The 72,089-nt window shown below is 35.0% G+C and overlaps 1 protein-coding gene and 2 non-coding genes across 4 annotated transcripts; 1 reads left to right on the top strand and 2 right to left on the bottom strand.

Annotated features, from left to right (window-relative positions):
• Positions 1 to 10,272: 10,272 nt before the first annotated feature.
• On the bottom strand, positions 10,273 to 14,229 carry LOC130954866 (probable receptor-like protein kinase At1g80640). Of its 2 annotated transcripts, none has more exons than XM_057881648.1 (9): positions 13,971 to 14,229; positions 13,706 to 13,888; positions 13,391 to 13,617; positions 13,172 to 13,304; positions 12,890 to 12,953; positions 12,710 to 12,806; positions 12,454 to 12,556; positions 11,041 to 11,159; positions 10,273 to 10,654 (listed from the first exon to the last, which is right to left on the bottom strand). In XM_057881648.1, the coding sequence occupies exons 1-9, from the start codon at positions 14,197 to 14,199 to the stop codon at positions 10,439 to 10,441; spliced, it is 1,371 nt and encodes a 456-aa protein (XP_057737631.1). In that variant the 5' UTR covers positions 14,200 to 14,229; the 3' UTR covers positions 10,273 to 10,438. The 2 variants fall into 2 exon arrangements, with proteins under 2 accessions (XP_057737631.1, XP_057737632.1); XM_057881649.1 differs by having other exon boundaries at positions 13,391 to 13,611.
• Positions 14,230 to 22,433: 8,204 nt separating this feature from the next.
• LOC130958997 (small nucleolar RNA R71) lies at positions 22,434 to 22,540 on the bottom strand. Its single transcript, XR_009078095.1, has one exon. It is a non-coding gene; the product is annotated as a small nucleolar RNA R71 (small nucleolar RNA).
• A 40,866-nt stretch (positions 22,541 to 63,406) lies between these two features.
• Positions 63,407 to 63,514, top strand: LOC130959284 (small nucleolar RNA R71). The gene has a single exon (XR_009078377.1). It is a non-coding gene; the product is annotated as a small nucleolar RNA R71 (small nucleolar RNA).
• The last annotated feature ends 8,575 nt before the right edge of the window (positions 63,515 to 72,089 follow it).

Genomic DNA, 72,089 nt, shown 5'->3' with positions numbered 1-72,089 from the left:
TTTTATTTTATCTTGAATATTTGGTTTAGAAAGTTGTGATTCAAGGGTTTTGAAAGAGATTTCTTCTTTTAAAAAGTATTTTTTTTGTTTTGGATTCAATTAGGTTTAGAGATCTCTGCTTGGCGAGTCTAGGAACTCAAAGAAAGTTACCTGTCCTCCCACAAAAAAGGTTAGTCCAGAAAAATCTACTAGATACGGAAACAAAAGGATTATGAAAGGTGTCTCCAAGACTACATCATTTTTTATATTCTTTGCTATAACAAATTCGGTGGGAATTCTAAGATTACCCTTTTCAACAAAAACATCGGTTAGTTTAAAATTGATACTTAGTCTTTCGCCCGTTATTGAGCTAAGATGTTCAGTAGATTTTTTGAAATATTTTGTGGGGATCAAACCTTCTTTAATACAGTTTGAATCTGCACCTAAGTCAAAAAGTGCAATGGTTTCGAAATAAAAATCTTTAACGACAATTCGGATATGAACACGATGTTTCATAAAAGAGAATATATTTATTATTCTCAAAATTTCTTTTCCCTCATTGTCATTAGAAATTTTATTTTCTTGTTTCTTAGAACACTCAGTTTGGTTTAAAAGAGAATCAAGCTCTTCATCATCAGACTCTTCTTGTTGCATTATCTGCGAGAGAATGATTTGATAATCGTCTTGATTTCTTTTGATTTCCTGGATTTCCTTCTTAAGGTTGTTAACCTCTGTTTGGAGATCCTAGATGGTTATGGGACGAATAACTTGTTTTTCTAATTTTTTGAAAATAGGTTTGACGTCATATTTATTGCTAAGGACAAAATTTTTTGGTTTTTTCTCCTTTTGCAAAGATCTTTTCAATTTCAAAAGAAAGTCTTTCTTTTGTTCTGGAATGTCAATAGCCTCAATAGTATCAAATAAGAGATCTTGATCTTTGGATAAAACATTAATTTGCTTGACATCTGAATCTGAGGATGATTCAATGTCATCTACTTGGATGTTATTGATATCATCCGAAGATTCTGGGTCAGAATTATCATCAGAATTTTCTATCAAAAGATTATTAATCTGTTCCTCAATCAGAGGATCAAGGTTTAGATTATTAATCTTTTCTTTTAACCGACAGCATTTGCTAATATGTCCTGGTTTCTTACATGTATAGCAAATAATGGGGTTTTTCTGTGGGTGGTTTTGGAAACCTTTTTCATTTTTAGGTTTTTGAAAACCTTTTCTAGATCTTCTGAAATTCTTTTCAGGAATAGGTTTAAAAACTTTTCGATTGGATGGTCTTTTAGATTTCCTTGAATGACAAGCAGGAAGACCAAATTGTTCACAGAAAGTTCCCAGATCGATACAATTTTGGGTTTTCTCACGAGCAAGTTGCCTTTGGATTTTATCATCTTGAAAAATCTTTAGAGCAACCTTTTGGATGAAAGAAATGAGTTGACCATAACTTAACTCGTCATAGGGTATTATCCCGTTTGGGGTTAAGCTACGAATTGTGTCCCTTACTTTATCTCCCAGGGATTTGGGGAGTCCAGCAAGAAATTTTTTTTTTCAGAAAGGTTGTTGACTGTCTTTTCTGGTATAGACCATAGTAAGAAAGGTATCCTTATACCATCGAAAGTTAGGCAAAATTTTGCATCTGAGATTGGAAAGTAGTTCAGCAGATCGGTCTTTCCAAAGAGATGGGTCACCTATGAAGTGGCTTGTTATGGTAAAGATTAAGGTATTGACAGCATCAGGGATAGGTTTCCCGTCGTCTCCAATGATGGGTTCGTTTTGATCATTGACTTTTATGGCCGAAAAGATTGAGTGTTTTTGGTTATCGTTTTATCCCACCATCCTTTGAGTTGACCACTGAACCCGAAAATAATAACATTGGCTATTGCTTCTTCAGAGGTTTCATGGGCGGCTTGGTAGGCTGTGCCTACCATAGTCATATGCTGAAGCATACTCATGATATTGTATTCAGTTTTGCCGTTTATGTTTCATTCATAGACATTATTGGCATTGAAGCTGACAAAACCTAGTTCTCTTTCTTCAAGAGCTAGATCTGGTGCGGATACTCGATTATAGCCATACGCAGAGGATTTGGTTAAACCCTTCCACTTGGTTAGAGAGTTGGTCATAATAGGACTGACTTTGAGGGATGACTTGCAGGAATCATCACTTTGTTCGGAGGAATATTCATTGGAATCATGGCCAAGGGCATTAAGGCCAAAAATACGTGTATATATATATATATATATATATATATATATATATATATATATATATTAGAGGTCGTAGCGCCTCACCACCTTTGATATACAGAGCCTTTTTTTTTGGGCAGAGCCAGGAAGTGGAGTGGTCGCGCCTCTCACATACATCCTCCAACATCTGTTGCATCCGTCTACACATTCGATGGTCGTATATCTTCCTGACGAAGGTATCATGCTCTTTGGCCCATATAAAGTTCACCTGCACAAAGAAACTTTAAAATTTGTTAATCAAAAGATATCGTATTAAACAAAATAGAAGATACAAACTAGCTAATAAGGTTTGATTATATTAAGCTTTTACCTCCCACTTCTAAAACCATCGCTCTCTAGTCTCAGAGGGGATCTTCTTGTTGCTCGGCCATAGATGGTTGTACATCAGTTTGATGACGTTGATCATCTCCTGAGTACATGCATTATTATTTGGCACAAACCTAAAATAATTCACAAACAAACTAATATGGCAATATAAATTAAAACTTCATAAGCAAATAACTATAATATATAGAGATTTTTTTAGAAATTTTGGCAGAATTTCATCTATAATTGGAATATGCCACAAACTCTATCCATCAACAATAATCTTAAACAGTACCAATTGTCAACAATCAATGAACAACAATCAATAATTAACAAGCAACATCCATAAATCCACTAAACTAGAAATAATAATCAAGAATCAATAATCAGAAAATATCAAACACTTTCAACAATTCAAATCTACAATCCTAAGTCCACTAAAACTAGAATCAATAATTAAGAATAACTAATCACGATATATCAAACACTTTCAGCATATAAAAGACTTAAAGTAGTACTTACGCCGTTCCGCCATCAAGTTAAATAATCATCTATACGATGGGAGGTGGTGGAGGGGCATCAGTTGGCTGGCTTCCATGTAAGGATTCTGGCGTTACTATGTCCGTCGCTGGAGGTGGCGTTGCCAAGACAGTGGGCTACTGAGCGGATGAAAGCGGTGTTGCCGAGACAGTGGGCTGCTAAGCCGATGGAGGCGGTGTCATCGCCGTAGATGCAGGGACATAGTTGGGGTTAGGCACCATGATGAACAACTGTTCCGATGCACCCGCAACCTGTGACGTCACTGGGATAGTCGGATTAGAGGGATAGGATTCATAATTTCCAAGAGTATTGGCAAAAATGCTCCCGCTACACGACCACGACCAAGACCAATACTACGATCACGACCGCTAGGCTGATGCACAACACCTCTACCTTTTGTCATGCCTACAGAGTGCATACCAATTAAAAATGTGCTAAAACATATTCACAACATCATTCAAAATACTTAATCAAAATAAACTATGTTAAACTTAGTTAAAGAAATACATTATCCGTTCAAATCAAATAAAACAAAAGAGGTAAGTGCACATTTCAATTTCACAAATACTTAACAATATATATTATTACATGTGTAAATTTATTCGTATACAAATAAAAAGTTATCCATAAGTCATTTAAAATGATCTCATATTTAATTTTTTTAATTTATTGTCATTTTCACTCTTAAAGCATATTGAAAATTAATGTAACTTATTATTAGAGTCTTTAATCAACATATTGACTATTGGCTCGTGCAAATAATAATAATAATAATAATAATAATAATAATAATGTCTTAACACAATAAAATATAATATACATTATAACGAATAATATAATATAATTAATTACACTGATTATGCATAAAATAAAGAATTAATTAATCTAATAACCTAAGTAACAACTAAAACCTAAATTAATCCTAAGTTTAACGAGAACAAAAATAGAAATTAATTTACTAGAGAATATAGACACAGAAATTAAAATTTATTTTAATAATAAATATATTTTTATATGATTATTAATTAAATAATTATAAATATTTATATATTTAATTATAATTGTTGTACATAGGTATTTTAATAAAATAGATTAAAAATATATGTTATTTTAAATTTGTAAAAAAATATATATTTTATAAACAGAAAAAAAATGTCGTTTAACCATCTCATAAAAAACAAAACATTGTTATTTCTCTATTTTATAATATATATTTTTTTCTTCTTTTACTTTTTCTATTTCTAGCATCATCATAGTGTTGCTGTCAAAATCATTATAAAGTTATTACATATAGTTACAAAATTAAGGGCTACTTTCTTGGCATGTGAGAGGGAATTAATCAAGAGGGGTTTGAATTAGCTAAGGAAGCGGTCTAATCAAATATCCTAAGTAGATTTGGGTAACAGAAGCCATATAAGATATAGTTCCAACATTACACCTATATTGTGCAAGAAATTAAAGATAAATAGGTAGTTAGGTTTAGGGTTGATTTGGTAAAAATTTTTGAGAAGGTATTTGTATTTTTTAAAAATATAAGTATTTTATTTTGTATTTAATAAATAAAAAAAATTATATATTTGTATTTGCAGTTTTTAAAAATTATGGATATTTTTAAAAGTATCTAAAAAAAATTTTTAAAATTAATTTGTACTTATCAAAATTAAAAAATTTAATATAATCTTATATTAATTAATATTTAAATTTAATTTTTATATTAATATCAATTGTAATATTTTTAAAATTTAAAAATTATTTTACCAAACATATTTATTATTGTTTAAATTTATTAAAAATAATTTTTAATTTAATTTACTAAATACAGATGCTATAACTTTTTAAAAAAATTAATTTTTATAAACTATTTCAAAGTAAGAATTTTAGTATTTTACCCAAGTAAATCTTAATTAATTTAGATAACGGGCAAATATAAATTTTGACATAATTAGGAGAACTAAGGAGCGATAATTGAGGGACTAGTAGGTAGGAAAGAAAGTCGTGTGAAAATTACCTATTATTGTTAGGATGCATGTGACTTGATTATTTATTTATTTATTTTTTGTCCAAGAGAGTGGTACCCGCCACAACATGATCAATTTGCTACTATATATGGACGTTGAATCATAGAGATTGAAGACCGATTATAAGTTTCTTTAATTGGATGGTACAAGACACTGTTTTGGTCTTCATGGAACTGGATTCATGTAATAATATGTTACGAAATTGATGGATGACCAACAATGAAAAGGATGTCAACAAATAATTATCTTGTAGACTATGTCAACGCATCAAGCTTAAGAAAAGGAGAAAAGAGAAATCCAAACAATTTTTTGGTCATGGAGAATCTTCTAATACCATCCTATTTACAACAGGTGAACTTAAAGATCAATCACATTTTTACACGGATGGTAAAATCCATAAATTCAACGAATCCCGAATTATTTTGGTTGGAAAACTTTTGATCAAATAATTAGATAATCTTACCAAACAAATTCGTATAGTGATGAACAAAACTGTGTTGAATGACCAGAGGATCTATGTCCATATTTAGGTGTGCCAAAACATTTAATGAATTTTTTGTTGTTGATGGGCTTAGTTTGGATTTACCAAAAACAAGGGTGGTTGGTTTTGACTTTTGAATACTGGTGTTTATGATCTAGTTTTCCACAAACTAAACTAAAATGATAGCACGACAAAAAAAAAATAAAATAAATAATAAATAAATAAATAAATAAATAAAAATAAAAATAAAAAACTGAAAATTGTAGCATATCATTATAAATGGTTTGAAAAGTGCACTAAATCATTTTTCAAGGTAACAAATTGGTTTTAAATTAGTTTATAATATAGTGTACTAATTTATAAAAAAACTTAACATATAAAAATATTATTTTTAACCAGTTTATATATAAATGTTTATTTCAAATCAATTTAGCCAATATTGTTCAACGAACGGTTGCTCAGAAATTTGTTGGTGATTGGACTAGGGCCAGTAGGCTGTTGACGCATGGTGGCTAGAGTATGTGTCCACGTGGGACTAGCAAGCAGTCACGTTAGGTTTGCTTGATTTTTAATCAATTCATTGTCATTCAAAAATCAAAATAGTTTACTTTGATTCTGAAGCAAAACCAAACACATTAATTTTTGTTAAACTAATTTTGATTTTTTTTTAAATTACATTAATTTAGTACAATTTTAATTTTATTTTGACTTGACTTAAGAATGACAATTAATCAATATATCCTACCCACTTTATTTGGGTTGGATTTTTCAATAATTAATATATTTTTGGAGTGAATTTAGATAAAACTCACTTGTTTTTATTTGGATATAGAAAGAGTATGGATAATGGTCATCTCATCTCACAACTCCGAATGTGTATGTGTGAAGAACCTACTCCACTAATTTAGTAACCCTTGTTTCATGCTGTATAAATTTATAAAGAGAAAAACCGTAATCACTAATTCTATTTGGAACGAGACAAGGTGGAGATTGGAATGAGAAATAACATAACACATGAGTGTTTAAGATAAGTGTTCATATCCTGCTACAAAATATATAATCAGGATTAAAATGAATCAAGGTTCAATCAAGATATTTGACCTCATCAATATCTACCCAATCTTATAAAGGTTAGACACAGCGACGACAATACAATCATACTTATTTTAATAAGTAATTAATTTCTAAGATACCTCCTATTTATTTAAAAGAGAGATCTTAATAAATTTCTCTAGAGAAAGAGAATGGTTATTCACCATCAAAGATGAAACTACACTAAAAAGTGATTATCTATTCTACTATAAAACAGTGACACTCTCAGGTATATTCAGAACCCAATATATTAAAAACCTGCTTAAATCCTTACTAATTTAAGTATCGAAATTTTTTACAGGTATCATCCCCACCTCCTCACGAAAAACTCGGATGGCAGCACCTCGACACTAGAAGAAGTCGAATACTACCTAAAAAGGAGTCTAAATTTTACGTTCAGGCCTAAAAGCAACTCAATTTCAGGTAACCATCGGAACATTGGCACCGTTGTCGGGGACTTGGAAGTCTACATCCAATCATGACAGACGATTAGTTTGAGGACAAACATACGGCATCCGAATCTAAACTAGAGCACCATAATGACCACTGAGCACTCATGATACCTTCATGACCGAAGAGAACAAGTGACCCTAACGGGGAAGGAACGTCAAAAAATTCCTAGTTCAGGCGAATCAATCCAGAGGTACATCTATCCGAGAATGAGGAGCCTCCGCACCCCCACAAAAATCATGGGACTCGTACACAAGCATCATGGCCGACTGGAGTTTCTTAAGTAGGAGATAGAAGGACAACAAGAAGCTGAAAAAGACCTGCAACAAGAAATACGACGTCGAAGAGAACTAGAAGAAAAACTTCTGAAATTAAAAGACGACCTATGAAATCAGAGTGATCATGCAGATTGGGAGGAAAGTCTTTTTGGTGGAGAAGATCCATTCATAGAAAAGATCATGCGGGCTAGGATTTTAAGGAACTTTAAAAGTCCCGACATAAATCTCTACGATGAAACAACTAACCTAAGACATCATCTCAATAATGTTAAAAGTCGGATGTATTTGGCTGATGTGTCCAATGCAACACGTTGTAAAACTTTCCCAACAATATTAACTTAAACGGCAATGAAGTAGTTTGATAGTTTATCACCTAGGCCGGTGACTTGTTTTAACGATCTCGCAAGAAATTTTCTCACCCAATTATCCATTCAAAAAGATAAAGTCAAGCATGCTCCAAATCTCCTATGGGTCAAACAAGAGGTTGGAAAAACACTCTGAGCTTATATAGAAAGATTTAACAAAATTTGTTTGAAAATTCAGAATTTACCTCCAGAAGTAGTAAGAATGGAGTTAGTTAATGACCTCAAAGAAGGGTCATTCTCTCAATCCATATCAAAGTGACATTTGACCTCTTTGTATGAAGTACAAGAATAGGCAAAAAAGTACATTAATATGGAAGAGAACTCCTGACTTAAAAACCAATTCCATGGAAAAACCTTCTTTATCTAACTTGGGATAAAGACAAAAAAAAAATAAAGAAAAGGGCATTGCTACTGTGAAGATAAAAGATTCTTTCTACATGTATAAAGATTACATGTCTTGTATAAAAATAGGACACTTGTACAACATAAAAATGTATATTCAGGCAACAGTTTTATGAGAATATAAAAAAGTGGTAGTTTCAGAAATAGTAGGCCCCATGTATTTTTTAATCAAGCTATAATAAAACGTGTAAAAGTTGCTAATGACTAAAATTAAAAAATGAGTTTTTATGCAAAGTTATTTAAGCGTATACATCTGTGGTAAGACTACTTTTAAATATGCAAATCAGAGTATCGTAAAATTTCAATAAATTTATAAAAAATAATTATTTCATATTCGTAATTAACCATACCATTACAATAACTCAACAATAATATTTTTAGGTGTGAGAAAGAAAAGGAAGAAAATCTGATACAAAGAGAGATAAAAGTGTGAAAAATGAAAGAAGAAAGAAGATCTTTAAAGGACATAATTGAAAAAAATAAAAAATGTGTATATCTAAAAATTTGTGCTCCACTTTGATCCAGTACAAAAATTTTGTGTATTTGTATACTTACGTGTCTATCTGTATCTGTTAAAAATTCGTGTCTCAGTAAATAAACAATGAACGTATATCATTGTATTTATGTTCCAGTCTCTATGTCTCTCAAACCAAACACGATCTAAAAATACTGAAATATTGTATCTCAAAATTAAAATTTTAATTCTAATTTCTAGTAAGCAAATATAATACTCGGTCACAATTTTTTTAGTCTTCGTGCCAACCCTAAAAAACAAATACCACCTTAAGCTTCCTCAGCTAAACTGGAATTTGTTCTGATCTTTGTTGCAGAGCCTAAAATAAACTTCCCTTTCCAATCCCAGATGACCATGAATGCTGTTTTGAATACAATTTTGTATGTCTTTTGAGTTTTTTTTTTTTTTTTTTGGGTCAAGGTATGTCTTTTGAGTTTAGTCATCAATCATATAAAAAAACCCTTTTCCAAAAAATAAAAACATGGTTAGGAAATTATTTCTCGAGGAATCCTATTATGTATATAAATAAAAAAATATTGACTCAATCCAATATTAACCAGACGGCCTTCTATACATTGTAAGTGGGCTTCTCATGCCCAGTATACAGAAGGAATAAGACTTGCAGCCACATCAGAAAACTAGAAAATAAAAATGAGAAACGTTTTGTTACAAGAAGTTAAAAATGAACACCAACATTTTGTGGCCCAATTCGGACCCTGAAAAAAAAAATCGAAACCCCGACATTTTGATGAATAATTTGCACCGTAACAATTATGTCTCTGACAAAAAGAAAAAAAAATTTTTATGTCATGTCCAGAAACTCGGATTTATGTAAATTCTGACAAAAAATGTAAATAGCCAAGTTGTAATTATAATAAAAAAATTCATCAAAATAATTGATAGTTTGTCTATTAAGTACTCTAAAAATAAAATTTAAAATAAAATTAAAAATTTAAGGGTAAGATATATTTTTTATTTTAAAATTAGTTTAAAATATTAAAAATATCTCAAAGTTTTATTTTATTTCAATTATTTTTTAAAAATTTTTGATTTACATCAAATATATTCCTGACGACTAATTTTTCAAAAACTTCAAGACTAATTCAGCAACAATTTCACAAGAACAATCTTTAACATAAGCAAATTAGATATAATTGTCATATATTTTTGTTAAATTAGTTTTAAATTTTTTAAAAATTTAGCTATTATGGATATATTTAATGTAAATAAAAAATTATAAAAATAAAATTGAAATAAAATAAAAATTAAAAATATTTTTAAGAATTTTAACAAATTTTAAAAATAAAAAATATACTTTATCTAAAATTTAAATTAAGGAAAAAGGGTTTACTCATGCATCCTTCTAAATTCTAATATCACAATCTCCTGATATATAATTGTGATTGTAGCCGCAAACACATGACAATGAAAACATTAAGGATATCCATTTCGATAAATAATGGTTCCTCTTAACTTGTAATATTGCTAATCCGTGACAAACTATAAAGTACTTTCTTTAAGAAGAAGCTTCGGAGAAAAATACGGTTTGTTAGTTTAACTTAATTATGACGCTAACATGTAACAACACACTTATTTGCTGTGTCGGTTGCCAATGAGTTCATATAATTGAAGCATTCTCGCAATAAATGTGATGGAATCGTTCATTTATATCAACAGAACCTTTTATCTCTTTGTATATTTATATATACAATGTATACATTAATCTGTTATTAAGAAAGCAAAATGTGGTTGAATTCAATGAGATCTGAGTGTTCCTCCAAGATGAATGGGAACAAGAGGGACAAGTGAATGAAGAACATCAGTGATTAGAGGACGGTAACTTGGCTCAGGCTGAACACAGAGAACAGCAACAGCAGCAACCTGATATAAGTGCTTGACATCCATTGTATCTTTGATCACTGGATCCACAATGTTCCTAAGTTTGGATCTGTCTGTGAGTGCCGGCATCGCCTATAAATTCGAAAAAATATAGAGACACAATGAGAATACTAAACGATGTGAATAATGGATATATCAAATGTTCAATTTAATAGGTATGTAGATGATTATGTTGATTTTTAGTTGGATGAAAATTATTCCTTTTGATTCGGTTTACTCAACTCATTAGATGTGTAAATAGTTATGCTAATGTTAGAATTTAGAAGGTAATCTGGAGATAGAATACTTTTTTATTTTATTAGGTTAATTCTAGAACTTATTATTCCTTTTGTTCACAAAAAATATTGTCTACCTAATAAAACTCTATAAATTCATTCATATGGTTATTTATACACGTACGCGCGGTGTGTGGGGTTAATAAATTAAATGAATAAAAGCAGGTAGCATACATAACATACCCATGTGACAATAGATTGGCATTGAGCTGGTGCCAGTTTCTCCACAGGCTTCCTTCCTAACAGAAGTTCAAGAAGTACAACCCCAAATGCATACACATCGCTTTTATCTGTCAATTTTCCTATCAATACATAAATATCACTTACTATTAGAACTAACAAATAAATTAACAATTTTTTTTTATTTTTATAAAATCACTCATTTAAATCTAAATGATTAATATAAGATTTAATAAATGAAGACTTAAAATTTGAGTGAAATATAGTTTTTACTCTGTTTTATATTAGACGGTCTCTTTTTAGTTTTATGCAGGTATTAAGACAATCATTAAATTTTATTAAAAATATAAGCAATTAAAAGAGAAAGACAAAAATACTCCTAGTATTTTTTTTCTCTCTCTACTAATTCTTTACTCTTGTAAGTTTCTCTTTTTATATTAAATAGAGAATATAATATGTAAAAGTTAATTAATGACTTCATGGAATTAGAAAATGACACTTAATTTGCAACAAAAATAAAAATGAAAAGAGACACTTAATCTAATAGGTAAAGTATGTTTTTTGTCTCTAATTTTTGTGATATTTTTTCAAAAATACACTTAATTTTTAATTTAATTCAATTTTATCTTAATATTTTTTATTCATTCAATTTTGTCACTAATATTTTTTATTTGTGTTAAAATTATCTCTGAATGTTTTTAATTTTGTTCATGAGATTTAGGTGGAGTTAACGTAGAGATAATTTTGGCACAAATTAAAAATTTTAATAACAAAATTGAATAAAATTATAAATATTAAAAATAAAAAATATATTTTACCTTAATAGGAAATGGATGGATTATTTAGTAAGAAAATGATGAGCCTCTAAGAAAGTTAAAATAAGAAGTTTTGACTTTTTCAATACGTTATGAATTCATTTAATGTATTAAAAACTTTAAAATTTTATGTTTTCTATTATTCAAGTTTCATATCTCTAAAACACTTGGTATCATGAACCAAATAAATAATTCAGTTGCACGCTCCTCATGTGTAGATCCAGGATATTATTAACATTGAGAATTAATTATACATTAATTTAATCATTAATACTGTGAGTGGTACAATTCGGATGTTAGTTTACATCAACAAGGAGAAGTAACCAGAGAAAACAAAGCATATGAGATTATTGTAAGGTAACTAACAACAAAGTCAAATTAATTAAATCCTTAGATGACATGTCATGTCAGTTGGGCAGGTACATGACCAACAGTAGCAAAATGTTTCAAACCAACTCTAAACTCATATGGCATAATTCATAATAGAATAAAAAACACCACAAAGCTCCAAAATAAAACTAACGCAGTGGATCAAAGATGTCAGAGTCAGAGAAATGCATATGCAGTGAAATGAAGAGTTTGTTTTGGCATAATAACATACCATCTAAAAGGTACTCTGGGGCTACGTACCCCAATGTGCCTGAAAGCTTAATGTTCTTCTTGCTTTGGGACCCATCAGTTATGGCAAGCCCAAAATCAGATAGCTGAATCAATCCACCACCAGCGGTTGTGTATTGAGAAATGAGAACACATTAGTTGTTGCAATAAATGATATGATAAAGTAATATGAAAAAAGGAAATCTCTTTTTTTTTTTTTCCTTATAAATAGCAGTTACATTTTTGCTATGTGTTTTTACCTTAGCATTGAAGTTTGCATCCAAAAGAATATTGGAAGATTTCATATCTCTATGGATGACAGGAGGGTGACAATGCTCATGCAGATATTCTAATCCTCTGTTCACAGTTAATCAATAGTAGTTTTGTTAACATGCTGCTAATTAATTAACCTATAATTAATTAATTGATTAATTAATAACCTTGCCGTGTCAAGAGCAATCTTCATCCTCATGTTCCAAGTCAATGCAGACCCTCTAGTAGGTCCTTCATCGTCATTTTTTGTTTGGTGGAAAATAAAGATATCAGTAGAACGAAGATAATCTCTTAGAAACATTATTCATATAGCTAGAATTCTAATTTCTAATTATAACTATCGAAAAACCTTTTTGGTTCACTTAGAAAAGAAGGATATTAGAAATCTCCAAAAATTGATTTTCAATATCAAAAAATATATGTATGGTACTTTAAAATTTGATTGTTACCATGTAAGTGAGCTTCTAAGGATCCATTTTGCATCAACTGATAAACGATGAACCTGGTGTCCCCATTAATGCTACAAGCCAGCAGAGGAATTATATTGGGATGCTGAATTTTGCTCAATAATTGGACCTCATTCTGTATATATTCATGTCACGCAAGTTTCAAATTTGAAAAAGAAAAGAAAGAAGCATAAGAGTTAAAGAAAAAGATTAGATAGATACCTCGAATTCTCTCTCAGCATTTTGAGTTTGACAGTGTAGCTTCTTAACAGCAACAACAAGATTATCATCCAAACGAGCCTTGTAAACACATCCAAAACCTCCTTCACCCAAGATGTTACTTTCGTCAAAATTATTCGTGCTTTTCTCTATTTGTTTATAATCAATGATTGGAGCACAACCTTTCATACCAATCGTCTTCATTCCTATGAGCCCTTTCTCCACTGTATCTTGCAGCCATTAGTACTAAAGAGATAAGCAATTGAATATTCAATTTAATTCAAAACTTAGGTTTAAAAGAAAATATATTATAAGTACCTGAGATGTGAAGACTTTGATTCTTCTTGTTTGATTTTGAGGGACGCTTGGTATGGCAAATCCAGAAGCATAGCAAAGCGAGAATAACTGCACCAACTGCACCGGTGGCTACGGCCACAGATATAACCACCGTTTTGTTGTGTGAACCTTTTCGGTGCTGTTGTTGTTCCCCAACCTGAAATCCTAATGAACAGAGAGGTGAAAATATTGTTAACAAGTCTTGAGGGAAAGACATAAGATCCAAAAACAGAGGAAGCAGAGTTACCAGGAGAGAGAGCTGCAGGGATGGGATTGGAGGTGGAAAGTGGAGCAATGGGTTGAGAAACAGGAACAGGTGCAGGTGCAGGTGCGGGTGCAGGAGGATGAAAAGGAGGGTGGTGTTGTGCTTGTGCAACTGCACGGTGAAGAAGGAGGATCAGGAACATGGAGAGAATCATAGGAACAGGGTTCATTTTCAATGTTTGTTGTGTGTCTTTTGACGAATTGCAACACATGAAGAATGAAGATGGAGCCTGAAAAGGAACACAGAGAGAGAGAGAGAGAGAGAGAGAGAGAGAGAGAGAGAGAGAGAGAGAGAGAGAGAGAGTTTTGAAGGCAATGCAAGTGATTTTGGATCTTCAAGACTTGGACCCTCACTTTTTTGTTTCTCCATAAAATAAGAAAAAGAAAAGTACTCTTTTCAACACTACCTTTCTCTGTTTTCTGTTATTGTCTTTTTTTCATTTTTGTTTTTCTCTCTCTGCACAATTTCACTGCTACAGTCAACACAACAAAGTTTAGCTTTAACTGAATGTTGTTTTATAGATGGAGTCGATTCACTTTAATTTTACTAATAATACTATACAGGTAATAATACAAAAGAACAATGCTAGGAACTAAAAGATATTAGTAAAAAACTAGCCAAATACTTTTAGATGAATTCAAAATTTTTATAACTTAATATATATAGATGTTCCTTCTACTAAGTATTAGAATGTTTTTTTTTTATACTAAATAAATGTTCTTTTATATATTTTTCGAATTTTTTTGTATTACAAATGTGAATGTCTCTATTTTTTTAAAATTTCATAATTTTTTTAAATTTTATATATATTTAATTATTTTTGCTAAAATATAACTGAATATTTCTTTTGTTAAATATTAAAATTTTTTTCATATTAAATGAATGTTTTTTTATATTTTTGTAATTGTTCAAGGACTTCTTTTAATTAAGATCAAGGGTGTAATTTGCAGTCTCTTTAATCATCAACTACAAACGTGAAACGTGACTGTTATCCCTTTAATGAATGTGGTAAAAACAATGTTTAATATTGTTGCTGGTGCAGTGGTGTGCGCCTAGTATAGCTTTTGTGTGCCAGCTGGCACTTGGAGAACCTGGAGTCGCTCACCTTCTTGCACTCCTCCTCCTCCATTTCAATCTTGATGAGATCGTCTGCCTGGTGGACGTTGGTGTCATAGGCCACGTGGTACGACTCCAAGTTGGGAATCCTCTGCTGGACTTGGTCGATCCAGGCCTTGTCCTCTTCCGGAAACACGGTGTGCCCGCCGTAGTTGAAGGACGTCCACATGAGGCTGTCGTGGCCCAGGTTGAACAAGTTCAACTCCAACTGCAACGGCGGCTCCGATAACACATCTGGTTCATGAAAGGGAAGCGGTTCTTGTCGACGGTGGCGAATACGACGAGCCAGATGTCGGTGATAGAAGAGGAGTGGGTCACGATGGGGAGGCGGAGAGGGCCTGACGGTGAGAGAGAGTGATCTGTGTGTGTGATTGTTGGAGGTGGGTAGGTTAATGTGAGAGAGAAGAGAAAGGTTTTTATAGGTTTTAATTAGGTTTACTTAATTAATTTTAAATTTTTTAAATTTTAAATTTAAAATATTTAAAATTAATTAATTATTAATATAAATTAATGTGGTTTTGTTTAGTTTTTAGTTGGTAAGCTCTTGGTTCCATATACTTTTCCAATACAAAATTAAGGTCATTTACATTTGCTAAAATATTTGTCTATTTATATTATACAAATATCCTCATTTTTTTTTGTTTTCCACGGAATCTCCTAATCCGGCGAGTACTGAGCTCCATTTAAGGGTTTGCCGTTGGTCAATGGGTTGCTGCATGCACAAGGCGGGATCCGAACTCCCGACACTTGCTTAAGCAGACTAGTGAGCTAACCACTAGACCAACCCAACTTGGTTCAAATATCCTCATTTTATTTTGCATAACACCTCTCTCATGGAATTTTTATTTTTAATAGTGGGCCCAAAATAGGTGTAATCCATGAAAATGTCCAAAAAACTGTGTTTGATGCTATTGTGAGAATTTTTGATAGCCACAAAAAACACCATTGTCGTTTTCTCATCCATGTCACTATCGTCTTTAACAAAACGTCACTGATGTTTTGCACAAAACGTCACTAACGTTTTTTTTTTCATCAATTAAAAAAATAAAAAATATACAAAATGTTGTTGCCATTTTAAAAATAATAATAATAATAATAATAATAATAATAATAATAATAATAATAATAATATAATAATATATTATTATTATTATTATTATTATTATTATTTTTTGGATAGAGGACTGTTATGTCTGATAGAAAAAAATGTTGGGGATTGATCTGTATATTAATTTTTTTTAGAGACTAAAATGTCTGTTTTTAAAATTCTTGCGGACTTATTTGGGTAATTACTTTGCCAGAAATAAACTGGGGACTGATTTGTCTGTCGATGTAAAACCTTGGGAATTAATATGTGTAATTTTTATTTTAGAGGTCGTAATACTACGCCACCTCTATTTTACATCCTAGGTGTAAATCTCTGTGTAATAAGGTGTTACACAATGTGGCAGCACTGAGGAGGAACGGCGGTGGTGGGTCAATGATGAGAAGATGAGCTGAGAAGTGAGAAGAAGGAGTTAGATAGATAGCCGTTTCTAAAGGGGAATTCGGGGTTTCTTTCTAAAACACTAATTTAACTATATATATTTGATTATTTATTTATTAAGTGTAAATCTGCGGATTGAATCTGTGAATACAAGCATAATATATGCGATCCGATCATTTTAGAGTGCAGATCAAGTCTTGTCCAATTCGATGATAGTGTGGATCGGATCTTATCCACAATTTATAAAATCGATGCAGATAAATACAGTAGATCTACGAATATTAGCCGATCCATGTTCACCCCTAGATTCAATGTTTTTCATCATAATCACTTAGATTTGATAACTGATATTATATTGATTCGATTTACTTAGATCTTGCTCTTCCTTTAAATCGATTTATATAGCATCAATTTAGTAGGTTAGGAAACAAAAACTCCTCTACAAGTAAATCGATGTGGGTCACTTCGATTTACTTTTTTTAAGCTTTCGATTATAAATCAAATTTGTCTAGTTTGATTTATGTATAAATTTACAAATCAAACTTCTCTAATACGATTTACATAAATTTAAAAATAACGAACGTGTATACAAAATGGAATTAGAACATCTAAATAAAATTGATGGACAAACATTTTAATAATGTAAATTACCTACAAAATTATATTATTTAATTTAATCTTCATAATTTTATATATATAACACATCTATAATTATATATTTATTATATTTAAAATTATTTATTTTAATAATAATTAAAAAATACAAAATGAAAAAATTAATACATTCAAAAAATAAATAAAACAAGTTATGATTTTCTATAATTTTAAATTGGGACTCTATCTCAAACATTATATAATTTTATTTAGTTTTTTTTTTTCACTTTGTTTAACGGTGCAAGGGGAGGGGAAGTGCATGACAAACATATGCAGAAGTGATTCTGTCTGAGAGTTGCTTCAACGATTCACATTATTTTCTATTGTTTTCTTTTCTTTTTATAAGCTGTTATAACTTTGATGCACCTCCCTGCTGCATATAAAGAAGAATAAAACGACCCGGAATTCTTGCATTGTTATTCATGTCGAAATTATGCTCGTCAAATCAAAGAGTTACATCTTATAATGAATCATATGGGGCCAATTATTATTTTGATATGCCACCGTTTTCTGCTTCTTTTTCAATGCCTTCTGTTCTAATAATAATAACAAATAATCATCATTTGCACATGTAAATAACATTTTCTTAGGCTCAATTGGCTAAAATTTTAGTTTCTTTGAAGTAACTTTTGAATTTAGGTTTAATTTCATAACCCTTCAAATTAAGGTTGACTTTTTTTTAAGATTTGTGCATATATTTCCCTATTAATGTATTTAAATATGTATTATTTAAAGAATTTAAATTTAATATACTCATAATATTAAAAAACTGTTTTACAACATTATCTAATTAAATTTATACATTTAAATAATTTTTAAATAATAAATTTAAAAATTATTTATTTCTATTAATATATATATATATACCACTAGTTGTCCATATGAAATTCTTTTACATTTTTTTAAGATATAAAATTTTATTAATGAAAAATTGCAATAAAACAATATTAGTCCATTTCAGAGCTGTAGCAAGAATAAGGTGAGAATTAACCCATAAAAAATAGAATAATTTAAAAGAAAATAAAATAAAAAACCTAATAATAAATTGTCTTAAGGAAATATTTTTCATTCATGTTTTATGCCTCTTTTAAATAGCAGTCGATTCACTTCTTTTGCTATTAAAATGCCATTTGTTTCTAGACATCTAAATTCTCCATAGTACCATCGCAGGAAGACTTCGATACTTCTTATTAGAACCCTCTTACTTTATCTTTAACTGCATCTTCTTCCACCAATTGCAAAAACTATCCTCCCCATCAACTCTATTCAGACTGCTGAACAAGAGCCCATGTAATTTCACACTTGCCGCGAGTGATTATAGGTAAGCAAGCAATAGGTCAAAATTTCATCCTCCATTTCACATCTTGAGCATATCAAAGGAATAGCTTGAATGCGGGCGTGCAGTCGGTGCCTCACCGAAAAGCCATTGTGGAGAGCTTTCCAGGCAAAGACCTTAACCTTAGCTGGATAGTCAAGATCCCAAATCAAGTTCCATAGATTTTTGTCTTTGAAAATTGGTGGAAGACTTTCGAGTGGCAGGTGAAAAAAAAAATTAAAGCATACCTCATATCCTGACCTTACAAACTAAGAACCCCCTTTTTCCTTGTACCAAATCAATTTATCTTCTTCTTTAATGCTTATTTGAAGTATTTCTTGTGTAATTTCTGGTGTAAAGTTACTAGTAATAAGAGGTGTATTTCAATTATCTTTTTCAGTGATGAGTTGAGAGACCCAAATTAAGATTGGATTAGGCTCCTGATTCTGTCTCAATATCAATAGTCATTGTCTTCTAACCCAATAATCTTCCAAAATCTTTACTGCTGATCTCCTCCCAATCTCCTAAAATACTCCTTTTTCCAGAATCTTTCGCCCTTCTAACAGACTCCTCCAAGTCCATGACGGATTGTAGCCAACATCAGCTTTTAGAAATGAAGAATGTCTAAAATGCCTGCTTCTGAATACTTTAGTCACTAGGAAATTTGGTCTAGTCATCAACCACTATCCCTATTTTCCTAGCATGACAAGATTAAAAATTTTTAGTTCCTTAAATTCCAATCCTCCTTAATTTTTTGGTCTACACAGTGTGTCCCACTTAATCTAGTAAAGTCTTTTTTCTCCTTGTTTCTGCTCCCACCAAAATTGCATAAGCAATCTTTGAATTTTGTCTATAAAAGTTTCAGGTAGTTTAAAGCACCCCCAAAGTATATATCAGGATAGCCGTACCCACAGATTTAATTAGAACTTCACGACCACTAACTGATAGTAACAATCTTTTCCAGTGCTGTAATTTTTTGTAACTTTATCTTTGATAAAAGCAAATGTTGCTTATTTTTATTTCTGGATTGTTGTTGATAAACCCAGATATTTATTTTGAGCACTAATATTCAGAACTTGAAGAATGGTTGCAAAGGTTTCCCTTTCTGATTGTGAAGTATTCGACTAAAAAACACAACAGATTTATTCAGGTTCACCTCCTGTCTACTTATACTGCTGTAGTCATTCAACACCTGCATTATATTTTGGCATGCCTGAGAATTTGCTTTGCTGAAAATTATAGAGTCATCTGCAAAAAATAAATGCGTAATAGTAGGGCAATTATTGTTTAATCTGATTCCGACAATATCATTATTTTGTTCTCTTCTGTGTAGCAAATGGGAGAGTCCCACTGTGCAAAGAATGAAAAGATAGGGCAAAAGAGGATCCCTTTGTCGGAGACGTCTTGTAGGTTTAAAAAAACCTTTAGGTTGACCATCTACAATAACAGAATAGAAAAAAGTAGTTATACATGATGCGTGAGCATCTTATGTATCTTTTCCTAGTGAATTTGCATCTAAATTGTTGAGTTTAATTTAGAATTAATTATATTTTAGCCACTATGGATGCTATTTTGAGTTTTGTGCAATTTTATTTATTTTAGGTAGCATACGGAGGGATTTGATGAAGTTTCTGCAGAGAAAAAGAAGAAACCAAAAAGATGACCAGCGAAGACCGACGCGGACGCGTGGCTCACGCGACCGCGCGGAATGGAGAAATCGCAATGACGCGATCGCGTGCCTGACGCAAACGCATGGACTGGAATCTGCACAAATGACGCGATCGCGTGGACGATGCGGACGCGTCACATGCGCGATCTGCAAAAATACAAATGACGCTGGTTACGAATTGTGGGCTGTTTTGACCCACTTTCCAGCCCAGAAAACACAAATTAGAAGCTGCAGAATGGACAAATCAAGTGGTCCCCAACCATCAACTGAAGATCTGTTAATTAATTCGAATTTAAATTCAAATCTTATCTTTTAGGAAAAGATATTATTTTTAATTTTTTATTTTAAACCTATTAGGATTAGTAATAAATAGAAACTCTGTACATTTAGGCAGGTATCAGATTGTTACCAGAACCCTTATTTTTCTTCTTTGAACCATGAGCAACTAATCCTCCATTGTTAAGGTTAGGAGCTCTGTCTATTTGTAATGGATTAATTCGTTTGATCTTTCTAATTTATTCCATGCTTTGATTTATATTTCAATAATTGTTTTCGCTCTTTATTTTATGAATATGGGTGGAACGGAAGTATGACCCATGTTCTAATTGAGTTCTTGTAAAACTTGGAAAAGCTCTTTACTTGAACAACAGCTTGGAAACATATTATCCTAAATTTTAATTATTTGGATTTAATGGGATACGTGACATATAATCCCCTTATTTTTGGGTAATTAGAATTTTTGTGGCATATAAACTGAAAATTGATTTTTACCCTCTAATTGGAATTAACTGACCAAGAAATTGGCAGTTAATGAATTTTAGAGGAGACTAGGAAGGTCTAAGGAATTAGGGCCTAGTCACATATAGTTTGCCATGAAATTATATCTTGCATGATTAAATTAGTTAGTAATAAAAATTAATCCGGAAAAATAGATAACTCTGAAACCTCAACTATCTTCTCATTATATTATTTCCAACTTATTTATTTGTCTGTGTTTAATGCTCTTTGAATACCAAAATACTCTTTTCTGCTTGCCTAACTAATCCTATCAAATACTATTATTGCTTAATCCATCAATCTTCGTGGGATCAACCCTTACTCACGTAAGGTATTACTTGGTACGATCCGGTGCACTTGCCGGTTAGTAAGTGTGGGTTATAAATTCCGCACCAAGTTTTTGGCGCCGTTGCCGGGGATTGACTGTGATTAACAACTATTAGTTGTTTGATTGTTTAGATTTGGCGTTTTAATTTCAATTTTAATTAATTTTTTTTAAATTTCCTTGTCTTTCGTTAGCACCCGTATCCCCCATTTTAATTTTTTTTCATTTAATGTTTGAATTTTGTTTTTAAAACCTGCGTCCATTTTTTTCTTCTTAGTTTTATTTTCTTTTATTTTCATTCTGTTTCTTTTCGTTATTTTTTTATAGTTTTATTTTATTTCTATTTTTAACCTTCAAAAAAATATATTTAAAAATTAAATTTTTTTTAAATTAATAAATAGGACCAATATTTCTCTTAATTTCTGAAATTAAGTTTGGTGTTGTTTATTTATTATTCTTCTATTTATTTTATTCAATATTTTTATCTCTTTACACAGGTTACCTCACTGGGAAATCTCTACACTCTGACGTAGAGATTCCCATTCTTTCTTGTGTTTTGTTTGTTTATGCGTAGGAACAGAGACAAAGAACATCTTTTAGGCTTTGATCCTGAACCTGAAAGGACTTTCAGGCGGCGTTTACAACAAGCAAGACTTTGCAAGGCTGCAGAATCCACTATGGCAAATAATAATGCTAATGCCAATGTGGTAAATCCGAATGGGGATGATCAACAGAGGAGAGTGCTTGGCTCTTATTCTACCCCTACTGCGGATCTTTATGGAAAAAGTATTGTGGTGCCTCCTATAAATGCAAACATATTTGAGTTGAAGCCACAATTGGTCACCTTGGTGCAACAAAATTGCCAGTATCACGGACTTCCTCATGAAGATCCAAATCAGTTCATATCTGATTTTCTGCAAATATATGATACTGTAAAGATAAATGGAGTGAATCCAGAGGTGTACAGACTCATGCTTTTTCCGTTTGCTCTGAGGGATAAAGCAAAGCTATGGCTAGATTCCCAACCAAAGGAGAGTTTGGATACTTGGGACAAGGTTGTTACTGAGTTTCTCACAAAATTTTTCCCACCTAAGAAGCTGACTAAGCTTAGGTTGGAGGTTCAGACTTTCAGACAGAAGGATGGTGAAACTTTGTATGAAGCTTGGGAGAGATACAAGCTACTGACTAGGCAATGCCCTCCAAACATGTTCTCCAAATGGACCCAACTGGATATCTTTTATGAAGGCTTGGGTGAGATGTCCAAGATGAGCCTAGACACTTCTGCAGGCGGTTCATTGCACAAGAAGAAGATACCAGAGGAGACTATTGAGCTGATTGAATTGGTTGCAAGCAACCAATATTTATACTCATCTAACAGGAATCCTGTGAACTCTGAGACCCCTCAGAAGAGAGGCGTGTTGGAAGTAGAAGCTGTTAATGCTCTTCTTGCTCAGAACAAGCTAATGTCTCAGCAAATAAATCTACTTACTCAACAGATGGGTGGCATGCAAGTCTCAGCTATCAACACCCAAAATCCAACACAGGATGTCTCTTATGACATGGCAGGTAATTTTATGCAAAATGATAATTATGATTATGCTCAACCTTCTTCTGAACAGGTGAATTACATGGGGAGTGGTCCTAAAAATCCCAACAATGATCCATATTCTAAGACATACAATCAGGGGTGGAGGAATCACCCAAATTTTGGGTGGAGAAATCAACTTCAGAGACCTCAAAACTTCAACAATAATTCTCAGGGCGGTTTTCAACAGAACAACTATAATAACCGCCAATTTCAGTCTCAACAACAACAACCACCTCAGCAGGCAAATTTTAAATCCCAAGAAGATTCTAAATGAGAAATGATGATGAGTTTCATGCAAGAAACCAGGGCCTCCATTAGAAACTTGGAGGTGCAAATGGGTCAAATGAGCAAGAAATTACCTGAAAGGTCTCCAAATACATTCCCTGGTGATACAGTGGTGAACCCAAGAGAAGATTGCAAGGCCATTCAATTGAGAAGTGGTAAGGTAGCTGATTCTGAGACCAAGGTCAATGAAGATCCAGTTGAAGGAGAAGCTCGAGAGGAGAAGAAGGAAGAGGTAGAACACGCCCCTCCTAAGCGTGCAGACAACCTGTTTCCTGACTCTCTTGACAACTATCCCACCTTACCAAAGGCTCCTGAATATAAGCCAAAAATGCCATATCCTCAGAGGCTTCAGAAAGCGTCCAAGGAAAAGCAATTCTCTAAATTTTTAGATGTCTTCAAGAAGCTGCAGATCAACATCCCTTTTGCAGAGGCTCTGGAGCAAATGCCTCTCTACGCCAAATTTATGAAAGAATTGTTGACCCACAAGAGGAATTGGAAGGAGCAAGAAACCGTGGTATTAACTAAGAAATACAGTGCAATTATTCAACACACCCTTCCTGAGAAAATGCCAGACCCAGGAAGCTTTGTCATTCCTTGCACCATTGGAGAAGTCGGCATTCAAAGAGTTTTATGTGATCTTGGAGCTAGCATCAACCTCATGCCACTTTCAGTGATGAAAAAGCTTCAAATTGAGGAGGTAAAACCTACTCGTATTTCTCTTCAACTTGCTGATCTTTCTATTAAATTACCTGTGGGTGTGGTTGAAGATTTACTTGTTAAAGTAGGACCATTTATCTTCCCTGTTGACTTTGTTATATTAGACATGGAAGAGGAGGTAAAACCCTCTATTATACTTGGTAGACCCTTTTTAGCTACAGGTAGAGCTCTGATTGATGTGCAAAAGGGTGAATTAACCCTGAGGGTCAATGAAGAACAGGTGGTTCTGAATGTTTTTGAAGCTCTCAAGCACCCTAATGATTCTGAGGGGTGCATGAAAATAGATGTTATCGAACCACTTGTTCAAAAAGTACTGGAATCTGAGGTACTTGATGATGTTTTGGATCCTATTTTTGAGTATGAATTAGTTGAAATTGATGATTCACCACCCCAAAAGAAGCTGATGAACACGCCAAGCATGGAGGAGGAAGCCCCCAAGCTTGAGCTCAAACCCTTACCTCCTTCCCTGAAATATGTGTTCTTGGGTGGAAATGATTCATATCCAGTGATTATTAGCTCTTCTCTGAAACCTGAAGAGGAAGAGACACTTGTTTCAGTGCTCAAGAATCATAAAATAGCTCTTGGGTGGACCATTAGTGACTTGAAGGGGATTAGTCCAACTAAGTGTATGCACAAGATTCTCCTTGAAGATGATGCCAAACCAGTTGTGCAACCACAAAGGAGACTCAATCCAACTATGAAAGAGGTGGTCCAAAAAGAGGTAATGAAACTATGGGAAGCATGTATTATTTACCCTATTTCTGACAGTCATTGGGTAAGTCCTGTGCAGGTAGTTCCCAAGAAAGGCGGGATGATAGTGATCAAGAATGAAAAGAATGAGCTTATTCCTACAAGAACAGTCACAGGATGGAGAATGTGCATATATTACAGGAGGCTCAACACTGCTACAAGGAAGGATCATTTCCCCCTCCCTTTCATTGATCAGATGCTTGAGATGTTAGCTGGTCATGCCTTTTATTGTTTTCTAGATGGATATTCTGGATATAATCAAATTACAGTGGACCCTCAAGATCAAGAGAAGACAACATTCACATGCCCTTTTGGAGTATTTGCCTACAGGAGAATGCTATTTGGACTTTGCAATGCTCCAGCAATTTTTCAGAGGTGTATGCTTTCAATTTTTTCTGATATGGTTGAAAAGTTTATTGAGATATTTATGGATGACTTTTCTATTTTTGGTAATTCTTTTGAATCCTGCCTTAAACATTTATCTCTTGTCTTGAAACGGTGTCAAGAATCAAACCTTATTTTAAATTGGGAAAAATGTCATTTTATGGTTACAGAAGGCATTGTTCTTGGACACCGAATTTCAAGTAAGGGGATTGAGGTTAATAGAGCAAAGGTGGAGATAACTGAAAAATTACCACCACCAACTAATGTTAAGGCAATTAGGAGTTTCTTGGGTCATGCAGGATTTATAGAAGATTTATAAAGGATTTTTCTAAAATTGCTAAACCATTGAGCAACCTGTTGGTTGTTGATGTTCCTTTTGTCTTTGATTCTGATTGTCTGCATGCTTTTGAAACTCTGAAAGCAAACCTTACCTCTGCTCCCATTATAGCTCCCCCTGACTGGGATCTACCATTTGAATTAATGTGTGATGCTAGTGACTTTGCTATAGGAGCTGTCTTAGGACAGAGGCATGGTAAGCTTGTACATGTCATTTACTGTGCCAGTCGTGTGTTGAATGATGCCCAAAAGAATTACACAACTACAGAAAAGGAATTATTAGCTGTTGTGTATGCTGTTGATAAGTTTAGGTCCTATTTACTTGGTTCTAAGGTTATTATTTATACTGATCATGCTACTTTGAAGTACCTTCTAACCAAACAGGATTCTAAACCAAGATTAATCCGATGGGTGTTGCTCCTTTAGGAGTTTGATATTGAGATAAAAGACAGGAAATGGTCAGAGAATCAAGTCGCCGATCATCTTTCCAGAATTGAGCCTGAAGCAGGAGTGCAACCACCCACAGCTGTGACTGAGATGTTTCCAGATGAGCAGTTGTTCCTCATTCAACAGGCACCATGGTTTGCAGACATTGCAAACTATAAAGCCATGAATTTTATCCCAAGGGAGTACAGTAGGCAACAAGTGAGGAAGCTATTGACTGATGCAAGGTACTATATTTGGGAAGAACCATACCTTTTTAAAAGGTGCTCGGATGGAATAATCCGGAGATGTGTCCCGGATGAGGAAAAGCAGCAGATTCTTTGGCACTGTCATGGGTCCGATTATGGAGGCCACTTTGGTGGTGAAAGGACAGCTACAAAAGTCCTTCAGAGCAGTTTTTACTGGCCGACTCTCTTTAAAGACTCAAGAGCATTTGTGAAGCACTGTAGCAGATGTGAAAAAGCTACAAATCTCCCTGCAAACCATGAAATGCCACAACAGGGGATTCTTGAGGTTGAGTTGTTTGATGTGTGGGGCATTGATTTCGTGGGACCTTTCCCACCATCACATTCAAACAACTATATTCTAGTGGCAGTTGACTATGTGTCTAAGTGGGTGGAAGCCGTAGCTTTGCCCACCAATGATGCCAAGGTGGTAATGAGCTTTCTTCAGAGATATATCTTTAGTCGGTTTGGTGTTCCAAGGACACTCATTAGTGATGGAGGAAGCCATTTCTGCAACAGACAGTTGGACTCTCTTTTGCAGAGATATGGAGTCCGTCATAAAGTGGCAACCCCCTATCACCCTCAGACAAGTGGACAGGTTGAAGTCTCCAACAGGGAACTTAAGAGGATTCTAGAAAAAACCGTCAGTGTTTCAAGAAAGGACTGGTCTAGGAAGCTTGATGATGCTCTCTGGGCATACCGGACAGCATACAAGACTCCAATTGGCATGTCCCCATATCAGTTAGTCTATGGCAAAGCCTGTCACTTGCCAGTTGAGCTGGAGCACAAGGCTTATTGGGCAATTAAGTATCTGAATCTTGATTTAGAAGCTGCAGGAATTAAGCGGATGCTTCAGTTGAATGAGCTTGATGAATTCAGATATTCAGCCTATGAGAATGCCAAGCTCTATAAGGAGAGAACCAAGCTACTGCATGATAAGAAGATTGCCATCAGAGTCTTTGAGTCAGGACAAAGAGTGCTTCTGTATAATTCAAGGCTCAAATTCTTTCCCGGGAAGCTGAAATCCCGGTGGTCAGGACCGTTTGTGGTCACCAGAACCTCACCATATGGTCATGTGGAAATACAGGAAAAAAATTCTGACAGGAAATTTACCGTGAATGGCCAGAGGTTGAAGCACTATCTTGGAGGCGAGATTGACCGCCAGAGGTCCACTCATCTGCTGAACTAGCAGAACTGACCGTCAAGCTAGTGACGTTAAAGAAGCGCTTGTCGGGAGGTAACCCGATAATTTTGTATCCTTCACTATTTTTCGTAGTAATTTCTCTTAGTTATTTTATTTTTATTGAGTTCTTACTAATTTTCTGATCATGCAGCTATGTTCTCCTAGGAACCGAACACCTCAAGCTATATTTCAAAAAAAAAAATGCACACACGACGCGAAAGCGTCGCTGACGCGTTCGCGTCAGATGGATGTGTGTGAAAAATAAATTTGACAGAGAGTTGCGCGTGAGTGGCGCGAGAATGGAGCCTTTCGCACAAAGAAGCCCACGCGATCGCGTGCCCCACGCGTTCACGTCGCTTGTGATTTTTCGCCATCCACACAGCCGCGTCACTGACGCGGACGCGTGACCTGCGAAATCGACGTAAAAGAGTGTTTGGGCAGAGAGTTGTGCTGGCTTGGGGCAAGAGTTGTGCTAAACACACGGAATTGGTCACGCGGATGCGTGACCGACGCGATCGCGTCGATTGCACAAATAGCCATCCACGCGTTAGCATGAACGACGCGATCGCGTCGTATGAAAATAGGCATCCCAAGCCATGCGAACAGAAAGTCGCGCGGGCACGCTGCTGGCTTCGCGCGAATAGCATAAAATTCTGGGCACGCGATCGCGTGCCTGACGCTTCCGCGTCATTTTGGGAAGGCGTGACCCACGCAAACGCGTGCCCCACGCGTTCGCGTCGCTTGCGCCACACTAATTCGCCGCCCAGTTTTCCTTCTCTCTCTCTATCCCAATCCTAATTCTCTCTTGTTCTTTTATCCTTTTTATTTTTCTCTCCTCCTAATATTTGTCTCTTCTATTAACAGTTCTTATTTGTTTGAGGACAAGCAAACCTTTAAGTTTGGTGTTGTTGGACGCTGCGCTTATTGGTTTTCTGGCACAAAAGGGAGGCGAATCATCTTCACTGAGGAGCACAACCTGAAGAATAAAACGACCACTAGGATAACTAAGGTGGTTGAGTTCCTTTCATATTTTTTTCCTCCCTTCTTTTTTTATGTTATGTTCTGGTTTTCTGCTATTTTGTTTTGTTTGTTGCATGATCCTTTAGAATCCTAGGACTAGTTTAGTTTCCTTTTTTATGCTAAAAAGATGTTTCATGTACCACTCACTGAACTTGAATCTAAAAAGAAAAGAAAAAAGAAGTGATGTATTGCATGAGAAATTGAGTTTAATTCTAAGAATAGTCTTATTTACTTAAATGTGGTGGTATTTTCTGTGATTTTTGAAAGGCATGATATGAACAGTGCATATTTGAATTTGAATCAAGTGATGTTGATGTATAAGGAACATGAATTTAGAGAATTATTATGACTTCTCTGAAATAAACAAAAATTTAATCCTTGAAGGAAAAGAAACAGCAAATATATATATATATATATATATATATATATATATATATATATAAATATTAATAATAAAAGCAAGGTCCAAGGCTTTGAGCATCAATGACTAGGGAGGTCAGACATGATTAAAAGCTCAAAGAGTTGTTTCCCTAGTCATATGCTTGTGGTGTGACTATGTCAAGTAATCCTTGAGACAGAACACTTAGAGTCGACACCAAGTGCGTTTAACGGAGTATGCCAAAGGTGTTGAGTACCACTGTCTGGGAGTAATTAAAAAAAAAATTAGAACTCAAAGAGAGTTCCCCAGTTAAGTGCTTGTGGTGTTTCTGTGTCAAGTAATCCTTGAGACAAAACATTTAAAGTCACGGCTAGGCTCAAGGTGCAAAGCACCAAAGAAAAATAAATTAAAGTAAATTTTGCTGTGTTCAAGGATTAAACTGAAATATAAAGATCAGAGAATTCATAATATTATCCGAATTCTAATTCCAAACGACAATAACATTCTTGATTCAAAGGAGAGTGAGATGCCAAACCTATTCAGGAATTACAGTTATAAACCCCACTATAAAAAGAGACATGAGCTTAATCGAACTCTCATTCTCATGCAAATTCACATCATAAGCTTATAATAGTTTTGGTTGCTTGAGGACAAGCAACAGTTTAAGTTTGGTGTTGTGTGATGCGTGAGCATCTTATCTATCTTTTCCTAGTGAATTTGCACCTAAATTGTTGAGTTTAATTTAGAATTAATTATATTTTAGCCACTATGGATGCTATTTTGAATTTTGTGCAATTTTATTTATTTTAGGTAGCATTCGGAGGGATTTGATGAAGTTTCTGCAGAGAAAAAGAAGAAACCAAAAAGATGACCAGCGAAGACCGACGCGGACGCATGGCTCACGTGACCGCGCGGAATGGAGAAATCGCAATGACGCGATCGCATGCCTGACGTGAACGCGTGGACTGGAATCTGCACAAATGACGCGAATGCGTGGACGATGCAGACGCGTCACATGCGCGATCTGCAAAAATACAAATGACGCTGGTTACGAATTTTGGGCTGTTTTGACCCACTTTCCAGCCCAGAAAACACAAATTAGAAGCTGCAGAATGGACAAATCAAGTGGTCCCCAACCATCAACTGAAGATCTGTTAATTAATTCGAATTTAAATTCAAATCTTATCTTTTAGGAAAAGATATTATTTTTAATTTTTGATTTTAAACCTATTAGGATTAGTAATAAATAGAAACTCTGTACATTTAGGCAGGTATCAGATTGTTACCAGAACCCTTATTTTTCTTCTCTGAACCATGAGCAACTAATCCTCCATTGTTAAGGTTAGGAGCTCTGTCTATTTGTAATGGATTAATTTGTTTGATCTTTCTAATTTATTCCATGCTTTGATTTATATTTCAATAATTATTTTCGCTCTTTATTTTATGAATATGGGTGGAACGGAAGTATGACCCATGTTCTAATTGAGTTCTTGTTAAACTTGGAAAAGTTCTTTACTTGAACAACAGCTTGGAAACATATTATCATAAATTTTAATTATTTGGATTTAATGGGATACATGACATATAATCCCCTTATTTTTGGGTAATTAGAATTTTTGTGGCATATAAACTGAAAATTGATTTTTACCCTCTAATTGGAATTAACTGACCAAGGAATTGGCAGTTAATGAATTTTAGAGGAGACTAGGAAGGTCTAAGGAATTAGGGCCTAGTCACATATAGTTTGCCATGAAATTATATCTTGCATGATTAAATTAGCTAGTAATAAAAATTAATCCGGAAAAATAGATAACTCTAAAACCTCAACTATCTTCTCATTATATTATTTCCAACTTATTTATTTGTCTGTGTTTAATGCTCTTTGAATACCAAAACACTCTTTTCTGCTTGCCTAACTAATCCTATCAAATACTATTGTTGCTTAATCCATCAATCTTCGTGGGATCGACCCTTACTCATGTAAGGTATTACTTGGTACGACCCGGTGCACTTGCCGGTTAGTAAGTGTGGGTTATAAATTCCGCACCAATACACTCCTTCATCCATCCTATCCACCGATCACAAAACCCCAATTGACTCATAATCTTCCATAGGAAGCACTATTCCACCTTATCATATGCTTTGTTCATGTCGAGTTTCAAAGGCAAATCCCGATCACCAATTTTTTTATTCTTCAGAAAATGCATGTACTCACGTGCTATTAGGACATTGTCATTAATCAACTGCCCCTTTATGAATGCACTCTGGTTATCATTGATTACCCGATTCATTATAAATTGCATACAATGTATCAAGACCTTCAAGATAGCTTTATAGAAGACTGAGCTTAAACTGATAGGTCATACTTGTGACATGGCAACAGCTTCAGGTATTTTAGGAATAAGACAAATGAGTGTATGATTGAAAGACCTCACCATTCTTCCGCTTGAGAAAAAATTAATGACTGCTTTAATAACATCTTCTTTAATAATATCCTCAAAGAATTGATAGAATTTTACCATAAAACCATCGTCTCTTGGAGCTGAGAAGAAATTGATTGAAAAGACTGTCCTCTTAATCTCCTGCTCCTTAATTGGTCTTATAAGGGCCCAATTATTCTGTCTAGATACCGTTCTTCTCATTGTTGAGAGCAATGCATTAGGGTTAGTGGGGGATCTCGAACTAAATAGTGTCTCAAAGTATTTCTGCACTGTCCTCCCAATTCCTTATGGATTAGAGTGCACCTCCCCTTCTTCATCTTCAAGTTTTTGTATTCTGTTGTGCTTATTTCTCCCTTGCACCCTTGAGTGAAAATGCTTCATGTTTTGATCACTATGTTTTAGCCATTGCTCTCTTGCTTTCTCTTTCCAATAACGTTCTTTATTTAGGTAGGCTTCTGTAAGTTCTTCTTTTAAAACCTTAATAAAAAAGTTGTCTGCTTGCTGTACTTTGCTTTTTTCTTCTTTTATCCTTTGTTTAAGCTGCTAGATCTGTCTTAGGGAGTTGTTGCCGGGCTGTTGTTGCCAATCAACAAGGCGATGCCTAACAATTTTAAGCTTTGTGTAAAGACAAAACATACGTGAGCCTTTTATATAGATTCTTTCCATGTGTCTTTTACAATCTGTCCAACCACCTCATTATCACACCACCTCTCCTGAAATCTAAACCTCCTCCTAAAGCTTTATTGCTTTATCTCCGATTCAAACAGCAGTGGTCTATGATCGGAACCTTGATCATTTAAGTGGAAGATCACTGCTCCCGAGTATAATTCCAATAAATTCATAGAGACCAAACACCGATCTAATCGCTTCTTTATCAAATTCCCCCCAAATTGACTACTGCACTAGGTAAATTTGTTTCTTTCATATCTCAAATCAATTAGGCATGCCGCATTTATAAAATTATTGAAATTTTCAATAGATGTAACTGATTTCATGCTCCCTCCGTCCTTCTCATCATGAGCCATTATGGCGTTAAAATTACCAATAACCATATAAGGATCTTTCATATCTTCTAATTGATTAAAAATGGTGCCATACTGTTGGTTTTGCAGACCTTTTTCACTGTGTAAATACACTGCAATAATGCCACACTCCTTCTGCAGCCTCCTATCTTTCTATCTAAAATAAATAAAAAATTCTGCACTATTCACCACTGCAATATCTACACCATCCCTCCATGCCAACACCAATCCTTTGCCAATCCTTGAGGTTCAACACAACTAACATTTGCAAACCCCAATTTATGGCATTGGTCTGTCACGAACGAAGAACTGTTCTTTGTCTCACATAAGAATAGAACTTTGTGAGAACGAGATCTATTGATCTCTTTTATGTTGTGAACTGTCAGGGATTTCTCTAAATTTTGACAGTTTCACATCATCATTTTCATAACCCTTTGGGTGCCAAATTTGGGTTGGCACCCTCCCCCTTTGTCTCTGAGCTAAGGCATTATTTTTTCCTTCATTATCTATGATATTCTCAGTTGTTCTCCTTTTTTACCACTGAATCTTTTATACTTACTTCCACTCCTCATTGCCAGTTGTTTTAACTTCATTTGTCGGTCATTGCCCTCCAATGAGTCAGATTCTCAGCCAATATTAAAGCCATAGATCACTGCCTCCTCCACCCCCTCCAGTCCTCCATTTCTTTGTCCTCCATTAACTTCACTTTCAGTTCTATCTTCACTATGACCTTCTCTGTCTCCATATTTTTGATGTACTACAGCAGCCTCTTCCCTTGATCTGCCACTATCTTCTCCCGTCCTCCGTTATCACTAATATCTCCCTTTGATTTGCTACCAACTTGTTCATTTTTTTCTACTATTTTTTTGCATTAAGAGATTGGCAAAGCTCCTTAGCAAGTTAACTGGAGCCTGTTTTTTAAGATCTTCCATCCGAGACATCTCAGCCTTAGGGATATTAGGATTTGCATTCTCCTTGTGACTTTCAACTCTCCAACCTACTTGCTCGGCTTTTAACCAATTTCTCCACTTCTCCTCTTTCACATCTCCCTCAATTGAGTCTTCAAAGTGTTGATTGCATTCTCTACTTTCATGTCCGAGGTGTCCACAATAGTTGCAAAATGTCCCAATTTGCTCATATTTTGCAGATAATTCAATCACGCTTCTATTAGTTCCAGTAATTTTGAGGCTTATTCTCAATGGTTTTGTAGCATCTATGAGAATTTTAACCTTTAAAATTCTACTTTCTCTTCCTCTCATTGAAAAAAAAACCACCTCTACTACCTCTCGCAGAGTACCTCCAATCTTCCTCCCCAACTCCTTTGATTTACAGTGCTCCAAAATCCCCCCACAGTTGCACCCAAATTGGAACTCGAGCTAGATCATCATTGTTATTAATAGCATTCTCCTCCCACTTTTTGACATTAACAATCTAATTTTTAGCAGCCATGGTGTACTACGTTCTATGTAAACCAGATCCACTTTCTTTTCAAAGAAGAATTAGAATAGGTTATCACTTAAATCCATAACTTTAAACACCTTTTAGGTGAGACCAAATGGCCCTCGTTGTTCCTTCCACGGTACTAATACTAAAGGATTGATCTGCCAAGACCCGGCTTATAAGACTTTTGGTATTAGATCTAGAGGCTTTTTTCTATTTTTTCCTCCCCAAACACAATAATATTCGTGTCCTCCAACCCTTCAGTGTCATCTAACACCACTCCTTGACCAGCATTACATCCAGCCATTGTTACTATCAAAGCACAGTTTAATTTGTATGAGAATTCGATTTGAAATCGAAAGAATAAACCTTACAGAAAGAAACTTTAGCAGAGCACCCTTTAAACCCTACAGGTCAATATTAATTGTAATTTTTTGGTGATCTTATAAAATTTTTTTACATTTGCTATATATAAAAATTATTTTCATATTTAAATGTGTGAAAGTATATATTCAAATTTTGATGTTCAAAGGTACACATATATATAGTTAACCTTTTTTAAAAATAAAGGATAAGCTATTCCTTTATATATGTCTAATGATTATTAGATAAAATTAATTAACTTATCATAGTTGATACATTGCAATGATTATTTATTCGTAGTTTTTTTTATTAAAATTATCTCTAATTTTGCTCGTAGTGATTGTATTAATTAAAAGAATTCTTTTATACTATAAATATTATAAAAAATTCACTTTGCAATTAGAAAAAATAACTTTCAAATAATAAACTTTTAAAATTTGTATTGATTTAGATAGATGAGTGATAAACCCCATTTGTAGGGTTTATCTTGTGCTTGATTTAGGGGATTTTATAACCTTTTACCCACATTTATCCATTGAAATAGCATGGTTTTATAACTTCTCCTTTAATTGTGCTTAAGAGTGAAAACATGCTTTTTAGGTCTTAAAATAGCTAAATTTAATTCACCTTGATTCCATTAGATGCCTTGATATGTTTGTTAAGTGATTTTAGATTTATAAGGCAAATATTGGATTGAGGGAATGGAGAAAAAGCATGTAGAAATGGAGAACTCATGAAGAAATGAAAAAAATCGCAAAAACTGTCAAGCCGACCTATTCGCACTTAATCGATCATAACTTGAGCTACAGAGGTCCAAATGATGCGGTTCTAGTTGCGTTGGAAAGATAACATCTGGGGCTTCGAAATGATATAAGATTTGCCATAGTTGCTATATGTATAAAAACGCGTACGTGCACTGTACGCGTACGCGCCATTGGTGCACGTGATTCACTTCATGCAAACTCGTGGCTAGCGAATTTACAAGCCTTGTGGGCCCAATCCAACTCATTTCTGATGCTATTTAAGCCAAGGATTGAAGAGGGATGAACATGTTAGTTACCATTAGTTTAGTTTAGTTTAGTTTTGGAGGAAAAGTTAGTTTTAGAGAGAGAAGCTCTCACTTCTCTCTAGGATTAGGATTAGGATTAGTTCTTAGATCTAGGTTTTAATCTTTGCTTTCTTCTACTTCTACCTTTCAATTCCTTGTTGTTACATTCATCTTCCTCTATTCTTTTGTTGTAATTTCCTTTATGTTGTTCTTATATTTTGTTGTAGATCTACTTTTGTTCCTTCTATTCTCTTTCAATTCAATTAGAGGTAATTCATAATAATTGTGTTCATTTGATTTGTTGTTGTTAATTCTTTGCAATTAGTTGTTGTTAATTCTTTGCAATTAGTTGTTGTTAAATTTTGTTCTTGTTGTTGAATTACTATGTTTTTCTTTTATGCCTTCCAAGTGTTTGATGAAATGCTTGGAAGGATTTTAGAGTAGAATTTTATACTCTTGGCTTGGAAAGGTAACTAGGGAACTCTTGAGTTGCTAATGTCCAAGTAATTGATGATTGGGATCCATTGACTCTAGTTATCACTAATTGAATTACTGAAGAGTTAGGACTTATGGACTAGGATTGATATATCTCATTTAACTTTCCTTTACTACTAGTTAGAGGATGACTTAATGAGATTAATCCTTGCCAATTCTCATATTGTGGTTAGTGATTAGGATAGAGATCCTTGACTACCAACCCTTGCCAATACCTTTTTAGCCATTAGTTTACTTTCTTGCCATTTATCTTTCATGCCTCTTATCAAAACCTCAAAAGTAACTCATAACCAATAACAAAACACTTCATTACAATTCCTAGGGAGAACGACCTGAGGTTTAATACTTCGGTTTATAGATTTTAGGGGTTTGTTACTTGTGACAAACAAATTTTTGTATGAAAGGATTAGTGTTGGTTTAGAAGCTATACTTGCAACGAGATTTCATTTGAAAAATTCTAAACCATCAAAAATCCGTTCATCAATGAGCAGTATGTATATTTTGATGACTGCATAAAAAAATCTACATACAAACTAGTAGCTTAATATTAAATTATAATATCTATTATTGAGTTAGATGAGTATGTTAATCGATGAATGCATAATAAAATTTATATACCACTAGTTTATCAAAATTAAATATAATATTTTAGAATTATTTGTAAATTTTGTAAGAAATAAATATTCTTAAGTTTAATTTCAAATAAAATGAGTAAAATTTTACTCAAGTATATACTACAAGTCTACAAGAATAGAAAATCTCACTGCACTTTACTACAACAATAATAATGGTCAAAATTAAATCAGATGAATTCTATTATACATAAATCATACTTTTATATATCATATTAGTGTATGTTTTCGTATCTGGTGCACGAAATTGTGATCTTAATGGCGCCAACAACTTGATACGGACAATTGTAATCTCAACTTTTTTTCACAACTTCGCACAACTAACCAGCAAGTGCACTGGGTCGTCCAAGTAATAAACCTTACATGAGTAAGGGTCGATCCCACGGAGATTGTCGGCTTGAAGCAAGCTATCGTCATCTTGTAAATCTCAGTCAGGCTTATTCAAATGGTTATGGAGTTTTGATAATTAAAATATAAACATAAAATAAAGATAGAGATAATTATGTAATTCATTAGTGGGAATTTCAGATAAGCGTACGGAGATACGTTATTCCTTCTGAATCTCTGCTTTTCTACCGTCTTCATTCAATCATTCATACTCCTTTCCATGGAAGCTGTATGTTGGGGATCACTGTTGTCAATGACTACCTCCCGTCCTCTCAGTGAAAATGGTCCTCTACAATTTCTGTAAGGCTAATCAACTGTCGGATTTCTCGTCTCGGAGGAAAAATACCAGGCACAGCTACCGCATGGCTAATCAGCTGTTGGTTCTCGATCATGTCGGAGTAAGATCCAATGATCCTTTTGCGTCTGTCACTAATGTCCAAGTAATTGATGATTGGGATCCATTGACTCTAGTTATCACTAATTGAATTACTGAAGAGTTAGGACTTATGGACTAGGATTGATATATCTCATTTAACTTTCCTTTACTACTAGTTAGAGGATGATTTAATGAGATTAATCCTTGCCAATTCTCATATTGTGGTTAGTGATTAGGATAGAGATCCTTGACTACCAACCCTTGCTAAGACCTTTTTAGCCATTAGTTTACTTTCTTGCCATTTATCTTTCATGCCTCTTATCAAAACCCCAAAAATAACTCATAACCAATAACAAAACACTTCATTACAATTCCTAGGGAGAACGACCCGAGGTTTAATACTTCGGTTTATAGATTTTAGGGGTTTGTTACTTGTGACAAACAAATTTTTGTATGAAAGGATTAGTGTTGGTTTAGAAACTATACTTGCAACGAGATTTCATTTGAAAAATTTAAACCGTCAAAAATCCGTTCATCAAAATGGCGCCGTTGCCGGGGAATTGCAATGGTGTTGTGTTATTGGTTATTGTATATATGTGAATATTGTGAATATGCTTGCTTTTTGCTTCTTTGTTAGTTTTTAGTTTGTTCTCTTTAATTGTTACTATTTTTTTGTTCTTGCCCTCTCTTGCTATCATGAATTCTCACTTTGGCTATGAGTGTAGTTACAACTATGTTGTAGGTAATGAGAACTATAATGAGAATGTGTATCAAGGATGGGATAACCAAAGGTGGGAGGAGCCATATGCATATGATCAATCCTCTTGGCAACAACCTCCACCAATGCACTATGAAGAAGAGCCATTCTATGATACATATCAATCCAATGGCTATGGTGAATCACCTTGTGACTTTCAAGAACCACCACCATATGCCTATGAACCATATCCTCAATATAACTCTGAACCATACTCACAAGCCCCTTCTTACCAACCACCTTCATATGACCCTAATCCATATCCATCCTACCAACAACCATATGAGCCATATGAACCACATATAGAGCCACCACCATTCCAACATCAATATTTTCAAGAGCCACCTCCTCCATATTATTACCAAGATGAACCACCTCCAATATATGAAAATTTTCAACCACAAGATGAATACTACTTTCCACCACAATCTCCCATGGAAGAATACTCATATCCTTCAATCCAAGAGCCCTATGATCCTACTCATGATATCCAAGAGGAACAAGAGTCAAAGGATCATCTTAAGGAAGCATTGGATCAATTTCAAGCAACCATGGAGCATGTTGTGCAACAAGTGGAAAAAGTGGAGAATATTGAACCACCACACCCGAATTATGATAAACCACCTTCCTATTATGAACCCTTCCCCCAATATAATGAACCCTCCCATCCACCCCAACCTCAATTGGATGAAACCCTTGGTGTTCTTCTTCAAAGACAAGAGGAGATGACAAGGGATGTGCAACAATTCATGACCGCCTTAGATGAGGTGGTAAACCGGCTAGCATCCCAACTTTTGGACACTCAAGGAACTCCCATGGCTACATGTGGAGAATCCAAAGAAGAGGATAGCATGAAGGAGAGATTGGAAACTCCGGTGGAAAAAAAAGGAATGCTACTTTGTGTTAGAACAATTGGAAGAACCTATGACCATTGAAGAAAAGGAAGAAGTGGTTGAAAACCTAGGAGATACGGAACCTCCATGGGACTTAGAGTTATAGAAAACTCCTCCAAGAAGATTGAAGTTGATGTTAAGGAGGAATGTGCACAACCTCCAAGGCATATCCCATATGAAGACTTGGAAGGGATGAAGCAAGAATTGAGTTCCCTTGATGATGAAGATCAAGCATCACATCCTAGTGGTGAAGAATCATTTGAAATTGAAGAACCTTCTCCCGATGAAGAAGAGGGCGATGTGGAGGTAGATTTCTCTCAACCTCCCATCTATAATTTGAGTGATGGAGAAGATTTAGATGAAATTGATGAACAAAGGATTGAAGTTAAAAAATCTTGTGAAGAGGTGGAAGTCCATAGAAAAAGAAGAACGGAAGTTGAGTGCGCTTTGTCAAGATCTTTGGAAGCTTCTTTGCCTAGGTTGTCATCTATTCCTTCACTTGAGTGGGTAAAACTCATTTCTATTAGATTCATTGTCCCACTTGAGTATGGTTTGCTTGAAACGGATGGTCAACTTAGGATGATTTGTGGGATAAAGCGTAAGAAAAGAATGTTTAGTGGATGGCGTTGTAAGTCAAGGCTCATTTTGGTTGATACCTCAAGGCTTAGATGCAAGGGTTGGGCTAGTGCTCAATTGAATGGGTCTAAAAGGAGAGTTTGGTATCATCTTGAGAATTTATCATGCCTACCACCCGGATCGACTAATAATGATGATCAACTTCTAGAAGGGTGTGAAAATAAAGTGTGGGACCCCGGATTAGAAAAGAGGACCAACTTTGGGAGCCCCAAGCTTATGAAGAACTCCATCAACACTTGGCTCAACCCATAGGAAATCTTGGGGCACAATGGAGAACCAAGCATTGGTGGAAGTTCCAAGATGAATACAAGCACAAGCCACCTTGATGAGGAGCTCCCCATAAGTCCAACTTAAGGACAATAAACAAAAGTGCTAGGTGGGAGACACCCCACCATGGTAACATCTTTTTATTTTCTCTTTTGTAAATAGTGTAGAATTTAGTTGATTTCATATTTTATTTAGTTAGTAGAGTATAGTTGATAGTTTAGTATGTTAAAAAAGGTTTTATGGTGTTTTGGTAGCTGTTTGGAGGTTTGGAATGCTTGGATTGGTGGTGGACGAAATTGTTATTCATGTGTTATTCCATTTTGCAAAATTCATTGCTTTTCATTCCCTGGTAATGGCGCCAAAAACATGATGCCAATACCATGGTTCACAACTTCGTTCAACTTAACCAGCAAGTGTACTGGGTCATCCAAGTAATACCTTACGTGAGTAAGGGTCGATCCCACAGAGATTGTTGGTATGAAGCAAGCTATGGTCACCTTGTAAATCTCAGTTAGGCAGATTAAATAGTTTATGGGTTTTCGAATAATAATAAAGATAAAATAAAAGGGATAGAAATACTTATGTAAATTAATAGTGGGAATTTCAGATAAGTGTATGGAGATGCTGTGCTCCTCTTGAATCTCTACTTTCCTGTTACATTCATCCAATCCTTCTTACTCCTTTCCATGGCAAGCTGTATGTAGGGCATCACCGTTGTCAGTGGCTACATCCCATCCTCTCAGTGAAAATGTTCCTATGCTCTGTCACAGCACGGCTAATCATCTGTCGGTTCTCAATCAGGTTGGAATAGAATCCATTGATTCTTTTGCGCTTGTCATCGCGCCCAGCCTTCAGGAGTTTGAAGCTCGTCACAGTCATTCAATCCCAGAATCCTACTCGGAATACCACAGACAAGGTTTAGACTTTCCGGATCCTCATGAATGCCGCCATCTATCTAACTTATACCACGAAGATTCTGTTGGGGAATCTAAGAGATATGCGCCCGGCCTAAGGTAGAACAGAAGTGGTTGTCAGTCACGCGCGTTCATAGGAGAGAATGATGATGAGTGTCACGGATCATCACATTCATCAAAGTTAAGTGTAGCGTATATCTTGGAATAAGAATAAAAGAGAATTGAATAGAAGGTAATAGTAATTGTATTGAAACTTGAGGTACAGCAGAGCTCCACACCCTTAATCTATGGTGTGCAGAAACTCCACTGTTGAAAATACATAAGTAAAAGGTTCAGGCATGGCCGAATGGCCAGCCCCCTGAATGTGATCAATAGCCTCTTCAGATGAGGAATAAAACAAAACTGAGACCAAAGATGTCTAATACAATAGTTAAATGTCCTATATATACTAGACTAGCTACTAGGGTTTACATGAGTAAGTAATTGATGCATAAATCCACTTCCGGGGCCCACTTGGTGTATGCTTGGGCTGAGCTTGATCTATCCACGAGCTGAGGCTTCTCTTGGAGTTGAACTCCAAGTTATAACGTGTTTTGGGCGTTCAACTCCGGATCATGACGTTTTTCTGGCGTTTAACTCCAGACAGCAGCATGTACTTGGCGTTCAACGCCAAGTTACGTCGTCAATTTCCGAATAAAGTATGGATTATTATATATTGCTGGAAAGATCTGGATGTCTACTTTCCAACGCCATTGAGAGCGCGCCAATTGGAGTTCTGTAGCTCCAGAAAATCCATTTTGAGTGCAGGGAGGTCAGATTCCAACAGCATCAGCAATCCTTTTGTCAGCCTTTTTCAGAGTTTTGCTCAAGTCCCTCAATTTCAGCCAGAAATTACCTGAAATCACAGAAAAACAGACAAACTCATAGTAAAGTCCAGAAATGTGAATTTAACATAAAAACTAATAAAAACATCCCTAAAAGTAGCTTGAACTTACTAAAAACTACCTAAAAATAATGCCAAAAAGCGTATAAATTATCCGCTCATCACAACACCAAACTTAAATTGTTGCTTGTCCCCAAGCAACTGAAAATCAATTAGGATAAAAAGAAGAGAATATACTATAAATTTCAGAATATCAATGAATATTAATTCTAATTAGATGAGCGGGACTTGTAGCTTTTTGCTTCTGAACAGTTTTGGCATCTCACTTTTTCCTTTGAAGTTTAGAATGATTGGCTTCTCTAGGAACTTAGAATTTCGGATAGTGTTATTGACTTTCCTAGTTAAGCATGTTGATTCTTGAACACAGCTACTTATGAGTCTTGGCCGTGGCCCTAAGCATTTTGTTTTCCAGTATTACCACCGGATACATAAATGCCACAGACACATAACTGGGTGAACCTTTTCAGATTGTGACTCAGCTTTGCTAGAGTCCCCAGTTAGTGGTGTCCAGAGCTCTTAAGCACACTCTTTTTGCTTTGGATCACGACTTTAACCACTTAGTCTCAAGCTTTTCACTTGGACCTTCATGACACAAGCACATGGTTAGGGACAGCTTGATTTAGCCGCTTAGACCTGGATTTAATTTCCTTGGGCCCTCCTATCCATTGATGCTCCAAGCCTTGGATCCTTTTTACCCTTGCCTTTTGGTTTTAAGGGCTATTGGCTTTTTCTGCTTGCTTTTTCTTTTTCTTTCTATTTTTTTTTCGCCAATTTTTTTTTTTCGCAAGCTTTTTACTTTTTCACTGCTTTTTCTTGCTTCAAGAATCAATTTCATGATTTTTCAGATCATCAATAACATTTCTCTTTGTTCATCATTATTTCAAGAGCCAACAAATTTTAACATTCATAAACAACAAGATCAAAAGACATATGCACTGTTCAAGCATTCATTCAGAAAACAAAAGTATTGTCACCACATCAATATAATTAAACTAAATTCAAGGATAAATTCGAAATTCATGTACTTCTTGTTCTTTTGAATTAAAACATTTTTCTTTTAAGAGAGGTGAAGGATTCATGGATTTTATTCATAGCTTTAAGACATAGTTACTACATACTAATGATCATGAAATAAAGACACAAAATATAAATAAACACAACATTAAAAACCGAAAACAGAAAGAAATAAAGAACAAGGAATGAATCCACCTTTAGTGGTGTCTTCTTCTTGAAGGACCAACAATGTCCTTAAGCTCTTCTATGTCCCTTCCTTGCCTTTGTTGCTCCTCCCTCATTGCTCTTTGATCTTCTCTTATTTCTTGGAGAATGATGGAGTGCTCATGATGTTCCACCCTTAATTGTTCCACATTGTGGCTCAAATCTTCTAAGGAGGTGTTGAGTTGCTCCCAATAGTTGTTGGGAGGAAAGTGCATCCCTTGAGGCATCTCAGGGATTTCTTAATGATGAGCTTCCTCATGCATCTCTTGAGAACCGTGAAGGGTCTCTCTTGCTTGCTCCATCCTCTTCTTGGTGATGGGCTTATCCTCTTCAATGAGGATGTCTCCTTCTATGATGACTCCAGCTGAGTAGCACAGATGGCAAATAAGGTGAGGAAAAGCTAGTCGTGCCATATTGGAGGGCTTGTCGGCTATTTTGTAGACTTCATTGGAGATGACCTCATGAACTTCTACTTCCTCTCCAATCATGATGCTATGAATCATGATGGCCCGATCCACAGTAACTTCAGATCGGTTGCTAGTAGGAATGATGGAGCGTTGAATGAACTCCAACCATCCTCTAGCCACAGGCTTGAGGTCCAGTCTTCTTAGTTGGACTGGCTTGCCTTTGGAATCTCTCTTCCATTAAGCTCCTTCCACACATATGTCCATAAGCTCTTGGTCCAACCTTTGATTAAAGTTGACCCTTCTAGTGTAGGGGTGTTCATCTCCTTGCATCATGGGCAAGTGAAACGCCAACCTCACATTTTCCAGACTAAAATCTAAGTATTTCCCCCGAACCATTGTGAGATAATTCTTTGGAATCGGGTTCATACTTTGATCATGGTTCCTAGTGATCCATGCATTGGCATAGAACTCTTGAACCATTAAGATTCTGACTTGTTGCATGGGGTTGGTTAAGACTTCCCAACCTCTTCTTCGGATTTCATGTCGGATCTCCGGATACTCATTTTTCTTGAGCTTGAAAGGGACCTCAGGGATTACCTTCTTCTTTGCCACAACATCATAGAAGTGGTCTTGATGGCTCTTGGAGATGAATCTTTCCATCTCCCATGACTCGGAGGTGGAAACTTTTGTCTTCCCTTTTCCTTTTCTAGAGGATTTTCCGGCCTTAGGTGCCATTGATGGTAATGGAAAAACAAAAAGCTTATGCTTTTACCACACCAAACTTAAAATATTGCTCGCCCTCGAGCAATAGAAGAAAGAAGAGAAGAAGAAGAGGAAGAGAATATGGTAGAGAGGGAGAGATGTAGGTTCGGCCAAGTGGGAGAAGAGAGGGTTGTGTTTTGTGAAAATGAAGTAGAATGGAGGGGTATTTGTAGGAAGAGGGGGTAGTGTGGTTTCGGTCATTTAGGGTGGGAATGGGTGGGAAAATGGTTTTGAATTTTTGAAGGTAGGTGGGGTTTATGGGGAAGAGTGGATGGATGTGAGTGGTGAATGGGTTGATTGGGAAGAGGAATTGAGGTGATTGGTGAAAGTTGTTGGGAAGTGTGACATGGGGAATAGTCATCACAAAAACTAGGATTAGGAGGTAAAGTAGGAATATGTTAGGTGGGGATCCTGTGGGGTCTACAGATCCTGAGGTGTCAAGGAATTTCATCCCTGCACCAAATAGGCATGTAAAATGCCTTTGCACACCATTCTGGCGTTTAAACGCCGTGTGGTGCACATTCTGGGCGTTCAACACCCATGTAAAGCAAGTTTCTGGCGTTGAACGCCAGTTTCATGCTTGTTACTAGCGTTCAGCGCCAGTTTTTCTTCTCTAGGCACATTCCTGGCGTTCAGCGCCAGAATGTTGCTTGTTTTTGGCGTTCAGCGCCAGAATGGTGCTCTGTTCTGGCGTTGAACGCCGGCCAGATGCATCTTACTGGCGTTGAACGGCAGCCTGTGCGTCCTCCAGGGTGTGATTTTTTTCTTCTGCTATTTTTGATCCTGTTTTTAATTTTTATGATTTTTTCGTGACTCCTCATGATCATGTACCTAATAAAACACAAAATAACAATAAAATAAAAATTAGATAAATAAGATTGGGTTGCCTCCCAACAAGCGCTTCTTTAATGTCAATAGCTGGACAGTGGCTCTCATGGAGCCACAAGGTGATCAGGTCAATGTTGTATAGTCCCAACACCAAACTTAGAGTTTGGATATGGGGTTTTAACACCAAACTTAGAGTTTGGTTGTGGCCTCCCAACACCAAACTTAGAGTTTGACTGTGGGGGCTCTTCTTGACTCTGAACTGAGAGAAGCTCTTCATGCTTACTCTCTTTTGTCACAGAGGGATGGCCATGTGCCTTAAACACAAGGTAGTCCCCATTCAATTGAAGGACTAATTCACCTCTGTTGACATCTATCACCTTCTGCTGTGGCTAGGAAAGGTCTTCCAAGGATGATGCATTCATCCTCTTCCTTCCTAGTGTCTAAGATTATGAAATCAGCAGGGATATAAAGGCCTTCAACCTTTACTAACACGTCCTCTACTATTCCATAAGCTTGTCTCAATGACTTGTCTGCCAATTATAATGAGAACAAGGCAGGCTGTACCTCAATGATCCCCAGCTTCTCTATTACAGAGAGTGGCATAAGATTTATCCCTGACCCTAGATCACATAGAGCTTTTTCAAAGGTCATGGTGCCTATGGTACAAGGTATTAGGAACTTGCCAGGATCTTGTTTCTTTTGAGGTAGAGTTTTCTGAATCCAAGTATCTAGTTCACTAATGAGCAAGGGAGGTTCACTTTCCCAAGTCTCATTACCAAACAACTTGGCATTCAGCTTCATGATAGCTCCTAAGTATTGAGCAACTTGCTCTCCAGTCACATCTTCATCCTCTTCAGAGGAAGAATAGTCTTCAGAGCTCATGAATGGCAGAAGGAGATTTAATGGAATCTCTATGGTCTCTATATGAGCCTCAGATTCCTTTGGATCCTTAATAGGAAACTCCTTCTTGCTTGAGGGACGTCCCAGGAGGTCTTCCTCACTAGGATTTTCGTCCTCTTCATCCCTTGTGCATTCGGCCATATTGATTATATCAATGGCCTTGCACTCTCCTTTTGAATTATCTTCTGTATTACTTGGGAGAATACTGGGAGGAGTTTCAATGACTTTCTTACTCAGCTGGCCCACTTGTGCCTCCAAATTTCTAATGGAGGATCTTGTTTCATTCATGAAACTGAAAGTGGCCTTTGACAAATCAGATACTAGATTGGCTAAATTAGAAGTGTTTTGTTCAGAATTCTCTATCTGTTGCTGAGAAGATGATGGATATGGCTTGCTATTGTTCAGCCTATTACGTCCACCATTGTTAAAGCCTTGTTGAGGTTTTTGTTGATCCTTCTTTGAGAAATTTGGATGATTTCTCCATGATGAGTTATAGGTGTTTCCATAAGGTTCACCCATTTAATTAACCTCTGCCATGGCAGGGTTCTCAGGATCATAAGCTTCTTCAGAAGCTGCCTCTTTAGTACTGTTGGATGCATGTTGCCATCCATTCAGATTTTGAGAGATCATGTTGACCTGTTGAGTCAACACTTTGTTCTGAGCCAATATGGCATTCAGAGCATCAATTTCAAGAACTCCTTTCTTTTGAGGTATCCCATTATTCACGGAATTCCTCTCAGAAGTGTACATGAATTGGTTGTTTGCAACCATATCAATGAGTTCTTGAGCCTCTTCAGGCGTTTTCTTCAGGTGAATAGATCCACCTGCAGAATGGTCCAATGACATTTTTGAAAATTCAGATAGACCATAATAGAATATATCTAATATGGTCCATTCTGAAAACATGTCAGATGGACATCTTTTGGTCAGCTGCTTGTATCTTTCCTAAGCTTCATAGAGGGATTCACCATCTTTTTGTTTAAAGGTTTGAACATCCACTCTCAGCTTGCTCAGCTTTTGAGGAGGAAAGAATTTATCCAAGAAGGTTGTGACCAGCTTATCCCAGGAGTCCAGGCTATCCTTAGGTTGTGAATCCAACCATATTCTAGCTCTGTCTCTTACAGCAAAAGGGAAAAGTATGAGTCTGTAGACTTCAGGATCAACTCCATTCGTCTTTACAGTCTCACAGATCTGCAAGAACTCAGTTAAAAACTGATAAGGATCTTCAGATGGAAGTCCATAAAACTTGCAGTTTTGTTGCATTAAAGCAACTAGCTGAGGTTTCAGCTCAAAGTTGTTGGCTCCAATGGCAGGAATGGAGATGCTTCTTCCATCAAATTTGGACGTTGGCTTTGTGAAGTCACCAAGCATTCTCCTTGCGTTATTATTATTTTCGGCTGCCATCTCCTTCTCTTGTTCGAAAATTTCTGAAAGGTTATTTCTGGATTGTTGTAATTTAGTTTCTCTTAGTTTCCTTTTCAGAGTCCTTTCAGGTTCAGGATCAATTTCAACAAGAGTGCCTTTTTCCTTGTTCCTGCTCATATGAAAGAGAAGAAAACAAGAAAAGAAAGAGAAATCCTCTATGTCACAGTATAGAGATTCCTTTATGTTAGTAGAAGAAGAAAGGGGAGAAGAATGTAAAAGAGGGGATTCGGATAATTAGATGGAGAGAGGTGAAGAGAAGTGTTAGTAATTAAATAATTAAATAGAACAAGAAAAGAGAGGGAGAATTTCGAAAATAATTTTGAAAAAGGGGTTAGTATTTTCGAAAATTAGAGATAAATGTAATTAAAATTAAAACATGAAATATTTAGTTAATTAAAAAGAATTTTTGAGAAAGAGAGAGATATTTTCGAAAATTGAAGAGGGAAAAGTAGTTAGGTGGTTTTGAAAAAGATAAGAGACAAACAAAAAGTTAGTTAGTTGATTGAAAAAGATTTGAAATCAAATTTGAAAAAGATAAGAAGATAAGAAGTTAGATAAGATATTTTGAAATCAAATTTTGAAAAAGATAAAATTTTTTTGAAAAAGATAAGATAAAAGATAAAAAGATCTAATTTTTAAAATGACTTGACTAACAAGAAACTACAAGATAAGATTCTAGAACTTAAAGATTGAACCTTTCTTAACAAGAAAGTAACAAACTTCAAATTTTTGAACAAATCACATTAATTGTTAGCTAATTTTCGAAAATATGATATAAAGATAAGAAAAAGATTTTTGAAAAATAATTTTTCAAAATTTTCGAAAAAAATAGAAAAAAAAATGAAAAAGATATGATTTTGAAAAGATAAGATTTTTAAAATTGAAAATTTGACTTGACTTGTAAGAAACAACTAATTTTCAAAATTTTTGACTAAGTCAACTCAAATTTTCGAAAATTTGGAGGGAATTAAGGAAAAGATATTTTTTGATTTTTGAATTTTTAATTATGAGAGAGAAAAACTGCAAAAATACTCAATGCATGAAATTTTTAGATCAAAACAATGAATGCATGCAAGAATGCTATGAATGTCAAGATGAACACCAAGAACACTTTGAAGATCATGATGAACATCAAGAACATAATTTTGAAAAATTTTTTATGCAAAGAAAACATGCAAAACACCAAACTTAGAAATCTTTAATGCATGGATTCTAATAAACGAAAAATGCATATGAAAAACAACAAACAACACAAAGCAAGAAAACATCAAGATCAAACAAGAGGACTTATCAAGAACAACTTGAAGATCATGAAGAACACTATGAATGCATGGAATTTTCGAAAAATGCAAGAAAAAATTTTTAAAGCATGCAATTGACACCAAACTTAAAAATTGACTCAAGACTCAAATAAGAAACACAAAATATTTTTGGTTTTTATGATTTTCTAATTTTTTTGGATTTTTATTAATTTTTTCGAAAATATTTTTGGAAAAACGAAAAAATAAAAGAAAAATTTTTGAAAAAGATTTTTGAAAAGAAAATTACCTAATCTGAGCAACAAGATGAACCGTCAGTTGTCCATACTCGAACAATCCCCGGCAACGGCGCCAAAAACTTGGTGGACAAAATTGTTATTCATGTGTTATTCCATTTTGCAAAATTCATTGCTTTTCATTCCCTGGTAATGGCACCAAAAACATGATGCCAATACCATGGTTCACAACTTCGTTCAACTTAACCAGCAAGTGTACTGGGTCATCCAAGTAATACCTTACGTGAGTAAGGGTCGATCCCACAGAGATTGTTGGTATGAAGCAAGCTATGGTCACCTTGTAAATCTCAGTTAGGCAGATTAAATAGTTTATGGGTTTTCGAATAATAATAAAGATAAAATAAAAGGGATAGAAATACTTATGTAAATTAATAGTGGGAATTTCAGATAAGTGTATGCAGATGCTGTGCTCCTCTTGAATCTCTACTTTCCTGTTACATTCATCCAATCCTTCTTACTCCTTTCCATGGCAAGCTGTATGTAGGGCATCACCGTTGTCAGTGGCTACATCCCATCCTCTCAGTAAAAACGTTCCTATGCTCTGTCACAGCACGGCTAATCATCTGTCGGTTCTCAATCATGTTGGAATAGAATCCATTCATTCTTTTGCGCTTGTCATCACGCCCAGCCTTCAGGAGTTTGAAGCTCGTCACAGTTATTCAATCCCAGAATCCTACTCGGAATACCACAGACAAGGTTTAGACTTTCCGGATCCTCATGAATGCCGCCATCTATCTAACTTATACCACGAAGATTCTGTTGGGGAATCTAAGAGATATGCGCCCGGCCTAAGGTAGAACGGAAGTGGTTGTCAGTCACGCGCGTTCATAGGAGAGAATGATGATGAGTGTCACGGATCATCACATTCATCAAAGTTAAGTGTAGCGTATATCTTGGAATAAGAATAAAAGAGAATTGAATAGAAGGTAATAGTAATTGTATTGAAACTTGAGGTACAGCAGAGCTCCACACCCTTAATCTATGGTGTGCAGAAACTCCACTGTTGAAAATACATAAGTAAAAGGTTCAGGCATGGCCGAATGGCCAGCCCCCTGAATGTGATCAATAGCCTCTTCAGATGAGGAATAAAACAAAACTGAGACCAAAGATGTCTAATACAATAGTTAAATGTCCTATATATACTAGACTAGCTACTAGGGTTTACATGAGTAAGTAATTGATGCATAAATCCACTTCCGGGGCCCACTTGGTGTATGCTTGGGCTGAGCTTGATCTATCCACGAGCTGAGGCTTCTCTTGGAGTTGAACTCCAAGTTATAACGTGTTTTGGGCGTTCAACTCCGGATCATGACGTTTTTCTGGCGTTTAACTCCAGACAGCAGCATGTACTTGGCGTTCAACGCCAAGTTACGTCGTCAATTTCCAAATAAAGTATGGATTATTATATATTACTGGAAAGCTCTGGATGTCTACTTTCCAACGCCGTTGAGAGCGCGCCAATTGGAGTTCTGTAGCTCCAGAAAATCCATTTTGAGTGCAAGGAGGTCAGATTCCAACAACATCAGCAATCCTTTTGTCAGCCTTTTTCAGAGTTTTGCTCAAGTCCCTCAATTTCAGCCAGAAATTACCTGAAATCACAGAAAAACACACAAACTCATAGTAAAGTCTAGAAATGTAAATTTAACATAAAAACTAATGAAAACATCCCTAAAAGTAGCTTGAACTTACTAAAAACTACCTAAAAACAATGCCAAAAAGCGTATAAATTATCCGCTCATCAATTGGTGCAAAAAAAAACATAAAATTTTTTTTTGAAAAACAGAGCACCATCCACGCGTATGCGCACCACGCGCGTACGCGTGGATTGAGAAGTTCCACCCTCCATACATTTTCCAGAGAGTTGTGCCTGCGCCGCGCCAACGTTGTGCCTCTGGCACAAACCCCATTCGCGCGCACGCGCACATGACGCGTACGCGCCACTTTCGAAATAAGCCATCGACGCGCGCGCATCATGCGTGCGTACGCGTGGATGCCCTTTCTTCCATCCACTTCTTTTCTTCTCCTCTTTCCATTTCTTTCCTTCCGCTTTCTTCTTTCCTTTCCTACCCCTCATCCAACACTTCCAAACACCATTGTTAACCATTTATTTTAGCCAGTTATTAGTTAGTTAGTTAGTTAGTTAGTTAGTTAGTTAATTAGTTAGTTAGTTTATTAGTTAGTTAGTTTTAGTTAGTTTTCATTTCATTGTCTCTTTTTCATTATAAGTGTTGGATTGTTATTCTTGTTTACCATTAATTGTTGCTGAGTATTAAAAACGGATGTTTTCTTAACATCATTATGTTTATAATCTTTGTTGGATTCTATTGTTGAGGTTATATTTTGCTACTTAGTTTTGAGTTTTTCATGCTCACCTTTTAAGAATGCCAAGTGATGAGAATTGTCTTCGAGCTTGTAACTCTTCTTGAATTACATGATTTGGCCACCATGTGATTTGAGCCTTATTCTGTGATTAGGCAATTTCTTGATGGATGATGATGTGCATTTACCTTAATGCATCATATTTCATGATCATATGCATCCATATGTGTTTGACTTGAATGCTTTCATACTTCTTTAATGCTTGTTTTGCCTTACAAGTTCACTTAAAGCATCTCAAGCACAGTAGGACAAGTGAAGTGCATACTTCTTTTGTGACATAGCTTTTTATGCTAATGTGTGTTCTAAACCGCGCAATTTAGAATTCACACACTTATTTGTCATTCATGTCATACTCACCTCATTCTAGTGATTTACCTCATTCCAACAATGTATGCTTCCTTGCTTTTGTTTTCTCATCTTATGGTGTTATATTTTTGTTTTTCATGACGAATGCACCACAAGCAATAACGGAAGCAAGACTAAGAACACACAGCAATCCGGAGAGTCGCCGTACCCCCTTGCTCATCTTTGAGTGCACCAAGGACGGTGCAAACTTTTGAGTGTGGGGAGGTCGTCCGACCGGTCGGTGATTTTGGGTGACAAATTTCTAATCCCAACACTTTTGCATTTCATTCTAGGATTTTATGGTTCTTACTTGCATTTTCTTATTTTTGCATATGTATACACAATAAGCTTAGTCAAAATAATGAAAATTTTCAAGATTTCTATCTATAGGGCACCTCAATTGATTGAGTGAAAACTTTTCATTAAACTTGCTTGAATCACATATATATATATATATATATATATATATATATATATATATATATATATATATATATTGTGGATCATGTTTTTGAGCTAAGAACACAAGCAAGTGAGTTTTGAGCCTAATGGTGTGGTTACATCTTATAACCACTTATTTTTCCTTCTTGTGCACATTATTCTCTTTCTATGATTGTAATCTTTGAATTGTTTGATTCTTTATGTCCATTATTTTGTGTATTCATGCATTTATATGATTGAGGTCATCACTTCATTTAGCTCACTTACCCAAATAGCCTTACCTTTTATCTTCCTTTGTTAGCCATATTTGAGCCTACGATTAACCCACTTTATTCTTAATTTAGCACATTACAAGCCTTAAAGCGGAAAACAATAAAAGTCCTTATTTGGATCTTGATTAGCTTAGGCTAGTGTGTGTGTATCATTCAAGTGTGGGAACCTTGGGACATTGGGTGAATAAAAGGGTAGTTTTGTATTGTTATTGAAAAATATTGGGACTTGGGTACATACTCATGTATTGATCAAATGTAAAACCTTATGCATTGATGCTCTTGTATATAGAAAGAAAAAAAATGAGAAAAACAAAAGAAAAAGAAAACAAAAGAAAAATAATATGGAAAAGAAAAGAAAAAATAGAAAAAGAAAGAAATAAAAAAAGGGGACAAAATGCCCCAAAGTAAAGTTCAAATAAAATCAATGCATATGTGTGATAATCAAAAGAAAATGCATGAGTATGTGAAAAAGTGAGGAATGGGTAGTTAGATTAGTACTTAGTTGTATAGGTCATTATATAGGTTAGGTGGGAAGTCTAAGCTTATCAAAGATTCAAATTCCAAGCTCACTTAACCATATATGCATCCTTACCTTGACCCTAGCCCCCATTACAACCTATGAAAAGACCTCATGATATATGTATGCATGCATGAAATATATGTCGATTGTTAGAAGAAAAATAAATCTTAGAAAGCATGATTAGGAGAGAATTGAGAGAATCAACCCTAAACACTTGAGCGAATAGAGTACAAACACATCCGGTGAGGGTTTGATGCTCAATTACATGTCTCCACCTATGATCATCTCCTTTCATGCAAGTTTGTAAAAATATTTAATAGCTCAATCCAATTGTGGATTAGACTTGCTAGTCCTTAGCCCTTGTGCATATATGCTTCTTGAGAATTAATTTATTTTGACCAAGCAATTGTATTCATGTAGATAGTTGCATATAGGTAGATTGCATTTAGTTAGTTTCCATTGAATAAATGCCATGCCCCTTACTTCATTCTTGGTTTAAGCATGAGGACATGCTTGGTTTAAGTGGGGGGAGATTGATAAACCCTATTTGTAGGGTTTATCTTGTGCTTGATTTGGGGGATTTTATAACCTTTTACCCACATTTATCCATTGAAATAGCATGGTTTTATAACTTCTCCTTTAATTGTGCTTAAGAGTGAAAACATGCTTTTTAGGTCTTAAAATAGCTAAATTTAATTCACCTTGATTCCATTAGATGCCTTGATATGTTTGTTAAGTGATTTCAGATTTATAAGGCAAATATTGGATTGAGGGAATGGAGAAAAAGCATGTAGAAATGGAGAACTCATGAAGAAATGAAAGAATCACAAAAGCTGTCAAGCCGACCTATTCGCACTTAATCGATCATAACTTGAGCTACAGAGATCTAAATGATGCGGTTCTAGTTGCGTTGGAAAGTTAACATCCAGGGCTTCAAAATGATATAAGATTTGTCATAGTTGCTATACGTATAAAAATGCGTACGCACACTGTACGCGTACGCATTGTTGGTGCACGTGATTCACTTCATGCAAACTCGTGGCTAGCGAATTTACAAGCCTTGTGGGCCCAATCCAACTCATTTCTAATGCTATTTAAGCCAAGGATTGAAGAGGGATGAACATGTTAGTTACCATTAGTTTAGTTTAGTTTAGTTTTGGAGGGAAAGTTAGTTTTAGAGAGAGAAGCTCTCACTTCTCTCTAGGATTAGGATTAGGATTAGTTCTTAGATCTAGGTTTTAATCTTTGCTTTCTTCTACTTCTACCTTTCAATTCCTTGTTGTTACATTCATCTTCCTCTATTCTTTTGTTGTAATTTCCTTTATGTTGTTCTTATACTTTGTTGTAGATCTATTTTTGTTCCTTCTATTCTCTTTCAATTCAATTAAAGGTAATTCATAATAATTGTGTTCATTTGATTTGTTGTTGTTAATTCTTTGCAATTAGTTGTTGTTAATTCTTTGCAATTAGTTGTTGTTAAATTTTGTTCTTGTTGTTGAATTACTATGTTTTCCTTTTATGCCTTCCAAGTATTTGATGAAATGCTTGGAAGGATTTTAGAGTAGAATTTTATACTCTTGGCTTGGAAAGGTAACTAGGGAACTCTTGAGTTGCTAATGTCCAAGTAATTGATGATTGGGATCCATTGACTCTAGTTATCACTAATTGAATTACTGAAGAGTTAGGACTTATGGACTAGGATTGATATATCTCATTTAACTTTCCTTTACTACTAGTTAGAGGATGACTTAATGAGATTAATCCTTGCCAATTCTCATATTGTGGTTAGTGATTAGGATAGAGATCCTTGACTACCAACCCTTGCCAATACCTTTTTAGCCATTAGTTTACTTTCTTGCCATTTATCTTTCATGCCTCTTATCAAAACCTCAAAAGTAACTCATAACCAATAACAAAACACTTCATTACAATTCCTAGGGAGAACGACCTGAGGTTTAATACTTCGGTTTATAGATTTTAGGGGTTTGTTACTTGTGACAAACAAATTTTTGTATGAAAGGATTAGTGTTGGTTTAGAAACTATACTTGCAACGAGATTTCATTTGAAAAATTCTAAACCATCAAAAATCCGTTCATCAATGAGCAGTATGTATATTTTGATGACTGCATAAAAAATCTACATACAAACTAGTAGCTTAATATTAAATTATAATATCTATTATTGAGTTAGATGAGTATGTTAATCGATGAATGCATAATAAAATTTATATACCACTAGTTTATCAAAATTAAATATAATATTTTAGAATTATTTGTAAATTTTGTAAGAAATAAATATTCTTAAGTTTAATTTCAAATAAAATGAGTAAAATTTTACTCAAGTATATACTACAAGTCTACAAGAATAGAAAATCTCACTGCACTTTACTACAACAATAATAATGGTCAAAATTAAATCAGATGAATTCTATTATACATAAATCATACTTTTATATCATATTAGTGTATGTTTTCGTATCTGGTGCACGAAATTGTGATCTTAATGGCGCCAACAACTTGATACGGACAATTGTAATCTCAACTCTTTTTCACAACTTCGCACAACTAACCAGCAAGTGCACTGGGTCGTCCAAGTAATAAACCTTACATGAGTAAGGGTCGATCCCACGGAGATTGTCGGCTTGAAGCAAGCTATCGTCATCTTGTAAATCTCAGTCAGGCTTATTCAAATGGTTATGGAGTTTTGATAATTAAAATATAAACATAAAATAAAGATAGAGATAATTATGTAATTCATTAGTGGGAATTTCAGATAAGCGTACGGAGATACGTTATTCCTTCTGAATCTCTGCTTTTCTACCGTCTTCATTCAATCATTCATACTCCTTTCCATGGCAAGCTGTATGTTGGGGATCACTGTTGTCAATGGCTACCTCCCGTCCTCTCAGTGAAAATGGTCCTCTACAATTTCTGTAAGGCTAATCAACTGTCGGATTTCTCGTCTCGGAGGAAAAATACCAGGCACAGCTACCGCATGGCTAATCAGCTGTTGGTTCTCGATCATGTCGGAATAAGATCCAATGATCCTTTTGCGTCTATCACTACACCCTACAGTCGCGAGTTTGAAGCTCGTCATAGTCATCCCTTCCCAGATCCTACTCAGAATACCACAGACAAGGTTTAGACTTTTCGGATCTCTGGAATGCTGTCAAATGATTCTAGCCTATACCACGAAGATTCTAATCTTGGATTCAGATGCCCCATTGTCAGAGAGGAGTCGATGTGAATCATTGATTAGAAACCCAAGAGATACACACTCTAGCTTTTGCCGGTAGAACGGAAGTGTTTCTCAAGCACGCGTTCATAAATTGAGAATGGTGATGAGTGTCACAGATCATCACGTTCATCCGGTTGAAGTGTGAGTAAACATCTTATAATAAGAATAAGCTTGAATTGAATAGAAGAACAATAGTACTTTGCATTAATACTCGAGGAACAGCAGAGCCCCACACCTTAATCTATGGTGTGTAGAAACTCCACCGTTGAAAATACATAAGTGATAATGGTGTTCATTGGCTTCGGCCCCAGAGGGGGGAACCAGAATGACCAAGACCTTGATGAACGAATTTTTGATGGTATAGAATTTCACAAATGAATTCTCGTTGCAAGTATAGTTTCTAAACTAATCAATAATCCTTTCATACAAAAAGTTGTTTGTCACTAGTACAAACCCCTAAAATTTATAAACCGAAGTATTAAACCTCGGGTCGTTCTCCCTAGGAATTACAATAAAGTGTCTTGTTATTGGTTGTGAGTTATTTTGGGGTTTTAAAGATTTTAGACAAGAAATATAAATGGCAAAGAAAATAAACTAACAACTAACAAAGCTCTTGGCAAGATATGAGAACTAGAAGTCCTATCCTAGTTATCCTTCTCAATTGTGACAACAAATTGTCCATTGCTCCCACTTAGTTAACCTCTAACCACGGAGAAAAGTCAAGTGGATGAATCAATTTGATTCCTCAAGTCCTAATCAACTCCTAAAGGAAAGACTAGCTTTAGAGGCATTCAAATCAATTAGCAACTTCTAATTATCAATCAACAAAGGAATTAGATAACTCAAGTATCACTAATTACTCAACCAAAGCCAAGAGGAACAAAACCTATACTAAAACTAAAAGAGGCATTTTATCAAACACATAAGAGGCATAAAAGAAAAGCATATGAAATCTACAACAAGAATGAAATCTAACAACAATTATTGCAATGAATTAACAACAACAATCAAAGGAACACAATTATTATGAATTACCTCTAATTGATTTGAAAGAAAAGAGAAGGAACAAGAGTAGATCTACAACAAAATATAGAAACAACATAAAGGAAATTACAACAAAAGAATAGAAGAAGAATGAATGTAACAACACGGAATTGAAAGATAGAAGTAGAAGAAGATGAATGAAAACCTAGATATAAGAACTAAACCTAATCCTAATCCTAATCCTAGAGAGAAGTGAGAGCTTCTCTCTCTAAAACTAACTTTCCCTCTAAAACTAAGCTAAACTAAACTAATGGTCCAAAGTATGTTGATTCCCATTCAATCCTTGGCTTAAATAGCATCAGAAATGAGTTAGATTGGGCCTACAAGGCTTTAGAATTCGTTGGCCACGTATTGCTTTAAGTGGATCATATGGCAACATCGACGTGTGCACGTACAGTGCGCGTGCGCATCACCATACGTGTAGAAACTATGGCAAATCTTATATCATTTCGAAACCCCAGATGTTAGCTTTCCAACCCAACTAAAACCGTATCATTTGGACCACTGTAACTCAATTTATGGTCGATTAAGTGCGAAGAGGTCGGCTTGACAGCTTTTGCGATTCCTACATTTCTTCATGAGTTCTCCATTTTTACATGCTTTTCCTTCATTCCCTTGATCCAATCTTTGCCTCCTTAACCTGAAATCACTTAACAAACATATCAAGGCATCTAATGGAATCAAGGTGAATTAAATTTAGCTATTTTAAGACCTAAAAAGCATGTTTTCACTCTTAAGCACAATTAAGGGAGAAGTTACAAAACCATGCTATTTCATTGAATAAATGTGGACAAAAGGTGATAAAATCCCTTAAATGAAGCATAAGATAAACCCTAAAAATGGGGTTTATCAGACCTCTAATACAATAGTAAAAAGTCCTATTTATAATGAGCAAGTAACTTAGGGTTTACAGCAATAAGTAATTGATGCAGAAATCCACTTTTGGGGCCTACTTGGTGTGTGCTTGGGCTGAGCATTGAAGCTTTCATGTGTAGAGACTTCTTTTGGAGTTAAATGCCAGGTTGTAGCCTGTTTCTGGCGTTTAACTCTAGTTTGTAACCTGTTTCTGGCGTTTAACGCCAGAAAAGGGCAGGAAGTTAGCGTTTGAACGCCAGTTTGCATCGTCAAAACTCGGGCAAAGTATGGACTATTATATATTGTTGGAAAGCTCAGAATGTCTACTTTCCAACGCAATTAAGAGCGTGCCATTTGGGTTTCTGTAGCTCAAAAAAATCTATTTCGAGTGCAGGGAGGTCAGAATTCAACAGCATCAGCAGTCCTTTTTCAGCCTCTGAATCAGATTTTTGCTCAGGTCCTTTAATTGCAGCCAAAAAATACCTGAAATCACAGAAAAATACACAAACTCATAGTAAATTCCAGAAATGTGAATTTTGCTTAAAAACTAATAAAAATATACTAAAAAATAGCTAGATCCTACTAAAAACTACCTAAAAACAATGCCAAAAAGCGTATAAATTATCCGCTCATCACAACACCAAACTTAAATTGTTACTTGTCCCCAAGCAACTGAAAACAAAATAGAATAAAAAGAATAGAATATACAATGAATCTCACAATATCAATAAAACTTAGTCCCAATTAGATGAGCGGGGCTAGTAGCTTTTTGCTTCTGAACAGTTTTGGCATCTCACTTTATCCTTTGAAATTCAGAATGGTTGGCATCTATAGGAACTCAGAATTTTAGATAGTGTTATTGATTCTCCTAGTTTAGTATGCTGATTCTTGAACACGCTACTTTATGAGTCTTGGCCGTGGCCCTAAGCACTTTGTTTTCCAGTATTACCACCGGATACATAAATGCCACAGACACATAACTGGGTGAACCTTTTCAGATTGTAACTTACCTTTGCTAAAGTCCCCAATTAGAGGTGTCCAGAGTTCTTAAGCACACTCTTTTTGCTTTGGATCACGACTTTAACCACTCAGTCTCAAGCTTTTCACTTGGACCTTCATGCCACAAGCACATGGTTAGGGACAGCTTGATTTAGCCGCTTAGGCCAGGATTTTATTCCTTTAGGCCCTTGACGATCGGATTTTCTATCGGTAAAGAATTCACAAATATAATCGCGTTGTAAGTATAGTTTCTAAACCAACAGAAAATCCTTTCATACAAAAGTTTTGGTTGTTACAAGTAACAAACTCCTAATAAAATTGATAACCGAAGTATTTAAACCCCGGGTCATCTTCTCAAGGAATTGCAGGGAAGTATGATTTATTATTAGTTATGCAAAGGTATATTTTGGGTTTTGAAAAGGTTTTAAACAAGTAATTTAATTGATAAGAAAAATAAATTAATAATTAATAAAACTCTTGGCAAGGTATGAAAACTGAAAGTCATATCCTAGTTATCCTTATCAATGGTGATGAAAACTATATTTTTGCTCCCACTAAGTCAACCTCTAACTATGAAGGTAAGTCAAGTGGACAAATCAATTTAACACCTAAAGTCCTAGTCAACTCCTGAGGAAAGATTAGAGTTATAGGAATCTAAATCAATCAGCAAGGATACAATTATCAATCACGATGAGTTTGATAACTCAAGAGTCACCAATTAATCAAATAGAACCAAGAATTTAAGAAACTAAATAAAAGTCATATGTCTGAAATACCTCAAATATTAATAAAAGAAATCAAATCCAACATGGAAAAGTTCATAAGTCAAATTGGGAAAATAAAAGGAACATTGAACCTACGATGAAGAGAATTAGTCTGAACATAATAGAAATCTTAAATCCTAATCTTAATTCCTAAGAGAGAGGAGAGAACCTCTCTCTCTAAAAACTACATCTAAATTCTAAAACTATGTATGAATGTATGTTGTATGATGAATGGACGCATTCCCCCATTTTATAGTCTCTAATCTATGTTTTCTGGGTTTGAAACTGGTCCGGAAATAGCCCAGGATTCGCTGGTTGTGAAATCTGCCACGCTGATTTTCGTCACTGCGATGTGTCCGTGTGAAGCACGTGTTCGCATCGCCTATCTGTACGGCCACTATAGCAAATTATATATCAAATCGAAGCCCCAGATGTTAGCTTTCCAACGCAACTAAAATTGCGTCATTTGGATCTTTGTAACTCAAGTTATGACCATTTGAGTGAAAAGAGGTCAGGCTGGACAGCTTAGCAACTTCTTCAACTTCTTGTATTCCTTCCACTTTTGCATGCTTTCTTTCCATCCTCTGAGCCATTCCTGCCCTGTAATCTCTGAAATAACTTAACACACATATCACGGCATCGAATGGTAATAAGAGAGGATTAAACATAGCAAAATTAAAGCCCAAAGAAGCATGTTTTCAATCATAGCACAAAATCCGGAAGGAAAACGTAAACTCATGCAATTAGAATGAATAAGTGTATGAAAGATTGATAAAATTCACTCAATTAAGCACAAGATAAATCATAAAATAGTGGTTTATCAGCCCTCCTATCCATTAATGCTCAAAGCCTTGGATCCCTTTTTACCCTTGCCTTTTGGTTTAAAGGGCTATTGGCTTTTTCTGCTTGCTTTTTCTTTTTCTTTCTTCTCTTTTTTTTGCCATTTTTTTTCACTACTTTTTTTTCTTTTTCACTGCTTTTTCTTGCTTCAAGAATTAATTTTATGATTTTTTAGATCATCAATAACATTTCTCTTTGTTCATCATTCTTTCAAGAGCCAACAATTTTAACATTCATAAACTTCACTATAAAAAATATGCATTGTTCAAGCATTCATTCAGAAACAAAAAGTATTGTCACCACATCAAAATAATTAAACTAATTTCAAGATAGAATTTGAAATCCAAGTACTTCTTGTTCTTTTATAATTAGGCACATTTTTCATTTAAGAGAGGTGAAGGATTCATGGAATTATTCATAGCTTTAAGATATAGATACTAGTCACTAATGATCATGTAATGAATACACAAATATAGACAAACATAAAGCACCAAATTCGAAAAACAGAAAAATAAGAACAAAGAAATCAAAGAACGGGTCCACCTTAGTGATGGCGGCTAGTTCTCCTTCTTGAAGATCCTATGGAGTGCCTGAGCTCTTCAATATCTCTTCCTTGCCTTTGTTGCTCTTCCTTCATGGCTCCTTGATGTGCAGTCAAATGCTCTACTACTGAGCTATGGACCCTTGAGATGAATTTCTCCATCTCCCAGACTCGGAGGTGGAAGTTTTTGCCTTCCCTTTCCTCTTTCTAGAGGTTTCTTCGGCCTTAGGTGCCATAAATGGTTATGAAAAAACAAAAAGCAATGCTTTTACCATACCAAACTTAAAAGGTTTGCTCATCCTCGAGCAAAAGAAGAAAGAAAGAAGGGGAAGAAGAAGAAAATTGAGGAGATGGAGGGTGGTATGTGGTTCGGCCAAGGGGTAGAAGTAGTGTTGATAATGTGTGAAAATGAAGGAGTGTGGAGGGGTTTATATAGGAAAAGAGAGGGAGAGTGGCCGAATGAAATTGGGTGGGTTTGGGAGGGAAATGATTTTGAATTTTGGAGGTAGGTGGGGGGTTTTTGGGGAAGAGATATGGAGGTGATTGGTGAAGGGCATTTGGGGTAGAGAGATGGAGGTGAGAGAGAGAAAATGAGTTGAGGTTGGTGGGGATCCTGTAGGGATCACAGATCCTGAGGGATCAAGGACTTCTCATACCTGCTCCATTTAGGCGTGCAAAAATGCCCTTAGAGTGCAATTCTGGTGTTTAACGCTAGACTGCTGCCTGTTTCTAGCGTTAAATGCCAGCTTTTATACCTTTCCTAGTGTTTAATGCCAAGCTGTTGCTTGTTTCTAGCATTTAACACCAACTTGGTGCTCTGTTCTGGCGTTAAATGCCAGTTTGGTGCCCATTTCTGGCGTTAAATGCCCAGAATGGTGCCAGACTGGGCGTTTAACGTCCATTCTGCTACTCTTACTGGCGTTTAAACGCCAGTAAGCTTATCTTCCAGGGTGTGCTATTTTTAATGCTATTTTTGAATTTGCTTTGATTTTTGCAGTTGTTTTTGTGATTCCACATAATCATCAACCTAAAGAAAACATAAAATAACATAGATAAATAAAAATTGGGTTGCCTCCCAATAAGCGCTTCTTTAATGTCAATAGCTTGACAGTGGGCTCTCATAGAGCCTCACAGATATTCAGAGCATGGTTGGGACCTCTCAACACCAAACTTAGAGTTTGGTTGTGGCGTCTCAACACCAAACTTAGAGTTTGGCTGTGGCCTCCCAACACCAAACTTAGAGTTTGAATGTGGGGGCTTTGTTTGACTCTGTATTGAGAGAAGCTTTTCATGCTTATTCTCCATATGTACAGAAGAAGAACCTTGAGTCTTGAATACAAGGTAGTCCTCATTCAACTGAAGGACCAACTCTCCTCTGTCAACATCAATCACAGCATTTGCTGTGGCTAGGAAAGGCCTGCCAAGGATGATGGATTCATTCTCATCCTTCCCAGTGTCCAGGATTATAAAATCAGCAGGGATGTAAAGGCCTTCAACCTTCACTAGCACGTCCTCTACTAGTCTATAAGCTTGTTTCATTGATTTGTCTGCCATCTCTAGTGAGATTCTTGCAGCTTGTACCTCAAAAATTTCTAGTTTCTCTATTACAGAGAGTGGCATGAGGTTAATACCTGACCCTAGGTCACATAGAGCCTTCTCAAAGGTCATAGTGCCTATGGTACAGGGTATCAAGAACCTTCCAGTATCCTCTTTCATTTGAGGTAATGTCTGCATAATCAAGTTATCCAGTTCATTGGTGAGTAAGGGGGTTCATCCACCCAAGTCTCATTACCAAATAACTTGGCATTCAGCTTCATGATTGCTCCAAGATACTGAGCAACTTGCTTTTCAGTAATATCTTCATCCTCTTCAGAGGAAGAATACTCATCAGAGCTCATGAATGGCAGAAGTAGGTTCAATAGAATCTCTATTGTCTCTAGATGAGCCTCAGATTCCTTAGGTTCCTCAAATGGGAACTCCTTTTTTATCAGAGCACGTCCCATGAGGTCTTCCTCACTGGGATTCACGTCCTCCTCCTCCTCTCTAGGTTTGGCCACACCAAGTAAGGTTATGGCCTAGCACTCTCTTTTTGGATTCTCTTCTGTATTACTTGGGAGAGTACTAGGAGGAATTTCAGTGACTCTTTTACTCAGCTGGCCCACTTGTGCCTCCAAATTTCTAATGGAGGACCTTGTTTCATTCATAAAACTTAGAGTGGCCTTAGATAGATCAAAGACTATGTTTGCTAAGCTAGAAGGGCTCTGCTCAGAATTCTCTGTCTGTTGCTGAGAGGATGATGGAAAAGGCTTGTTATTGCTAAACATGTTTCTTTCACCATTATTAAAGCCTTGTTGAGGCTTTTGTTGATCCTTCCATGAGAAATTTGGATGATTTCTCCATGAGGGATTATAGGTGTTTCCATAGGCTTCACCCATGTAATTCACCTCTACCATTGCAGGGTTCTCAGGATCATAAGCTTCTTCTTCAGAAGATGCTTCTTTAGTACTGTTGGATGTATTTTGCAATCCATTCAGACTCTAAGAAATCATATTGACTTGTTGAGTCAACATTTTGTTCTAAGCCAATATGGCATTCAGAGCATCAATTTCAAGAACTCCCTTCCTCTAAGGCGTCCCATTACTCACAGGATTCCTTTCAGAGGTGTACATGAACTGGTTATTTGCAACTATTTCAATGAGTTTCTGAGCTTCTGCAGGCGTTTTCTTCAAGTGAATAGATCCACCTGTAGAATGGTTCAATGACATCTTAGACAATTCAGACAGACCATCATAGAATATATCTAGGATGGTCCATTCTGAAAGCATGTCAAAAGGACATTTTTTGGTCAGTTGCTTGTATCTTTCTCAAGCTTCATAGAGGGATTCACCTTCTTTCTGCCTGAAGGTTTGAACATCCACTCTAAGCTTGCTCAGCTTTTGAGGAGGAAAGAATTTGGCTAAGAAAGCCATGACCAGCTTATCCCAAGAGTTCAGGCTATCTCTAGGTTGAGAGTCCAACCATATTCTAGCTCTGTCTCTTGCAGCAAAAGGAAAAAGCATAAGCTTATAGACCTCGGGATCAACTCCATTGGTCTTAACAGTATCACAGATCTGCAAGAATTCAGTTAAAAACTGAAAAGGATATTCTGATGGAAGTTCATGAAACTTGCAATTCTATTGCATCAGAGAAACTAATTGAGGCTTTAGCTCAAAGTTGTTTGCTCTAATGGCAGGGATTGAGATGCTTCTTCCATGGAAGTTAGAATTTGATGCAGTAAAGTCACCAAGCATCTTCCTTGCATTGTTGTTGGGTTCGGCCATTACTTCTTTTTCGAGATTCTCTGTAAGGTTTTCTCTGGATTATTGTGCTTTAGCTTCTCTTAGCTTCTTCTTCAGAGTCCTTTCAGATTCAAGATCTGCTTCAACAAGAATGTCCTTGTCCTTGCTCCTTCTCATATGAAAAAGAAGAGAACATAAAAGGAAGAAGAATCCTCTATGTCACAGTATAGAGATTCCTTTATGTGAGTAGAAGAGAAGAAGAATAAGAATGAAGAAGGAAGAAGAAGTCGAACACAGAGAGGGAGAGAGGGTTCGAATTATAAGAAGAAGAGAAGAGTGTTAGTGATTAAATAAATAAATAGAAAGAGATGAGAGAGAGAGAGTTTTCGAAAATAATTAAAAAGAAAAGGAAAATATTTTTGTTTTTTTTTTAATTTTGTTAGAGTTCAAAAATTAAAAAAAAAGATAAAATAAAAATTAAAATTTGAAACGATTAGTTAATTAAAAGAATTTTGAAAAAGAGGAAGGTGATTTTCGAAAATTAGAGAGAGAAAATTAGTTAGGTAGTTTTGAAAAAGATAAGAATTTTAAAAATCAAACAAAAAGTTAAGTAGTTAATTGAAAAATATTTGAAAATCAAATTTGAAAAGATAAGAAGTTAGAAAAGATTTTTGAAATTGATTTTGAAAAGATATGATTGAAAAAGATTTGACTTTTAAAAAGATATGATTGAAAAGATATGATTAAAAAAAAAGATTTGATTTTTAAAATTGATGACTTGACTAATAAGAAATTAAAAGATATGATTCTAAAATTCAAAGATTGAACATTTCTTAATAAAAAAGTAACAAACTTGAAATTTTGAATCAAATCCTTAATTGTTAGCAAGGTTTTTGAAGATATGAAATGAAAATAAGAAAAAAATTTTGAAAATCAATTTTAAGCTTTTCAAAAATATTAAGAAGAAAAAAATGAAGAAGATTTGATTTTTGAAAGAGATTTGAAAAAATAAATTTTTTTAAATTAAAGTTTGACTTGACTAACAAGAAATAACTAAATTTTAAAAATCTTTGACTAAGTCAAATCAAAATTTCGAATTTTATGAGTGAAATAAGGAAAAGATATTTTTTATTTTTGAATTTTAATGAGGAAAGAGAAAAACAACAAAATGACTCAAGACATGAAAATTTTGGATTAAAACAAATGATGCATGCAAGAATACTATGAATGTCAAGATGAATACCAAGAACACTTTGAAGATCATGATGAACATCAAGAACTTATTTTTGAAAAATTTTCAAGAAAAGAAAAACATGCAAGACACCAAACTTAGAGATTTTTCATGTTTAGACACTATGAATTCAAAAATGCATATGAAAAATAACAAAAAACACAAAACAAGAAAAAATGAAGATCAAACAAGGAGACTCATTAAGAACAACTTGAAGATCATGAAGAATGCAATGCATGAATTTTCGAAAAAAAATTTGGAAAAATTAAAACATGCAATTGACACCAAACTTAAAAATTGACACTAGACTCAAACAAGAAACATTAAATATTTTTTATTTCTATGATTTTATAATTTTTTTGTATTATTTTCTTTTTGAAAATTATTTTGGAAAAACGAAAAAGAAGAAAAAAATTTGAAAGATTTTTGAAAACTTTTTGAAAATAAAATAAAGGTTGAAACAAGAAGAAAATTTCCTAATCTGAGCAACAAGATGAACCGTCAGTTGTCCAAACTCGAACAATCTCCGGCAACGGCGCCAAAAACTTGGTGCACGAAATTGTGATCTCAATGGCGCCAACAACTTGGTACGCACAATTGTAATCTCAACTCTTTTTCACAACTTCGCACAACTAACCAGCAAGTGCACTGGGTCGTCCAAGTAATAAACCTTACGTGAGTAAGGGTCGATCCCACGAAGATTGTCGGCTTGAAGCAAGCTATGGTCATCTTGTAAATCTCAGTCAAGCGGATTCAAATGGTTATGGAGTTTTGATAATTAAAATATATAAAAAAATAAAGATAGAGATACTTATGTAATTCATTGGTGGGAATTTCAGATAAGCGTACGGAGATGCGTTATTCCTTCTGAATCTCTGCTTTCCTACCGTCTTCATTCAATCATTCATACTCTTTTCCATGGCAAGCTGTATGTTGGGTATCACCATTGTCAATGGCTACCTCCCGTCCTCTCAGTGAAAATAGTCCTCTACGGTTTCTGTACGGCTAATCAACTGTCGAATTTCTCGTCTCGGAGGAAAAATACCAGGCACAGCTACCGCATGGCTAATCAGTTGTTGGTTCTCGATCATGTTGAAATAAGATCCAATGATCCTTTTGCATCTGTCACTACGCCCCACAGTCGCGAGTTTGAAGCTCGTCACAATCATCCCTTCCCAGATCCTACTCAGAATACCACAGACAAGGTTTAGACTTTCTGGATCTCTGGAATGCTGCCAAATGATTCTAGCCTATACCACAAAGATTCTAATCTCGGATTCAGATGCCCCATTGTCAGAGGGGAGTCGATGTGAATCGTTGATTAGAAACCCAAGAGATACACACTCTAACTTTCGCAGGTAGAACGGAAGTGTTTGTCAAGCACGCGTTCATAAATTGAGAATGGTGATGAATGTCATGGATCATCACATTCATCCGATTGAAGTGCGAGTGAACATCTTAGAATAAGAATAAGCTTGAATTGAATAGAAGAACAATAGTACTTTGCATTAATACTCGAGGAACAGCAGAGTCCCACACCTTAATCTATGGTGTGTAGAAACTCCACCGATGAAAATACATAAGTGATAATGGTGTTCATTGGCTTCGGCCCCAGAGGGGGAACCAGAATGACCAAGACCTCTAATACAATAGTAAAAAGTCCTATTTATAATGAGCAAGTAACCTAGGGTTTACATCAATAAGTAATTGATGCAGAAATCTACTTTCGGGGCCCACTTGGTGTGTACTTGGGCTGAGCATTGAAGCTTTCATGTGTAGAGACTTCTTTTGGAGTTAAACGCCAGGTTGTAGCCTGTTTCTGGCGTTTAACTCTAGTTTGTAACCTGTTTCTGGCGTTTAACGCCAGAATAGGGCAGGAAGTTGGCGTTTGAACGCCAGTTTGCGTCGTCAAAACTCGGATAAAGTATAGACTATTATATATTGCTGGAAAGCCCAGAATCCAACAGCATCAGCAGTCCTTTTTCAGCCTCTGAATAAGATTTTTGCTCAGGTCCCTCAATTTCAGCCAGAAAATACCTGAAATCACAGAAAAACACACAAACTCATAGTAAAGTCCATAAATGTGAATTTTTCTTTAAAACTAATAAAAATATACTAAAAAGTAGCTAGATTCTACTAAAAACTACCTAAAAACAATGCCAAAAAGCGTATAAATTATCCGCTCATCAGTATCTTATACAGGATAATACATAAAATTATATAAAAAAATTATTAAAAAAATTAAATAAAAAATATGTATAGTAATTATTATTATAAATATTTTATAAAGTTATAACTAAAATCAAACTCTAAGAATTTTTAATATTAAAAAAAATTAGTATTTGTCTTAACCAATTTAAATTTGTTGAGTGGACATCTCACTCGTTCGCTTAAGCAAGTATTAGGAGTTTGAATCTCGTCTTGTGTGCGTAGTAATTCAGTGGCTAGCGATTGATCATTAATAAATGAAATATTAATATATGGTTAGACTTTACAGGAATACCAAAACCCATGCGTACCGACCCGTCCCGGACTGGTCAAGACGGGTATACTAACCCAACCCAAGGTAGGGGTGGGTTTCATTCGGGACAGGGTGTACCCGACCTAGGGTATATACATAGAAATACTTTTTAAGGATTAGAATTTGTATCACATCATATATTTAGTGATTCACAGTCGTAGTCCATTTCTATAGCCATAGCAGAGAGACCCAATCATTTTTACCTAGAGTCTTCTTCTTCTTGGCTTTTCCGTAGAAAGTCCCAGATGCGTGAGCATCTTGTCTATCTTTTCCTAGTGAATTTGCACTTAAATTGCTGAGTTTAATTAAGAATTAATTGTATTTTAGCCACTATGGATGCTATTTTGAGTTTTGGACAATTTTATTTATTTTAGGTAGCATTCAGCGGAATTTGATGGAGTTTCTGCAACACAAGAATCAAAGAAGATGGCTGCAAGGAGCGACGCGCACGCGTGCCTTACACGTGCGCGTGATCTGGAAGTATCCATGGCGACGCGTACGCGTGACTGACGCGTACGCGTGATTTGAAGATTTGGTCAGCGACGCGTTCGCATGACCGACGCGTCCGCGTGACTTGCGAAGAAGACCAGCGACGCGTACGCGTGACGTGCGTGATCTGCAGAATTTACAGAAATTGCTGACGTGGATTTTGGGCTGTGTTTTGAACCAGTTTCCAGCCCAGAAAACACATATTAGAAGCTGCAGAATGGACAAATCAAGTGGTCCCCCCCATCAGCGGAAGACTTGTTAATTAATTCGAATTTAAATTCAAATCTGATTTTGAGGAAAAGATATTATTTTTAGATAATTAGATTTTAAATTTATTAGGATTAGTTATAAATAGGAACTCTGTACATTGGAGGACAGTACATTTTTACCAGAACCCTTATTTTTCTTCTCTGAACCATGAGCAATAAACCTCCACTGTTAAGGTTAGGAGCTCTGTCTATTTTAATGGATTGATTCGTTTGATCTTTTTAATTTAATTCATGTCTTGATTTATATTTCAATAATTATTTTCGTTCTTTATTTTATGAATATGGGTGAAACGGAAGTATGACCTATGTTCTAATTGAGTTCTTGTAAAACTTGGAAAAGCTCTTTACTTGAACAACAGCTTGAAAACATATTATACTGAATTTCTAATTATTTGTATTTAACAGGATATGTGACATATAATCCCTTTATTTTTGGATAATTAGGATTCTTTTGGTATATAAACTAGAAATTGATCATCACCCTCTAATTGGAATTAATTGACCAAGAAATTGGCAGTTAATAAATTTTAGAGGAGACTAGGAAGGTCTAAGGAATTAGGGTCTAGTCACATATAGTTTGCCATGAAATTAAATCTTGCATGATTAAATTAGTTAGTAAGAAAAGTTAATCTGGAAAAATAAATAACTCTAAAACCTTAACTGTTTTCTCAATAATATATTCCCAACTTATTTATCTATCTGTCTTTAATACTCCAAATTTACTGTTTAATGCTCTTTGAGCTTCCAACACTATTTTTTGCTTGCCTAACTAATCCTATCAAACGCTATTATTGCTTGATCTATCAATCCTCGTGGGATCAACCCTTACTCACGTAAGGTATTACTTGGTACGATCCGGTGCACTTGCCGATTAGTAGTGTGGTTGTAAAATACCGCACCAGCCCCACAACTCTCGTTGTTGTCACAACTCCTGTCGTCTCACCACTCAGCCCATCATCGTTGCTACTGAGCCCGTCATCGTCTACCTTCATAACTCTCGTCGTTGCCGCTGCTGAGCCTATCACCATCGTTGCTGAGCCTGTTGCTACCTTCTTGCTGAGCCCCTTTCCGTTAGGTAAATTCCTTAAACCTGTTGGGAGCCCCTTTTATTTTTTAGGTAAATTCCTCTCCTCCTCCCTCCCTCCTTCCCCCCTCTCTTTCCATCACATTGTGAGTCTGTTAAGTTCTTCTCTTCTTCTTTCTTAGACTCATCACTTGATCGTCGTTGCAATTTTATGTGAGTTTGTCATCGGAGCCCCTTTTTTCTGAGAACGTCGCTATCTTCTTCCTCTATCTCCCAGCCTACAGATAAGCCTCTCTCTCTCTCTCTCTCTCTCTCTCTCTCTCTCTCTCTCTTTCTCTCTCACGCATTATGAATGACTGAATCTGCATTTCATTGAATCTGTACTTAGTGAAGTTGTGAATTTGTGTTGTAATTTTATTGGTGAAGTTATGAATTTGTGTTGGGATTTTGTTTATATACGTGCAGTGAGTCTAATCTGCATTTCACTTATTTCTATCCATATTATGTATTAATATTTTTCATGATTGATTCTAAAATTATTTTATATAAAAATAAACATGTTTCATATTGATTCTTTATTGAAGTGTGCATGTTCTCATGATATAAAGTTCATTTTGTATTTTTCATTTTAAATCATTATTGACATTAGGTTCTAATTACTGATGTTGGCATGTTGCAATATTTTATATATGTTGATTGAGAATTAGGGCTTTTGTGATTTGCTTGATTTATATATGTGCAATGGGTTTAATTGCTGATATTGCAATAGTTTGCTCAATTTTTTCAATAGGTGCATTATATATGGTTTACTTAGTTTTTTCAATTTTTTTTAATATAGGTGATTTAAGATTATTTCATGGCTAGTAATGTTAGAAAAGACACAAAACAACAGTACTGCTCCTAATGATATTAAGATTTAAATTCAGAGTAATGCTAATCCACTTCATATTAAATTTGTAGTGATAAGATATTAGTTTTTTTATTTCATATTATTTGACATTATATGAATTTTATGTTTACATTTTAATTTATGTATGAATTTTATTTTTTTATCTTAATTTATATATGAATATGTAAATTTTAAAGTGTTATAGGGTGGGTAGAGGTGGGAAGGGTACCCGCAGGAGAGGGTTAGGATACAACATTCTACTATTCGCAAGTATAGGTGGAGCAGGTAGTTGAGAAGTTTAAGGACGGCGAGGCGGGGCCAATTAGGGCAAAAATTCGCACCACTGCCAATCCTATACGTGGTGGATTAATTTTTTATCTATTCAATTAAGAAATATCGTATAAAAAATAGTAGTTGTCTTTAAAGTAGAATAATTTCTCATTGATAGCAATATTTATGGAAATTTATTTTTGTTAAAATTTACACGACAATTTTATTTGTTAGTATCATATTCAATATTGAAGTCAAAACAATATGATCAATAGTGTTACCTGTTAAAATTTCACATTTTATGACATGATTTTCAAGTTTATAAACTTATGGACTTATGTCATTACAAAAGCTATTAAGTTGGTTAATATTTTTTGATAACATTATTGGAACACCATCGTTGAGTATTAGTTTGTGGGAAGAGAAACCAATAATAATGTTTGTATTCAATATATAATTTATTCTATTATAAAATGGATTATTATTTGCTGAATTGGTAAATACATTTTCTTCTAATTTCTTACACTATTTTATTTGACAATGTTCTTGTGTAGTACACAGGATAATTAATAAAAATCATAGGTTAACGATTTTTAATGTAAAAAATATTAAAAATAATTAGTATTTGTTTTAACAAATTTGAGTTGGTTGAGTGATCATCTCACTCGTCCATTTAAGGAAGTATTAAGGTTTCAAATCTTACCTTGTGTATGTAATAATTTATTGGCTAGCGACACATCCTTAATAAATGGACCTTCAAACCATGGTGGATTAGTTCTCGCCTTGCTGAGTTGAAAAATACAGTAAAAAAATAGTATTTGTCTTCAAAGTATAACAATTCTCATTGATAGCTATACTTGCAGAGATTTGTCTTTGTTAAAATTTAAATGTAACAACTTTATTTGTTAGTATTATATTCACTCATGAAGCCAAAACAATATAATCAACATTGTTATCCGTTAATATTTCACATTCTATGACATGATTTTAAGTTTCCAAACTTATAGACTTATGCCACTATAAAAGTTATTAGATGATTAATATTCCTTAATAATATTACCAAAACACTATCGATGAGTATTAGTTTATAGAAAAAGAAATCCTAATAACTTTTGTTATTCAATATATAATTTATTCTATTGGAAAACAAGTTATTATTCCTAAATTGATAAATGCATTTTCTCTTTTTACACCAGTTTATTTGGCAATAATTACAACTAAAGAGAAACGAATGACTACACTATTTTATAATATGATGTATAAAATAATTTTTTATTTTAAAATTAATTCTAGTCAATAAGATAAAATTAAAAATAATTTTTTTACACAAATTTAAATTTGACTTTAGAATTGATTAACAACTCACTTTTTTTGACAGGATTAATGTATAATTTATTGAGAATTAATTTATTATCTAAATTTTTTTTATAAACATTGTACTATGTAAAAATAATGATCTTATTTTTTTATTATTACTTAAAAAATTATTCATAATTTTTTTATTATGTAATTAACTTAATTAATAACCTTT

Source organism: Arachis stenosperma, chromosome 10 (genome assembly GCF_014773155.1).
Source record: "Arachis stenosperma cultivar V10309 chromosome 10, arast.V10309.gnm1.PFL2, whole genome shotgun sequence".
NCBI lineage: Eukaryota > Viridiplantae > Streptophyta > Magnoliopsida > Fabales > Fabaceae > Arachis > Arachis stenosperma.
This window is presented reverse-complemented; position numbering and strand designations above follow the sequence as displayed.

Excerpts from the sequence above, each read along its gene's own strand:
- LOC130954866 (XM_057881648.1), bottom strand. The coding sequence starts at position 14,199 with ATGTGTTGCAATTCGTCAAAAGACACACAACAAACATTGAAAATGAAC. Across the intron at positions 12,954-13,171 it reads CTTAGAAGCTCACTTACATG|GACCTACTAGAGGGTCTGCA; the intron begins GTAACAATCAAA and ends ATGACGATGAAG. Across the intron at positions 12,807-12,889 it reads ATTGCTCTTGACACGGCAAG|AGGATTAGAATATCTGCATG; the intron begins GTTATTAATTAA and ends AACTGTGAACAG.